At 37.5% G+C, this 72089-nt stretch overlaps 3 protein-coding genes and 1 long non-coding RNA gene across 4 annotated transcripts; 3 read left to right on the top strand and 1 right to left on the bottom strand.

The window, feature by feature from the left end:
- The first annotated feature begins 20339 nt into the window (after positions 1-20339).
- On the top strand, positions 20340-45562 carry rasa1a (RAS p21 protein activator (GTPase activating protein) 1a). Its single transcript, XM_046841406.1, has 25 exons — positions 20340-21482; positions 33894-34046; positions 34841-34976; positions 35313-35383; positions 35873-35990; positions 36160-36191; positions 36807-36859; positions 37278-37428; positions 37764-37842; positions 37923-38049; positions 38252-38408; positions 38534-38621; positions 38701-38781; positions 40051-40208; positions 40315-40391; positions 41040-41212; positions 41330-41489; positions 41582-41724; positions 42846-42961; positions 43043-43129; positions 43234-43301; positions 43942-44030; positions 44112-44189; positions 44658-44792; positions 44869-45562. Exons 1-25 carry the CDS (start codon positions 21022-21024, stop codon positions 44950-44952), a joined length of 3075 nt encoding a protein of 1024 aa, XP_046697362.1. The 5' UTR covers positions 20340-21021; the 3' UTR covers positions 44953-45562.
- Positions 45563-45888: 326 nt separating this feature from the next.
- Positions 45889-52693, bottom strand: ccnh (cyclin H). Its single transcript, XM_046841407.1, has 10 exons — positions 52431-52693; positions 51968-52094; positions 50700-50822; positions 50369-50442; positions 49769-49979; positions 48746-48909; positions 48055-48125; positions 47855-47963; positions 46224-46287; positions 45889-46123 (listed from the first exon to the last, which is right to left on the bottom strand). Exons 2-10 carry the CDS (start codon positions 52082-52084, stop codon positions 46091-46093), a joined length of 966 nt encoding a protein of 321 aa, XP_046697363.1. The 5' UTR covers positions 52085-52094; positions 52431-52693; the 3' UTR covers positions 45889-46090.
- LOC124380436 lies at positions 46294-47792 on the top strand. Its single transcript, XR_006924676.1, has 2 exons — positions 46294-46482; positions 46659-47792. It is a non-coding gene; the product is annotated as an uncharacterized LOC124380436 (long non-coding RNA).
- Positions 52694-52791: 98 nt separating the features above from the next.
- LOC124380435 lies at positions 52792-54366 on the top strand. The gene has a single exon (XM_046841408.1). It carries the CDS (start codon positions 52915-52917, stop codon positions 53728-53730), a length of 816 nt encoding a protein of 271 aa, XP_046697364.1. The 5' UTR covers positions 52792-52914; the 3' UTR covers positions 53731-54366.
- The last annotated feature ends 17723 nt before the right edge of the window (positions 54367-72089 follow it).

Raw genomic sequence — 72089 nt, 5'->3', positions numbered from 1 at the left:
CTCATCATTCCACAACGACATTGTCGCAGTATGTAGCATTGTCACCCAGCAGTTTCAGGGTCCATAGTTCAGTGGTGAATTTGTATTACTGTCTGTGTGGTGTTTTACTTGTTCTCTCTATGTATGTATTCAGTTTTCTCCCACCTTACCTGAAAACATGTTGGGAGATAAATTGGATATGCTAAATGCTTTTATATGAATATGAATGAATGTGTACATGGTGCCTGGAAAAGGACTGTCATTTTATTCAGGGTGTGTCCCGACATCATGCCCAGTGTTCCTGGGATAGGCTCTAAATCCACTGTGACTCTCTGGCCAGAATAAAGCAGTTCCCGAAGACAAAATAATGAAAAAATCACGCCAGGTATCTTGTTTTGGATCTCAGACACAAATCTGGATAAACTGTAGAAGAAACTGCTTTTGTTTGTCTCATATCTCCATATAATACTTACAGCAGGAGCATCAATGAAATTATTTGGTATGGGAATATGTTCTAATATTTGTACTGATTTATGAGAGGATTACATTTAGAGGATAATTCTTGGTCGGATAATATAATTCTATTAATATACCTTTAGATTTTGGAGTGTGCTTGTGGAGATTTGTGTTCAGCTTCAAGGAAGTTAGGTTGATGTAGGGTGAGCAGGCCTGTGGTGCAGTGACAGTTCATATTCATCACAATGGTGTTCAAGAGGTTTGAGGTCAGAGCTCTATAGCAGGCCACTCAAGATCTTCCATACCAACCCATGTCAAATATATCTTCATGGAGCCCACTTTGTGCATAGGAGCATTGTCATGCGGGAACAGGTTTGGATCTACTAGTTCAAAGGAAGGAAAAATGTAATGCTACAACATTCAAAGACATCCTATACAATTGTGTGCCTCCATCTTTGTGAAAACAGTTAAAAAGATAGCTGTCCCATTGCTTCCAAGACCAGGCATCTTTTTTATTTAATAACTGTTAAAATGGTGGAATACTTTTCAATTGTACATACATATGTTTGTCAAAAGGACTTTTTCATATACAGTCAGACCCTGACATACGACGTATCGGCTTACGAATTTTTTGGAGATACGACAATCACACACAAAAAATATCAAAGTACATCAACATTTATCCAAGAAAACTTTCAAAATCCGCATGCGGTCAGTAGATTTGACAATTTCGCAAACAATGGTGGAGACAGGGTGTCTGGAAAGTATGCGTTGGTGGACCCACAAAGCTCTGTCGCTAGCGTGTCTTCCTCTAGTTGAGACGTGTTCAGTGTTCTCGTGTTTTCTCGTGTTTCTCGTTGTGAATTTTAGTGTTCGCTACTATCTTACTATAGTCGACAAACGCAGAAGTAGCACTTCTCCTGAATGTGGAGAAAAAGGCAGAGGAAATCATACGTATCATACTCAAAAGAGAAGCCAGTGTGTCTGTGACCGTGATCTCCCGAGAAACTGGCTTATCGCACTCTATCATCTTTCACACTATGTTTTTGTCGGTACGCATCATAGAGTTACTTGTATCGAGGTTTTCTGGTCTCTATCTCTGTCGTAAGTAGAGGCCTACCTGTATCTGTAGAGTAATATTACGTATCATATATTAATATTAATATTATAATTTGTTAATATTATGTAATATATGTAATATTGAATAATTCTACACAGTTCATGTTTGTTTGTTTTTTTGTGGGTGATGCGGTGTTGAATTTTGACAAACACTTTGCCTAAGGGGACTGTTCAGTGAGTTACATATCCCAACCCTTACAACTGAGAGCTTTATAAAGGCTTATTCAAATAAGCATCAACTTAAAACTAGTGTCAAGTGACCTAAGTCACTTTCATTGTTCTTATTTACACAACAATGTCATGTCAACTGATGCTGGACTACATCAACCATTGCACATAACATGTTCATGTCAGCAAAGATATTACATGACCACAGATGCCTGGATCACATTAGGCATTTATGTCATGTATTGTATAGCGGGATTTTTCGGTCTTTAATTGCTGTCACCTTGATTCATGTCCTTTCAGATTGTTGTTTAGCCTTGCTATTTCTCGTTCATGTTTCACAGTCCCTACGTTTCATTTGACTTTTCTATAAATAAATGTTTTGCAGTCTTGCTTACAAACCCATTACTTACACTTTGTCATTCAATGTACTACTGGTATGTCAGAGTCATATGATATTGACGGTATGCAGTGTGAGATTTTTTTTTTTAAACCTTGACCTTGATAACTTTTTAAAATCCTGACCGTAACACTGAATTACAGACTACATCGAAATAAAATTTTATGTACTAACTGGAACAAAAGACATCACACACACTGTGCACAGGATAGCATATAACTGCAGTGCCCTTGGAAAAAAAATCATTTAAATTGTACACAATTGTACAACATCAAACAGTGATGTGAATGTACACTTAGGTGATTGGCGTCATTGTAATTAAATGAAAACGAAATGGCAAAAAATTCCTCTTTTAATAAGAGCAGCACAAGTCCCAGCTTAATAGATCCTGATAGCAAATGTTAAGGGGTGCATAGTTGTAGGGTTCACATTTAATGATTAAAAAATAAATAAAATAAAAACCAAACAAACAAAAAATAAAACATTCTGGTTCAAGCTAAACCCACTTCCACAAAATTTCTTATGTTTCTGAGCTTATTTTTATACACCATCATTTTCAAGGGTGGAAAAAGTTGATTTATCTCGATTTCATCTTTTCTTTTCATTATAATTATTATATTATTGTTTCAGAATAATTATCTAAAACCGTTTATGATGATCATTCAGTAGGTCCACTGAGTTAACTGAGTGTTATGATGCACTTAGGCAGCATATAATATAAAAAACATATAAGACCACAAGCATATGCTCTGTTGGAATAATCCATCATTAAAAGTTATGTAGCTTTTTATTGTAGCTTGTTATTTAGTAAAAACAAGTAGTATTTAGGTGTAGGTACAATGTAGTAAAATACATACAATAATAAGGTAATAATAATTATTTTGCCATGGTGAAAAACCATCACCTTCACTCCTGGGCAGAAAAATGGTCCAATAATTAAAACATTTTGACTTTTAAAACAAATCATTGCTCAAGAAAAAAGCAAGTATGATGAAGGTTTCTCTCTGCTCTTTTAATCCTGCTTCCCTTTATGAGCTTGCTATGAGGCATTTCAAATGTTGCATCAGGTAAGGCAGATAACCAAATATAATTAATATTTTAGAAGATATTTTTGTATTTGCAGACATATTTTGTGCTCATTTTATACCAACATTTTGATCATAATCTTGAGTGTACCTGTACACAAGAAGTCTATAGGAGAACACCTTTCCCCCAAAAACACATCACTGCAGCAAAAGTAAAGAGCAAATGGTGACACAGAAGGTCTCAGGAGTGCATTTGTTTGATTCTTGTTCATGTTCCAACTAATGATTTGCTGTTAAGACTATTAAAAGCTTAATATTTGCTATTTGCCCAGGAATCGCCAATTCTTTGGCCCAGTAGTGTAATTATATGAATGAGATTAATACTTAAAAAGCATACTTCAGTGGGTGTTCTGCATTATTAACATATTTAGTTCTGCTGATATTGTATAATGTTATTGTTAGAACTATCGATGATGTCCTTGTTATGGTAGACTGTACTATAATTTCCCTACTGTCCAGCAAGACTACTAGATCGAGTGTTAGATAGAGAATGAAGAATGAGGATGAAATGAAAGCTGTGTAATACCCTTTCTCTTTTCACCAGCAGCTAAAAAGGCTTCTGGCCTCTGGTGACTGTAAACAGGATTTATGTATTTTAATTAAGAATTTGTAGAATTAAGAATATTTATGAATGCGGTTTTTAGACCGAGCTGAACGGAAAGCAGCATGTTGCCTGTTTCTGAGGGCTCATAATTCTGCTCCTATTGCGCTCATTGTTGGAGAACAGGATCCTTACAAGAAACACGGCACGCATGGGTGCGGCCATGTATTTTCTTTTGCAACCCATTGATCTGCTCAAGTGATTACTCTTTTAATCAATTGTGTGGATCGAGTCATTTAAAATACCCTCCAGAAGTGGAGAGAAAGTAAAAAACGTATTTAAAAAAGAAGCGTGTGTATACGTGTTTGTATATTTGCTTCAGCATTCGGCATAAAGCAGTGTCACTTGAAGAAATGTACATCAAAAATTCATTCAAGGCAAATCATATGGGTTATAGTGCGGGCTTGTGAAACTTCTGCGGAATAAAATTCTCAGTATAAAATACAAAAAATCACATGGGGGGGGCTTCCAAATTTGTTTCTCTCAGGAGATGATTCAAGCACAAAAGAAGTGATTACACTCAAGTGCTTTGAAAATGCCTGTCATGCTTATATTAAAAGCCATTTTATATCCTGGAATGATCTAGCCGCCAGATAGGGATTCCAGAGATACAGAACAGTGTGGTGAATGTTTTTTTTTTTTTTTTTTTACCATCAAAACCTTTTCATCTGTACGACAGTACAAATGTTGTGAATAAGCTTCTCATCAGGATTATATTAAAACAGGCAACCTCTTTGTCCTTCGTAATAAAGTGTTAATAAAATAATTGTGGCATCACATTAAGGAGGCTCATAATCATAGTGAGTGTCTATGGTTTCAGTGGGAATATATTTGTCCGCACATAAATGAATAGCAGCTCCCTTTACAGTGACTCATGCCGGTTAGAAATGTACAGCAGTGTTCTGGATGATGTAGTTAGAGCAGCCCCTGCTGGAGTAGTTTGTTGATTCCATATGACTGGTCCTCAAGAGGAAAACTGAGCTAAAGGGTTTCCTTTTAGTTACTGTGGTTCATATTTAGGTGTAGCATTGCATGAATTATCAGCATTGATTATTATGTTAATAAATGTTCCACACAAGGATAGTAAGACGTTGTGTGTGTGTGTGTGTGTGTGTGTGTGTGTGTGTGTGTGTGTGTGTGTGTGTGTGTGTGTGTGTGTGTGTTTATTCCTTACAGTATGTCCATTATGAAATATTAATTCCCTGCATTATGTTTACTACTTGCTTTCTTGTCAATTACATTCCTCTTTATTCATTCATCCGTCTACTAATTGGATTATCCTTATCGCAGCCGCGGAGGATCTACAGCCAGAAACCTTGGTGCAGAGCATTTGAATTCACCCTGGATTTTGTACCACACACATACCTATTCACACACTTATTCACACCTAAAGGCAAATTCAGCTTCCATATTAGCAATCCACATACATACACGGTTTTGGAAAATGGAAGAAAACTGGAGGACACAGAGAAATGGAGAAGAACATGCAAAAACAATAATCCAAGCTCTAGATCAATGCTCATCCATTCGATTAAAAAATGTTTTATGTTTTTTCAGCAAGTAAACCATGTTGAAATTCTGATGTTGAGAATGACACCAGGAAACGTGAACGAAGCACTTTGTTCTGTGAAATTACAGTATATATATTTATTTTGTATTTTTTTAATTAAACTTAACAATACTTCCTTTTTCTCACTGAAGGTACAATATTTATAAAAATAAATTTCTGTTAAATTAGTTTGCCTTAATACCATATTTATGGCAGATAATCAATTATTTAAAAAATTACTTCTTCTGTAATAGAAAAGTGAGCATCATAGTTACATACTTTCATGCTGTCATTAGTCAAATCAGTTTAAATTTATTTACATCGCATGCACTATATTAGTTCTAAAAGTTTTGGGACACCCCATTTTTGTCCAGCCACAATGTGGTTATTCTCCAAAATGTTACCACATATTCAGAGGCAAACAATTGTATAGGATGTTTGTGGATGCAGGACTCTACTCCAACTAGTGAACCATTTTCCCAGAAGAGTGGAGGTTATTATTTCAGCAAATGTGGAATGGGATGTTCAAAAAGAAAATGCAAATCTTAAAGTCGGGTGTTCATATGGAGTATGCTGAAACTTAATGCACTTAGCATGTGACACCTAAGCTGTTGTGGCTATCATAGATAGATACATTATAGAAGCAGTAAAAGGAGTGCTATTGGTAGGCTGTCATATGAAGACATAAATGTATATCTGGCCTATAAATTGCAGGGGTTCAACAAATTTTAGTGATTACATTGCAGATTACAACAAAATAGTGGTTATCTCTACCTGTGTGTATATATAAGTGCCGGGCGGTCAGGGCCACAAAGCCTTCTCTGCTGGTCTAAACACTATCAGAAGCACTGACCTACATTTACAACCTAAATTTTAATATTTGTTCCATGAAATTGTATTATTTATTCCCAACAGTTTATTCTCTTCATTTCGTACCGTTTTTCTTGGCTGCACTGCTTCCAGTACGTGTATGTGGATGTTAGAGTTTTTGTCCAATCAGATTTTAGCATACATGTGCTGCCATGTGAATGTAATTTGTCCAGGGTCTGCAAAGTCTGTTCTGCTGGCCTTTTTACCATTAAGAATATCAGCAACGGGTCCGTTTTTTCAACCAATCAGATTTCATATTCGCCTCACAGCTCACTAGCTGGTCCAGAATAGCATTTTTCCGTCCCCTGATTAGTTGACCAGAGGAAAACAGTTACAGCCAAGTTCGACTGGCAAAACACGTGTGTAGCTCTGCACACATTAATACATCTGAGTTAGACTATTTTATGCCAAATTGATTTAGTCTCAGACATACTTAAAAATACATTTTCAGAAAAGCTAGACATCATAAGGACGTCGGCCAACCTCGAAGCTAGCTAGCGTGTCTCATCCCGAGAAAGGGTTTGTTCTCCACTTCCAGACCAGTGAATACGAGCGGTACCACTGGATTACAGCCTCTGAGGAGCGGTACAAGTTCAGAGTTCACAGAGTCTGCATCTCTGGTGAGTAGGTTGTATTTTACATGTTTATGTTTTTGTAATTTTAATAGACAAATATTGATTTTGGTAGTGTAGAGGTTTGGAGTTGTCTTAACTGGGATTTTACTTAGTAAAATAATATTCACCCTCCATATATATATATATATATATATATATATATATATATATATATATATATATATATATGATGTATTGTGAACCACCATGCAGTTGTCATTCATTTCAGAATAAATTACATTCAGTCTTGATGTTCCGTCTTCAAAAACTGTTGAAAAAACTGTTGCAAAGAATTGGTGTTTTTTTAAGGCATTGCAGTGAATCTAAGATTTACTTGGTCCCTGGGTTTTTACAAGATTAGACAGCATTTGGACACATTTGTCTTTCTCTCTCTCTCTCTCTCTCTCTCTCTCTCTCTCTCTCTCTCTCTCTCTCTCTTTCTTTCTCTCTCTCTCTCTCTCTCTCACACACACACACACACACACACACACACACACACACACACACACACACACACAATCACACATTCACACACATAGTATTCACCACTATATAACCCAGAGCTTGATACATAAAGAATAGTCTCTTGTCTGTGTACTCTTTTTTTCAACACACTGAATAAGTCAGGGCTCAAAAACCCACAGAAAAAAATAACTCCCTGGGGCTTCTGGATGAATGTGGAATTTTTTGATCTTCATTATGGTCCCTTCTAAAGGAGCTTTTGGACATGGCTGGCCTGGGACTACCTAGAGTGAAAGCTAATGAAAGATGGGGGCCACAAAGCTAAATGGCAGTGATTCAGTCCAGAGTGCACATATTAAAAGCTCAGAGCAGAGCACTGGGCTAGCTGCTGTCCTTAAAACAGCTGAGTAGCAACGTAAAACTTTGTTATATTCATAACAGGACTCAATTTAAGATATGTTCAAAACAATAGTATCTCGTTTTGTCACCTGATTGAGCATGAATACAGGCAACCATCTGTTCATTTGTGTGTGGGGGTGTGAATGTCCATCAGCCCGACTAAGTGTGTGTGCAGCAGAAGGCTCAGACAGCAGTATTCACCGAGAGCTCCAGGGTGGGGATAAGTCACAGATGAGCAATGTCAGCCACAACTGAGTTCAGCCATCACATGCCTTGTGCTATATTCTTACTCATTGTTACCTGAGTTCAACAGGGTTGGAGTGGAAGATCACCTGCTATTGATCTCTGACCTACTGAATACCTTTGGGATGAATTTTGAACACTGGCTGAACCCCAGGCCTCCTCAGCTACATCAATATTTGACTTAACTAACACCCTTGTTTCTGAATGAGCACAAATCTCCACAGGCACACACCAAAATCTAGTGGAGCATCTGCCCAGAAGAATGGAGGGAATTATAACAGCAAATTGGGGCTGAATCTGGAATGCAAATGCTGTATGCATGAGCCAACAGCAGATCATCCGTTTCCAGACTACTCTGTCCTCTACATCTGCCTCTTTCAAACCAACTACCTGCATTTCTTCCCTCACCACATCCATAAACCCCCTCCTTGGCCTTCCTCTTTTCCTCCCTCCTGGTGGCTCCATCCACTTCTACCGATATACCCCATGTCCCTCCTCTGCACATGCTCAAACCATCTCAAGCAGGCCTCTCTTACCTTGTCCCCAAAATGTCCTACATGCGCTATCCCTCTAACATAATCGTTTCTAATCCTGTCCATCCTCGTCACTCCCAATGAAAATCTCAACATCCTTCAGCTCCACCTCCTGTCTTTTACTCAATGCCACTGTCTCTAAACACGCTTTTCTTACATTTTCTAAACTATTTAATTTAATTTCTTTACTTTCTAAGTAATTTATGACCTTGTGTTTTCAATACCTGTTGTCATATAGCCACTTTTCATTTCCTTCTTCATGTCAAACAATAAGTACATATTCTGACATTGGCAACAGACTTATATTATCTCCTATCTTATCTTCTGATATGATGAGTGGTGTTTTTTCCTTTTTTTTATTCTTGCACCCTCTCCAGAAAACACTTACTAACTTGTTTTCCTTTGTTAGCCTTGTTAGCATCAAATCACCACACTGTTCCTAAATCCCTACTAAAATCTGTGGTTATATGTTGATGCTGCCAAGAAGGCAACTTGGAGGCAGATGAGCTTAGCATAACTTGTTTTGAAATTGAAATTGCAGAGATATATAATATAGTGTTCACCAATAACTATGCTTTTATTGGCCAGTCTATGATTACTATTAATACCAATCATGTGTGGTCTGACTACACAAAACTCTGTTTTATGTTACATACACAGATGGCATCTGTGGCTATCACGAGTTTTTGAGACTTTTCTGAAACTCATTGTGCATGGCAGACATTGTCAAAGCATTTTCAGTTGTACTGCTAGCATTGGAACAAACTAATGTGCAAAGCTTGATCCATCTGCAAGATAACAGATCGACATCAAGGCCAGAACATGAGGTGGCTCTTTGTCAAGTTCGGTTACACATCACACCTAGAGTGGTTGGCATATTTCATCTGGCCGGATGTGTTAAAATCAACCCTGTTTAATTTGCTCTGTGTACTTGAAATCCTCTAAGGACATGCTGCAGCAGAATCAGTAAAGGTTTCAGAATCCCAATATCAACATGGCAGACAACCCATGGGGCGCCTTCAGGTCAAAGCCACCGAGTTCCACATTCAGATGTCTTCAAAGGCCCTGTCAACCTCATACTATCCCTAGACAAGAGAAGTCATATCTTAACACTCCTATGTAGACACCACAGAGCAAAAGTCTACTTGGACTGCTAGTCAGTAATAGGTCTCCATATGCCCTAAAGGTATATCTGATGGCCACTGTATGTGGCATAGAACCTTGAACAGCATCTCTCTGCAGGTTCATGAATTTAATATGACCTTTCTGGAAGTGACTAGACACCTCCTTCAGCTACAATTACCCAAGCACCTGACACAGACTAATCCTGAGATAAGTAAAGAAATATGTGTGTCTTATCTGAACAGATTGGCCCATTAAAATCATTATTCCTGCATGCACACATAGATCACAGGTTGTCCAATTAACTTTCCTTGGTTTACAATAGAAAACTTGCTAAGCCAATCTAAATTATCTCGTAAATCTCTTATGCTCAGTTTTCCCATACAATCATACATACAGTGTTTATTGTACAATTGCACGCAGCACCTTACATTGTCACTGTTACTGTTTTATTATTGTCATAACTTATTACATTTTTTTACATCCTTTTTGCAAATCTAAATATGTTTGCACTATTTTTTAATACCACTTTATCATTATCTAATATACTGTATTTTCTCATATCTTCTATTATTTAGTTATATTTTCTCATATTTTCTCTTATTTTATATTTATAGTCCCTTTTAAAAATTTTAATAATTCCATGTCTCACGATTGCTTATTTGGAATCAATAATGATCATCTGCATAATGGCCAGTTGCGCAAGCTTTCCCTGGAGCTGCCAGCATTTAATTCAAGGACTAACAGCACATCATTTTGCCTTTACAGTATGAGCTATTTGCATTAATGCCTATAAACTAAGGTCAGCAAAAGCCAAATTATTACTGTTCTGCCGCATCAATACTATACACAGTAGTGTTAATGTACATAGCTCTGTCAGAGGCCATATACAGTAGAAAAAGAGTAACAGGTCTTTAAACAGTCAGGCCATTCTTGCTTTCTGCTAATGAGCTTGTGTAAACCCTGAGGGCTAAGAGAAAGCATTATACACACAAGACCATTAAATCAGTGTTGGCAGTCGTTTACATAGCTTTTTTATTTTTTTATTAAAAACAAAATATCAAAGAAGTATGCACAGTTAGGTCATTTTAAATGCATGTACTTTGAAGGCATCTTTTTTGTCTCTTGTAGGACAAAAAATATATACATTTTAATAGATATAAATTGCTTTGGGCAATGTTTTCTAATCATAATTCTAAAGAATCTGTGGACATTTCGAAATATGTTACGAACCAGCAGAGCACGTTTGGATAAATGTAAGCTCTGTCTTGCCAGTAATGACAAAACCATGCCTACTGATCCACAGGCATACCAGCATCTTCTCTCAAAAGTACAATTCAAGACCAGTAACAAGCCTTTTTTTGTTCATTAAGTACAAATAATGGAATTGACTGAACAGAGCAGTTTTTCATGATACGCTGATGCACTATTCAGAGTAACATAAAAACTAAATATAAAAATTAATGTAATAAAATAAAATATAACTCTATATGTGCTTATGCATGTCTCTTTCCACAATACCATTTGCAGTGGTTTATTATTATTATAGTGTTTAATGATAAAAACTTTGTCATGACATAACATTATGTTTGCCTTTTATTCTTCCTATGCAAAGACATATAGGAAGTGAGGTAACGTCTTAAGTTATCCATTACATTTTCCACCAAAATTTTCCTTTACATTTTGCTTTCACCTATTAGAATATTAAAAACATCAAACATCATTATTTTCTTTAGAAAGGCCAATACAATGTTAATGAGCCTGAATTATATGTTTGCTATAAATTACAAACAAACCCCATTATTTAAAAAATGAATACAGTTATTAACTTGAAAGTCAATAAAGCTACTATTATCGATTATTGGTCAATCTTTTTGACTGTATAATCAAACACTTTGTAATCTTTGTATATTTCTTCAAAAGGACATACACTCATTTCAAAAGTAAATCTCTAAATCTGCTCGCTTGTGCAAATATTAAACTAGCTTATAATGTTTAACAAATAAAGATCCAGATAAAGGACAATGTTTAATAATCACATATAATGTCATAAATGGGGAAAAATATGGGCTCTCTATGACTTTAACTGTGGCATAGTTGTTGGTGTGGTTGATGATCTCTTGGGATTTTCACACAACAGTCTCTAGAGTTTCAATGTACAGGTATACAGGTGTAAATAGTGGGTGTATGTAGTCTATGTTCATTTTTTAAGTACTATAATGGGAGCAGCCGAAAGAAGAAGAAGAAGTCATATTCTAAATTGGGACACTATTGCACTCCAAGATTAGAATTGCCCCAACCCCCCACACGCCACACCCCAAACATTATTTGCATATTTATATATATATATCATCCTTTGACAGAAATGGGCCAAAAAACAAAGCACAGGGAAGGGTTATCAGTAAGGATGCAGGAACACTACATTCCTTGCATATGCCATTTTTAGGTCTGTGGTTTTAAAAGACAGTGTTGTAAGCAGATATGACTTTTCAGAAGGGGAGTTGTTGTCCCAGATCCTGATGGCGGGACACACTGTAAATATATGTGTTGACTCTGCTAGTTTAACATAATTCTGTATGCCAATAACCCTTTGGGATCAATCACTTTTCAGACCCAGTGCAAAAGATAGATAGAAGGTTCCAGAATCATAAAGTCAGCATGATTTGTGGACTATTTGTATGTCACATTCAGGTCTCCCCAGTTAGATTGCATGTTCTAGAGGCCATAAACAGTCCACCTGCCTTGCACTAAATGCCCTTTGTCTATCCCTTGAGGCAGGACCCAGACATATAAAACATAATTTTTCATTTGACTTACCACATAAATGGTAATTCACAAGTAGGAATGGTATCATTTTTGACCTTGGCACATTCAAACTATAAAAAGAAAAAAGAAATATGGACACATCAAAGTTTATTGTCTTTTTTTAACAAGCTAGCCAGCTGACTATTTTGAATTTTCTTATTAAATCAGAAATCTGTGTAGTCAGTGTTAGATTCAACAAATACAGGCAGTCTCCTGCCTAGACGACCCAGAAGTCTTAAAAAATGGTCATCATTATTAAGTATATACTGTACATAATTTAGCCAAACATAGCAATTTACACTAACATAATGTATAAACTCTACGGTACATATGTTTGTGGCAACAGGCATGTGCGCCAGTTTGCGAGTGGAAGGCAGAGCTGGATGTCTGGTTTCAATGTCTGGTGATGCTGATAAAAAGAGACAAGAGATAAAATTGGGCTTTGAAACACCCAAAACACAGAAAAATAAAAAAACGTGCTTAAACACAGAGACAACTGAAATCTGTTGACCGCTAATCTCGCAAGGCGGGAAAGCCAACATATAGTACAAAAATTTAAATCACGAGGGAAAATGTACATATTTAAAAAAAGAAAAAATATGTATTGCTATCTTCATCGTTAGATCAAAACATTGTAAGTCGAACCATCGTAACTCTGGAACTACCTGTATCTATGTTCGAATTTTGACTTATTTAAAGTAAAAGCTATCTTATTCTTAAGAGGAGCAACTTATCAGTTCATGAGCTGAGAAAAAAACATACTGTATTTGTCAAGTAAGAGTTACCAGTTGAAAATGGCATTTTCTTTAACCTTTCCTGATTGGAGGTTGAAAATTACAAGTAGTGACCTTATGTTGAATGCCGCATTAGTATTTTACTTCTTCCTAGTGTCATGGGTGTCTTCAGGCCCCCTGTTTTGTCCCTAATGATGATTAGGATACTGCTTTACTATTGGACTATTGGCTCTGATGTGCCTCCACCAAGGAATAGACAATCCACAATACATTATCTTATGTTAGTAGGTAGAATACTGTTGAATGGATGAGTGGCAGCAGCTGATGATTATTGTACAGTAGTGTTACTGGCTATAAATACAGAAAGTCTAAATGGGGCACATAAATCCGACTATCTCATCAGAAGCCTTATTGAGTCATCTTTGACGTATTTGATAGAGTTTTTTCCACAAGTCACTGTTGCTATTGGTAATCACAAAATATTTTGTAAAGATACTCCCCATGTGTTCAGAATCTGTCTGCTTGCCTGCCTACACTACACCAAGCACGCACCTCTTGAGCCAACATAAACTTGTGTACCGTATTTGACGTCATGCTTCAAATCAGATTTAGCTTGTTAGCATCGACTTAGACCGTGGTTGTTTTTCAGAGGGAATATTTATATGTCAAGAACTCTTAGATTTTATTTATACACTCTGATTCTGTGTTCACCCAATGTGAGTTGACAGAAAGCATATGAAGCTTATGAATAAACCAGTAGACCCTCAAAGGTATACAGAAGAGGCATACATTTTTAGAGCAGTCAGAGACGTACTGCTGGCCTTACTATCCTGACCAGCCAGACAGGATGATGAGCTCAACTAATATATCAGATAAGAAGAGATGACATCATTCTCCGTCTCCCTCTCTGTGCCCTAATTGGCTGTTGAAATTGCACGGTCCATGTTGTCAGCTGCCTCTGATTAATGGAACACTATACCGAGGCTTGTGTCACATTGTTCAAATGAGGGATTTTTCTCCACCTTAGATATTTTCTTCATGCATACTACAAACACAAGGCACTGATTTCAATGCTAACCTCTATGGATAACTTATACTGTCGCATTATTTAGTGAAGCTAATTTATGCCATTATGAAAAAGACAAAATGTTAGCTGTATATAAAATATACGATCAGGCATAACATTATGACCACCTGCCTAATATTCTGTTGGTCCCCTTTTGCTGCCAGAACAGTCCTAACCCATCGATCATTAACAGCATTAACTTCAGCAATTTGAGCTACAGGAGTTCTTCTGTTCGGACCACATGGGCCAGCCTTCAGCGTGCATCAATGAGACTTGGCTGCCCATGACCCTGTCGCTGGTTCACCACAGTTCCTTCCACTTTTGATAGATACTGACTAATGCAGACTGGGAACAGCCCACAAGAGCCGCAGATGCTCGGACCCAGTCGTCTAGCCATCACAAATTAGTTTTTGTAAAATTTGCTTAAATTCTTACGCTTGCTCATTTTTCTTGCTTCTAACACATCAACTTTGAGGACAAAATGTTCACTTGCTGCCTTATAATTTCAAAATGTTATGCCTGGTTGGTGTATATCACTCTAGTATCTGGGTTGAGGAATCCTATGGCTTGGGAGAAGAAATTGTTACACAGTCTGGCCTGGATCCTCTAGTGCCTTTTGCCAGGCAGCAAGAGGGTAAAGAGTTTGTGTGAGGAGTGAGTGGGGTCATCCACAATGCTGGTGTCATCGTTAATTATTTTAAATTTAGGCAAACATTTTGCAGTCCAATAACTAGTGTATATCTTGCTCTACAAATATTATATACAGAGTCATTGTTCAATAGTTTGTTTTCCAAAATGCAAAAAAGGTAAACACATTAATACCAGTGAACCTGTAACAACTTTGCATCTCTGTAAAGACTGAGAGAAGTATGGGGTATTATTAACATTCATGCTGTCATTTTTTGGTTCTTCCCTATAGGGAAAAGACTTTTAATGATAATAGGCACCCAAAATGCTCCAGCGAGTCTGGCCATCATACTGGAACAAAGATACTCTTGGGATGCAGAGAATGCCATTAAAACCTGCTCTATTGTAGGCACCATGCCACAAAATGTATTTCTCTGTGACAAGGCTTTCCATTTATGTTTCCCCCTCATCTCTCTCTCTCTCTCTCTCTCTCTCTCTCTCTCTCTCTTTTTCTCTCTGTCCATCTTTCTTCCATGTTTCTGTTTTGCAGCTCTTCATATTGATCATGTCCGATAAATTAAATTAGGTTGCAACAAGATACAAATCATGCTCGAACTAGCAATTTGCCACTGAACTTAGCACAGTATAGACAAGGTCAAGTAACAAAGCTGCATTCTTTATTCAGTGGGCTCTTCTGTTTTAAATGAAGCAGGAAACCAAGTTAACACACTCACGCCCTTTCCCGAATTGCCATTCTGGCGTGAAAATTCTCTCCTAATTTAGCCCAATGAGGCACATTCAATTTACAGTAATTTACTGTGACAATTCTCCATTTAGCGTAATGACTCTCATAAAACCATGCAAATGAGGTGGCATTATGCGCAGAAGTGGCTCTCGGCTGAAATTAGATTACCACACGTATCTTGTTTCCTTTATTCCCTCTCTGCTACAGCTCCCAAAAGAAATCCAGACAACAGAACTGCTCCAGTGAAATTTGTTGCTTTTAGCACTTAGGGGGTGGAAGTACTTTTTAATGTTGCCTTTTCTGATTTTCGTAAATGTAAAAATGACATTTAAAAAAGTGTATATTTTCAACTTTAATATTTTTATCAGAGAATTACAGGCTTCCATTTGGCGTTTCTTATTGTGGTTCGTAATCTTTTGCTTGCCACCTGTTCATTTAATTATACTTAGAATTTCTTTAGCAGCCTTTCTTTGTTCAGTTGGTTAGTTTTGGATTCATCTAAGAACTCCCAAATGAATTAATAAAGAGCTCATTAAAGATGGTTCATCATTCAAATGAAAACTTAGGGAGGTCGTTTTCAAAGAATGAAGCAAAGCCAATAAAGTGTCATGTATATACAATATATTAAGCTGTGTATAATTTCTGCATGACATGACCTTGCCTTGCCCTTAACATTGCAAAGAGCTACATGTTCCAAACCCACAATGCTTATATAAACACTGTGAAAGTGATTTTATTTTATTATGACAGTATAATACCATACACTTACAGTTTGCAACAAGTGATAATATTCTGTTTAACACATACCACTTAGTTTACAATTTAAATGTAGGACAGTTTCTACCAGTACTATAAATCTACTAACTGTAGCTTTAGGAAACCCAGTTAACCCCAAGGGGACTCCGGGAAGGTGAAGCAAACATCCCATGGCATCCCATTCTATTTTCAGCACATCCTGAATGAAGATGAGTGTAGCTTACTATGTAGGACAGCACAAACACAATTCTACATGTTGTTGAACAAACACATACTTACCCCTTCATGCATGTATAATGCATATATATATATATATATATATATATATATATATATATATATATATATATATATATATATATATATATATATATATATATATATATATATATATATATATATATATATATATATATACTGTATATACTTGTGACATTCTTCATAATCCTTTGCAACACAAAATGCAGCAAATTAAGTTTTTAATGGTTTAAACAACAAGTCATTGGTTAGAAAATAAATGAAATTGAAAATAAATCAATAAATCAATAAACAAACAAACAAACAAACAAATAAATAAATACTCTCTCTGTGCTCAATCAATCCTGGTCCCATTTATGAGCTCATTATAATGTCTGTGATGGAGATGTAACCAAATATTTTTTTGGAAAAATAATTATAATATAATAAAAATACCCAGATGTGTTAATTTTGTGTGTGTTGAATTTTATATCATCTATTTGAATCATTATCATGAATTTACCTTTGTATAAGTAAACTATAGAATTGAATTTTCTTGAATCTGCGTTTCCCCTAAACAATTTACTGCAACAAATAGAAATAAGCAAATGGTAACACTGTGTCTCAGGAATCCATTTTGTGAAATCACAGTGACACACCATTTCCATGTCTCAGCTCCAAGGTTCTTGGTTTGATCCAGAACTTGGGTTAATGTCTGTGAAGAGTTTCACATGTTCTCCATGTGTCTGCTGGGTTTCCTCCAGATTCCACCTACCTCTCAAATTCATGCTGGCAAAAAGGTGTGTGTGTGTGTGTGTGTGTGTGTGTGTGTGTGTGTGTGTGTGTGTGTGTACTCAAAGTGGCCTTGAATAAATTTGATCCCAGAGTTCATTGTGGCTAATCAAAAGCATTCGTTGAAGAGAAATCAATCACCATGTTTTGACATGTCACACGTTTTTCCTTACAAGACTATTAATATAAAATTCCCTACACAAAAATGACTATTAGAGGGATGTAATGGTAAAGTTATCTGCATAAGATTTAATAGCATGGATGTGTTACCTAGTGGTCTTCTGTGAAGAGTTTTTTTTTTTTTTTACCTTAAACATATAGTTGTAGATTGTGTAATTGTACTGTAATAAGTGTAAACTATAAAAAGCACCTATTATTAGCCTGTATTTAATAAACTTATATGAAAGTGAGTGTTTATAAAGGTGTGCATAAAATGTTTTACATGCTTTTATCACACTACAGTATCTTATCAGGAACTTATCTAGGTAACACTGGGTAAGACAACAAAGGACACAAATGAGTTGCAAGGCATCACACAAACCAACATGCACACGTGGACACACACACACACACACACAGACACACACACTCACTCACACACACCTCTGCACAAACCTGGGACAGGCTGCAAAAGATGGGACACCAGTGCACACATAACATTACCACATCTAACCACATCACACCTAACCTTAAAAACACCACATCACATTAATATCTAAAGGCAAAGTTCAGCACCAAGCCACATCTATAATATATATGCTTTCTAAAAAAGGATTTGTCATGCTCATTAGAAACTAAACCAAGAGCAAAATGTGGCATTTTGACAAAGTGAACATATGCACACATCTTGGAATATAACAGAAGCAACACTTCAACAGATCAACATCTGCTCATGCATTTTGTCCTCTTTATTTGTCTCTTTATCTCTCAGACACAGATGTCACTGCTTCCGCTCATATTTTATGACTGACATTTAACACAATGCTGCTTTGATTCTGAAACCCAGCATGGCAATCATAAGGAAATAAACAGGTCTGAACAAAACTCCCAAAATGCAGTGGCAGGCAGTGCATTTCACACCTAGACCTTCAGTCGTGTCCTATTTGAATCAATCCACTTCTTAATACTGTTATTATGATGCCATGGCTATGAAAACTACTAATATCATACAGAAATGCAGTATAATGAAGCGCTGCATCACAGACAGGGATCTCTTTTGCAGAAAGTGTGAATGTGATTACTAAAACAGGAAACCCTATAAACACAATTCACAAGGTTTCTTTCACTGCAGCCACAGCTGCCCCACCCACACCCACATACATCATCTCTAGCAGAAGCATCAACATTAACATCAACATTTTGCAGTGCAATACAGTTTTCCTGGGGATTTTAAATGAAGCCAAATTGTGTGGTTTTTGTCAATTCTATGGAAAAGAAAACACAAAAGTATAAAAGGTTCATGAAAAAGCATAAGAACTTTTTTGAACTGTTTGAGTTTTTCCTACAATGTCCAGCTTTTTATAGTCTGAAATATGTCATGGAAAATATATCTGTGACCAAAACTTTTCTTCTCCTCTGTCAACTGAGTTTGTGCAGTTTGCTATAGATGTGGTTTGCGAGCTCTGATTAGTGCGCCTCTATGGCCATCCAATCAAAGAATATGGAAAATGCTGACAAATGGCTAGACGCCTGCTGGATGGCCCTAGTGATACCACTGTAATTTGGTTAAAGCAATAGCTTTAAACAGATTTAAAGCTTTAAGCTTAAAAGAGCCTGTCGTGCTGACTGTGAAGGGCTTATGGCAGATAAATTAAAACATCAAGTCAGTGATTCTGATAAATTTTAGGCCAGCAGAAAAAGCCTTGCTGGCCATGATGTCCCTCTACTGCTAAAATGACCCCCATTGAAAATACTGGCATCTCACTGTAATATAATAAGAATGTAATAACACTGGCATTTCTGTTGTTATAAACAGCAGACGTGACTGTCATAACGATCTGAAGTTTTTATGTTGCAAAATATTACATACCTTATTAGTGGGAAGAACTGCAATGCGGCAAAGCATTCAGTGTTTTGAGGTTTTCTTATCTGATAAAAGAATTTGTCATTGGGCAGAGGTTTGTCCCTAAAGCAAACATAATCTGCACCAGATCTTTCTGTTATTGGGAAACAATGTGTCTGTGTGATTTATTCAGTAGGAAGATAAATATCTCGGGCTGGCTGTGCACTGAACTCACTTTCTTTTACCTCACCCTTGTGAGATAGCTGTGTGTGTTGGCTGACAGTATGGAAGGGACAGAGCATTAAAATCAAAGCTGAAACATGCTGCAGCATTAAATACGGTGAAGGCTGACAAAGAAGAGGCATACCATAAAGGCTTACCATTAATAAAGTATACCATAATGGCTTACCAGTAATAAGTCAAAAATAGTCAACTAAAAACCACACGTGGTTTTGAGACACAGCACGCTATACACAGTGTTCACAAATAGTGAACTTTTAGCAGTTTTTTATGACACATTTAATAATTTTGGATTCTTATAGTGTACAGGATGTTGTGAAAAATGTATGATGACATGTTTCTTACATTTCACAAGTGATTGTAATTATAATTATGTGACAAATATGTGATCACATGCGAATGTATAGAGGTGCATTTCAACATGCTATGCCATGAAAGTGCACGAGAAACATGACTAAAGATTTATTTTTTCTAATTTTGACTAATTGGACTGGTATGTGTGAAGTGACTGATGATTGTACTCCTAGAGAAAATGCTGTTTAGCTTAAACGTTGTGCCTTTTTACCATTTTTAAAGGTTCCCTAAAGTTATTTTATAGTTGAGATGTCTTCAGTATTCATTTACAATAATGACAATAATAATTACATTTATTTATAAATTTAATTTAGATGCACACACACACACAAAATGAGTATATTGATTGATTGACTGATTGATTGATGACAGTGGATCGCGAGCACAGAGAGCGGAGTTTATCGATGCACGCGGCGCTCGGTTGAGCAGGTCTGCTCGCGGGGCGCACGGGCACGCGCAGGGAGCAGAGTGGGACTGGGAGCAGCTGTGGCAAATGTTCCAGCGCTGCACTAATCTCGATAGAAAGGAGAAAGTTTGGCAGAAGGAGCGGACATAACGCGCTCGCCGAGCGGAAATGAAGAAAGAGAGGAGTGCTGGATACTAGAAGGCAACTGCGAACCGTGTCAGATAACAACTCGGGGCCTTTTTCCTGGAACTCTTTGGAAAAGAAACAACAGCCCACAGAAAAGCCTGGCGCACTCCCTCACAATAAAACCCCACATTCCCGTCCAGTGGATTGCTCGCAAATCCTGGCTCTGCGGCAACACGAGGGCTGATCACTTCTCCGATTCTGGCGTTTTTTATTCTACCTTCTTCCACATTCGTCTCATTTCCCCATTAACCCGAACCTCAGGAAACAATGAAGACATAACTCATCCACTGTACCGTCGGCTAGCTTTGGCTAGCTAGCTAGCTATCGTGTGTGGACTAGCCAGTGCTAGCTAGCTAACGGGAGGCGTGCTGTGTTTACCGAGAAAGTTTTCGGCCGACGCTTCAGAGAGCAGAAGAGCGCGTTGAAGAACAAGAAAGGAAGAAGGAGCAGGCTCTCCTGTTGTGTCGCACTTTAATGGACGCCGAGGTCCGGAACGAAGGCAGGAACGCAGTGGCATCGGACGGTCGAGGCCCCGATTCGACCCAGTTTCCGTTTTATGCCAAACCGACTCGAGTGCGGGTGAGTGAGCTTTGTCCAAGCGCTGCGCCGAGCTACCGGCCGCCGTCCGCCCCGTCTCCTGACGGCCTCAGCGGTGCGATGATCTACCCTGTGCATGGAGAGGAGCTCACTCGAGCCGGCTCGGGACCAGGCGGAGGCTGTGCTTCCCCGGGCTCAGAGGGACCCGAGAGCCGCACGTCTCCCAGCTCGGTGGCACCGGACGGGCCTTCGGGCTTCCCGCCGCTTCCGCCTCCACCTCCAACGCTGTTTCCCGGTTCTGGAGTGCACGGCAGCGTGGACGAGAGCGACCAACAGGACGGAGCCGAGTACGAGGAAGAGGAGGCTGTGTTTTCCCTCTCCGCACCACCCACTAACCAGTAAGTTTTCTCATTCCCATCATTTTCCCCGTCTTCTTTAGATCTACCTATAGGAAGATCATCTCTAACTGGCACAATATCACACCTGCCATCCACAGAAGACTCACACCTGATATTTCAGATTCAGTATTGTTACAGAAGGGACAGATGCTTCACAATACTTGGATAGTTCTGGAGGTATAGGTGGAGAATATGGTTTTTGGAGATGTTCTGGTTCTAATGTAATTGTCATGTACCAGAAACCATTCTGACTGTGGTGTTGACCCATCCAAGAAAAGTCTTGTGTTTGTCCAATTAAATGCTCTCTCTGATACATACACGTTCCACCCTTGGGTGCAGGTCTTTCTCTACAGTATTGACTTTGTTGCAGTGGTGTTATTTGTTTTTGCATATTTCTGCATATCTTTTTTACCAATCACTTGGCTAAAGAAAAAACATTTATTAAAGTAAGTGTAGAGTTTTATGGTATTTTGAGGTTATAAGACATAACACTGCTGGTGTTGGAGTAATCACCATTGTAATTTTGTGTTTATACATTTTACTATCATGTATATAATTTAATGAAATACAGTAATTAACTCTGATCGTTGGCCTATAAACCACCTATGCATGATCTGGTGACCTTGGCTCAGACCTGACATTCAGAATCTCTGGGAACACTTATGTCTTGTTCAGGAGATGTTACTCTGTAATATCAACAAGAAGTCTCAAGGTGCCTTGGACAGCTTGCTGTGCATCATATTTAGCGAGTTTGTTGATGTATAGGTGCAGCATGGGTGTGGCACGTCTTGAACCCTATAAGTCAGCATACAGAATTAATTTGGGACGTTTCCGGCAGACATGAAAAGAGTTTCATATGCCAAACACTTTTGCAAACTGTGACCCATTGCTTTGAAGCAACCCAGAGCGTTGCAGATTCCAATAACTCGCTGACATGTTCCTCAATTGTGAAATTCGGCTTTATATTTAGTCACAAAACCTAAAATTCATATTTATGCTTATGACTCAAGCTTCATTTCCTTTTCAGAAAAAAAAAATCACAAGCTCACCTTCCTCAAATGCTAATTGAGGCCCTCTCATTTAGACTGCTCAGTGATTTATGCACCATGACTGATGAGGCGAGTGATTTATCAAGAATTCAAGAGATCTCGTGGTTAGAAATGGAGGTATCATGTCAGAAAATTCCCTTTGATTCACATAACTTCTTTCACTCTTAGCAAACATGCCAGAATTAAATGTTTTATTTTAAAGGGAAATCATTTGCCCACATGTTTCTGAATGTCTTTTTTTCCTTTGATTTAAATCCACTGAAAAAGACACTTCGTGGGGATTCATACCATCATGAAGTATTAGCAGAGTAAATACATGGTTTTTACTACCTAAGCTTGTGGCCTTCTTGTGATACTTGCCATCTTGTTTATCCTATTATATTAGAAAACACAGACCAGTAATATCCAGCTATAGGAGTCGATTTTGCATAGATACTTGTATTGTTTATTTAAGTTCCCTCTTATAAAATGTTCCTTCTTTCAAAATAGGTGAGATTTTAAGTTTTTGCCTGTTTTGCCAGTTTTTTCCTTCTAAATCAGAAAAAACACTCATAAAACTAGATATGGTACTGTATATTTTGCTTTAGCTAATATATTTAAAGTATAAATATATATAAATATATATGTTTGAATGTTTTTTTTTTTAGTACACTTCCAGTGCCGCTTCATGCAACTAGGTTTCAGAGTTGTCGAGCCCACTCCTGTCACCTCTCTCACATTATTATTATTATTATTATTATTATTATTTTTTATTTATTTATTTTTTTTTATTTGAATTTTTTTTTTTTTCCCCTGACATTTTTTAATGAACATAGTTGATTGACTCCCAAGATAAAACAGACAAGTTACCAGAGCCTGATTAGAATAGGATTACCAAAAGATAAAATAAATAAAAATGGATTAATAATATTAAAAACAACCTAACATTAACCAGAGTGGCATTCCTTTATCTTGCCAGCTTTATATCAGTGTCCTGCTCCCACCAGCATGACTGGCAAGGTTTATGTGTATGGAACAAAACAGGTATATGTACAGTGAGGTTAGCTTGCAAGTATTCAGCTTTTAATAGCATCTTTAAACTTAAATTTGAACCAGGTGTGAATGTAAGAATACTTTTTTTTTTTTTTTTTTTTTTTTGAGAATGATTTGTTTTTATTAGATTAATGAGCCCACAAATGCGTTCTGCTGTTGACTAATGCAGGAAGTATAATGACATTTACGTTCATTTTGGTGCTGGAACCAAACTGTTTTTGTCAGCTTTGTTTTTGTACTCGGCTCTGCCTACAGTGCACCGATATTACATAAAATATATACACGTATTGCGGTATAATCATAGAGTTTTGCACACATGCATGGCGTAAAGCTCTTCAGGAGCTGCACTCTTACATTTGTAGTGCTTTTTTTTGTAGAATTGATTAGAAGCTGATAGCTGTGAATAGTTTCTCCTATCTCTTCCCCAAAACCAATGTGAATGATTGAAGCCTCATAAAAGAAAAAGAAAAACCTAACGCTTTAGGCAGGATTCTTGTAAGATACATTAAACATCATTTGGTCCTTTTCTACAGAGTCTAAGGCATTGCAGCTGTCTGTATAATAAATGGTTAAAAAATAGTAATGAATGATTACACTGCAGAAATTTCTTTTTAGAGATCAGCTCATACCCATATAAACGAATCTGGTCTTTCCATAATCCAATCATAACAGCACATGTAGTCATCACATTACCAGATTGCCTTGGACTTTGTGCTGCAGTGAGTGAGCAGTGGAAAAGAGAAGCCTCTTTTGGATGTGCAGACCTATTCTCTCTAACAGGGTTAGATGGGGTGTCTTGTTTGCAGCATGTGTGACTAAACATTGTGCTTTAGCACACCACAGACAGCCGCAAGTATTCATGCTTCTGTACAACGCGGCTTATTCATAAACAGCAGTGCCAGCAGTTGGGATAAATGTCTCACAGCTGCTGACCAGTCTGCTACGTAATCATGACAAACTGGGAAAGCAACGAAAGAGGTCGAACGACCGAGGTGCTCGTTGATTGAAGCTTCCTTTAACGATTAGAGTGGATTTTAAATTATTAACGGTTTTAACTGGGACCCGGCAAATGGTTGGCCTGTAATGTCTGTAACACTGTTAAAGTTTTTGCCAGACGTGTTTGGAGGAGTTACATTGAGCAGCACTGCTAATTAATTGGCTTTATAAAAAAACACAAGGCCAGTTGAAAGCCAAGTGGTGCAGCATCTGTATTGCATATAATAGTTTGGATACCTGTAATGGTCTTGATTTGATGCCTGCTTATTAGCTCAGTGTTTAGTAGGTTTTTGTTTAAGCAATCCTGTGCATGTATCGAGCATCTCCAGCAGTACAAAATTTTTGATGCTGAAAGTTCTTTAAGTGTTTGTCTTGGTTTGAGATGGTTTTATTTTTTAGCCCCATCAGCAGAACATTTGAATGGGTTTACTAATAAGTAAAGCGTTTTTATTTTTATTTTTTTCTCGCTTCTGTCTTATTTAGCCCAGGTGTGAGTTCGGTATGAGTTTAAAGGAGAAAGTTCACAGACGTCATTGCACCTTGTCAAAAACATCCGTGTAATCTGTTTGAAGGCACAGACTGCTACGCAATGTTCTTCCGAATGATTCATTCTCATTTTTAGAACATTGTTTCCACACCATTCAGTGACTGCATGCGTGTAGACAGTCCACAGACGGCCTTTAAACTTCAATCATCCTGCGGTGTTCAGTTTAAATGAAGTAGTGTATATACTGCTCTGCTGTACACAAAAGCCTGGTGGTGCATAATAAATAATCTTTGCACTGAATAGAAAAAAGTTTAGACATACTGTATTTTCTAACGTTTGTGTCTTACAACTCATTAAACATGCGTGCAAATGCCACTGTATGTATATTTTAACTGAACTATTATGTATATTATTCATGTATAATGAGCCATATTCATATATTTAGGGAGTTTTTCATTTTGTAATCATTGTGTATGGAAATAAAAAACAGACAGAATGAAAGGCGTGTACACTCATAGCAAGTTCGTGTAGTAAACAGATAAATGGTTAGGGACTTAGAATTAAGTAATAATCTAAAGATTTTTTTTAACTTTTTTTCTAGATTGTGGTATTTACAAAACTGAAACGGAATCCATAGGCACAAACCAGATACTGCACTATATGGCCAAAAGTTTTTCAACTCCTGAATATCACCTGGCCTTCCCTAAACTGAAGCACACAAATGTATAGAATGTTTTTCTGTGCTGTTGCATTATAGTTCCCCTTTACTGAATTTAAGAGGCCCAAACAAGTTCTAGCATGATGTTGACCCTGTGCACAAAACAAGGTTTGTGAAGTCATTGTTTCCAAAGTTGGTGTGAAAGAAGTTGAGAGGTTTGTACAAAGCCCTGAACTTAACCCCACTAAACACCTTTAGGGTGAACCGGAACACTGGCTGCTCTCCAGGTCTTCTCACCTCACTATTACTGTTCCACTGCATGTGTGATGGATTGGTATGTAATCCATGGTGTATTCCCACCTCACAGGCAATGATCCCAGGATATGCCCAGATTGAAGATGAAGTATTAGTATAGTAGAAGTGTCATCATTGTTTTGACAATGAATAAAAAGCAAATATTATTTGTGAATGTTGTACACACATACTTTCTGAAAGGTGCATGTTATGTGACAATTTTATTTATTTATTTTTAGATGTGCATGGTTTGCTTTCAGGTATAGCCAGCTACATGCAGCACCTGATGTGGGTTTCAGATCTGACCCCATCCCCTCGTCATAATCGTAGCCCAATGATTTAGTAAAGCAACCACAGACTTTTTGTACATTTAATTAATGCCTCTTAGCTCTTTATCTGTACATCTGTGTGCATGTGCTCTTAATGTTTCCAACTAATATGCTATGGTCACGTGTGAAGAACAAGGCACATCATCTTTGTACTATTTCTTTCCTGAAAAGAAACGTAATGAAAATGGTGCAATTTGCATAATGCTTGTGAGGTATTAAATGGTCATGATGAAACAAATCTTTTGAAAAATGAATAAACATTTGATGTATGGATTATTTTTGCATGATAAGGATTGTGCAAAAGTGCAGGTCATTAAGGGTCACATCTAGCTGGTTTACTAAACACTGATATTGTAGAAAACAAAGTATTTTGCTTCATTTATTGTAATATTCGCTTGCTGTTATATTATTTAATCATTTTGGCCCATCCCTAGTTTTTGCTCCATTCACAAATGGCAGCGGTAGTGAGGAAGTGTGTTGCTGAGGCAGTCTCTTTCTCTCTCTCACACACACACATATATGCAGTACTACTGCATAGTGGCTCTTTTGCTGCACATGGTGGCCAAAGCCTCTTCTATCTCCCTCCTGCCTTCTACAGCAATAACATGGATGTGACAATTCTTTGCATTTGAAAAACAATTTTCTCCGGTGGAAACTTCTGCAGTCTACTGAGAGCCGATGAAGTTTTGCGAAAAGATGCACATGAGATTTTTTTAATACAATGGACATAGATGTAGCAGCTGCACTGGAACAGAGAACAGAGGGATGAGCTTAGCGCTGCCGCAGTTCCATGGGATCATGCCAGAGATCGTGTTGGAGTTGTGTCAGTCATGTCCAGTGAGACCGGGGAGATACATGCTAGAGATTCGGCAGCCAGGCAGCTTTGCTTCATGAATTAGAGAAATTGGGACAGGCAGGCATGCAGCAAAAAACGAACCCAGTGTAAGTGTTTCACGGATTGGATTAAGACCGTGCTTTAGTTTTATTGTGGTGTTTTGTTCATACTACTCGACTAGTGTAGTATGTCTGGATGTTCTGGTTGAGTTTTCCCATTTACAATAATAAACAATGGTGGAGAATTTTGATGCCCTGATGCGTATTTTGTAGTGATGGGTTTTCTTGGGGTACTTTATTTTGTATAAATCAACTGCGGTATCATTGGAATGTTACTTAACTCCGATTTGTTCCCTGGTTTAGAAGCGCACACATGCAAAATGGTCATGCATGTATACATGTACCAGCATCATTGTTTACAATTATAGGAGGGAGGTTGGATTGGTTAAAAAATATATATATTTAAAGACACTGCTGTCAGTGATCGATAGCTGATTGTCAAGAATAATGTACCAGTTAAGATCTTTTATCATTCGCCTCGTTTTGTTTGTTATTTATCTCCACTAGTTAGTTTGCTTCTCCATGTTGTTGACAGTGAAGCCCTCATGCTGCATTTCATTTTTAAGAAATTTAACAGATTGCTTGTGCTTGTTTCCGAATCCAGTTATCTGTCATTTTGTATCACCAGGACATTACTGTACACTAGGATAACATCACATAGTTTTGGATTTTGGTTCTGTGGCATTTTCTTTTTAACCTGTAACTGAGCATGGTATTGGGCTCATAAAGATACCGATGTTGGTATTGGTGAATCACTAGGTCATTTGGTGCTAAATTTTCAGCTTTGCTCATTTTTACAGCTTTGCTAATTGTAAAATTTGGGTGTCCAAGGTTATGTGAATGGGACCAATTTGTATTATTTGCATGTGACATGGTGTATTATTTGCATGTGACACGGTATATTATTTGAAACAACTGTTCTTGCTGTTGATGTACTACTTTTCTACGATGCGGTACAGATTTTCATATCAAGATCATGTTGCTACAATTCTGCTTTCCAAGCTGCTCTTGAGTTTATCTGCATGAACTACAGAACATGCCACAGCTAGCATGAAACTCTCCTGATAGCAGTTACGACACTGACAAGTTCTAAAAGTACTTAAACCAGCACTTTAAGATCACTGATGTATGTTGGAGTTTGCCCCTGAACTAAAAGTCCTGCATATTACTGTGCATGTGAGATACGCACAGCTCCCCTGATGGCAGTCGGCATGATGTAGAGGTGCATTTCTAATGTCAAGCGATAGTCTGCTTCATGGTGATGCTAATAAGCAGTGACGGGAGATTTTACAGATGCATATTTTAGGTGGACTGACTGCACCATTGGTAAGAGCCATATAAATGCAGTGATGAAAAATGCAAAAAAAGAGTGATTGAGGAGGGAGGACATGAAGAACGAGAACCCGCAATCGGGTCTCAACAAGCCCAGGCTACCACTACTTTCACTGAGATGAAACCTTGTCAGCTTAATGGTTATGGGCAAACCAAAAGGGGGTCACATTTTGGGTTCAGTTTGCCCGTCTAGAAATGAAGGGCGGTCATGATGGCACTGATTCATGCATAACCTAGTGCATTAACTGTGTTTTTTTTATATATTAAATATAGGTTTTGTTAATATATTTTTTGTTAAGGATAAACAGCTGAAAATAGATTCCAATAACATACAATGATTTATCAAAAGCATTTCAAACATTACAAAATATGACCTTCATAATTACAATGTATAACTTGGGACTTGTTTTGCCTCATTCGTAGGCGAATAACAACGTCTCATTCTGAACGGAAATGAGATCATCTGACAATTAAAATTAGTTAATTTCCACTTATAACATTTAGGCACATATCTTGTGTTAATTTGAAAATTGACACCATGCAAAGATGTTTGTGGCTTTTACAGTTTTTCTAAACGTATGGCACAATGGCCAAAATGCACCATTGAGCATTGTTGGTTGAACGTTCATGTGTGTGTGTGTGTGTGTGTGTGTGTGTGTGTGTCATAGTCTTCAAAATAAGTTTGTGCAAACTTTTAACTCCAATGCTTTGATATAAGCTTGATGGGTCAAGCTTTTAAAACCTGAGTCCAGGAACTCTTTTAAATGTAGTCTGTAAATGCCCAAAAGCTGCATTGCACTGTAAAAGTTCTTTACTGCTCATCAACGCACTCACATTAATGACCCACAAAACACTTTAACTTAAATCAGTTGTTTATAAATGTATAAAATTAAAGTCCAGAAAGACCCATACTGCCATGCGTGTTGTCTCTCATGCATGACTTCACCTGCACTGAGGAAAAGGGTAACACACATAAAGCATTTATACAGTACGGTGCAAAGTTTTTCCATATTAATCAGTTCCTAAGTCAAATACAACCAAAAAATCCAGGAAATTTATATATAGTATTAAAAGAGAAAAGAATCAGAGGAAAGCTTTTATAGATTAAAATGGCAAGTAACATGACCTCCCAATCCCCCCTCCCCCCATAATTAATGCCAATGCTAAAACTTGTATTTGTCTATTTTTTTAAGTCAAATTGACTGCTGTGAAAAGGGTCTGTTACACCACCTTTGTACGGGACATGCTTGAGCATTACTTATATACGTTGCTATATACTTGCTGATAAAGCCAACTTTCAATCGCGTCATTCTAAAATGCCAAAGATCACAATTTGATACACACAAAATCATACTTTTGCATTAGCAAGGCCACTCGACAACATAGCTAGTTGTGGCTTAAGACTTTTGCACGTTACTGCATATGTACGCACACCCACCCACCCACACACATGCTATGAACGTGCAGTTGGACCAACCCTACGTTTCCTGTTGCTCATTGAAACCCAAGCCGAATAATGCAGTAAGCTATACTGTAGAGATATCCTGTCAGTCGTAGGCTTAATTCTATATGTGCAACAACAACAACAAACACTAACCAGCACCCAAACCCTTTATAAAAGCCTTTGCTTTCTCATAATGATAACTTCCTGTGGATGTTAATCTTGTGAAGAGGTATGCACATTGTGCTTGATGTTCAACATGACTTTCTTTTCTACAGCCCATATTATTTTTAAGTTGTTGTCAGATGATCAGCTTTTGAAAGATTAAAGACAGACATTGTGTGCTAAAGGCCATGGCTTGTCACGGGCGTAGACCTGAATCTATTCAGTGTACATGTGTGGAGACGTCACTGCGGCTCGATTCTGTCAATCAGCCAAAAGAGACTAAATTTGACCACAGCTTATGGGTACTTCCTGCTTCTAACATTTTTAATTCCTTAACATTAGGAAAAGTAAAAAAACAAAAAAACACAATAATGTAATGAAAATGATGAGTAAATGCTCTTTTTGTTATTGTCTAGGATTTCTGAAACGAAGCCCAGAGTAAATAATTCTCTATCACAACAATGGCAGCAGTAAAATGCCTACAGCTTTAAGTGTATATGTGTGTGTGTGTGTGTGTGTGTGTGTGTGTGTGTGTGTGTGTGTGTGTGTGTGTCTTTGTGCGTGTCACGCTTTGATGAAATTGTTCCACAAGACGAGCCGAATAGGTTTAATTTGAAAGCGTTTAAGTACCAGCTGTCATGATTTAAGAGCGAACAGTTGTACGCCAAGTCAAGAGCGAAAACAAGATGAGCCCAAAGTGACTGATGTGAATGTTTGTTGATTAAAGTCATTACTCATTTTCTGTCATGGACATTTAAACCTTGTCATTAGTAATGTTGTTCTATAAATAGATTAGTTTACATATGTAGTGGTAGTCATGGTGTCTGTTGTTCTCGCTTGTGATCTCGGGATAATATTCAATCACAATTTCATAATTTTAGCAGAGAAATTCTAATGACAACATGGTTTAAAGGACTGCAAGTTGAACTTTTTACTTCTTTTTACTTGCAACCTATATTAGCACTATAAAAAGAAACATGCAGCACTTCAAGCCAGCACTTGTGACAGACTTGCTACACGTATTCGTGTTCGGTCTTTTTCGGTTCAGTACCGAATGCAATCCGTATTACGTGCAGAACATAGACCCTCATAGTCCCTCAGGAATGTGTTCAGTGGCGGACCACAAGTTTAAGTCTCCACCTCACACTTCGAGTTCATTTTTTATTATTATTATACTTGAAAACATACACAACATTTGGAGATATGTTATATATACACACAGTGGAACTTCGATACTTACGACCTTGACACTCGCAACGTCGATAGTTTGCGACCTTTCATTTGGAACAGGACTAAGAGTAACTCACGAAAAATCTGGTAGTTCACGAATAACTCGAAGGTTTGGAGTAACATTTCAAAACAAAGATTTTACTAATAAATTGCATAAAAATGTTTGAAAAATATTATTGTATTATTCATTTAAAGTAGAAAATAAAACGTGACGAGTAATTCACAATTTTTGTTGAGTTTACAGTACGTGTCAAAAGAAGAGTCAAAACCTCGCGATTTTTTTAATCCTAATTGGATGTTTTGGTGACACGGTGAGGGAGGTGAGATTGAGATGGTTTGGACATGTGCAGAGGAGGGACATGTGTTATATTGGTAGAAGAATACTGAGGATGGAGCCACCAGGAAGGAGGAAAAGAGGAAGACCAAGGAGGAGGTTCATGGATGTGGTGAGGGAAGACATGCAGGTAGATGGTGTGAAAGAGGCAGATGTAGAGGACCGGGAGGTATGGAGACGGATGATCCGCTGTGGCGACCCCTAATGGAAGCAGCCGGTTTGATGACGGAAGAAGAAGGTTTTCTTAAACCACCACACATTTAAGAGTTTCATACTTATCTTTTACTTGCACGCACACACACACACACTCATTTAGGCAGCCATCGCTGCATATGATGTATATCAGATTGTGTTTCTGTTATTTGGCATTTCCATGTTTCATGCTCTGACATGCTAAGGGATACCTCAAGGTGATGAAAGTTAGTGATTGAGCTTTTAATTTGGTCACTCCTTATGCACTACCTGTTCTCTCAGCAATAAGGATGAAATTACTCCTAGAGTTGTGAAGGGACTGATCAGTAGAAGAGCTGTGAGTGAACCGAGCAGCTCGAGATCTGAGAGGAAGTTTGGTTAAAAAGCTAAATATAGCTGATGCTTGAATTATTTGAACTATAATAACCCTGTAGCTGTTAAAATCTTTCATTAAAATATCAGTTTTTAAGGAGGTTTTTAATAAAGTTTAGTAACAGTACAGCTACAGTCAGTCTTTGATGGTCTTGGATTCCTGGTTTTAATAGAACACAGTATTTGCAGATCTGCTAATAGCTAATGTCATTTTTATTATGAACATAGTTAACGGAGAAGGCTGTGAGTAAATTCTTGGGGACCTTTCTCCTGCTGGCTGAGCATTTATACTCTATAAAAGCTGCACAGAGGCTGGTGTTCATCATATAAATCTTTTGGAACAGTGACAGTCTGAAAGCTACAACCCCCACACTTCATTTGCTTCCCTTTACTATCTGGTGTAGATGCTGGTTAGAGATAAGATGATAAAACTATCACACTTTTTAATCTATAGAACAACACTTCAAAATAGCTCACTACTTTTAATCACCTGGTAGTGGGAGTTACATTTAATTCCTTTAACCATTTTTTTTTACTTGTTCAACAATGTCTTTATGTAGAAGATTCTTGCAATGTTTATATATGTTTTACTTATACATTGTACACACACACACACATGCATTTATAAAAATATTTGGGTGCAAATCTACAATGCAAAAGATGCCAGATTGGAGCAAACTGGTGAATGTACAGTTTTATAGTGTAGTATGTGCAGACCTTATATGGAAAGCACATAGCTTTCCTCTCTCAACACTCAGGACTGTGTTGAACATTTATTCATGCACCTCCGCCACATAAGCTCCACTTCCTCTACACAGACACACGACTTCTCCCACACATTCTTAGAACTCACATTATTTTTTAAGTGATTCTTATTATGCAATAATGTGAAAATGCACCTAAATGTCGTATGCCAGCTTTTTAGATGAATTGTTATTGATGAGCAAATTAAAATAAAGTGGGGAGACAAGTGTGTTTACTGCTTTATTAATCAAATATCATCTATTAGATTTAACACTATACTGGTTTTGCAGCATCTGCTTTCTGCCCAACTTGTCAGTCTTTTAAGGTTCTTTTAAGGTATATTCATGCCTTAATTTTGTTTGGTTTCTTTCGGTCGTATTTTTCCCATATGATTTCATTTTCTCACTTTCCGTTTTCTTCTTTTTCTGTACACAAGCTTTACCGAACTTGCACAGTGCTAAACCAGAAAAGGGTGATAATTTTTATTCGCTTTCACCGGAAACTAATTCCCCTGAATTTTTAACCACTGAACGAAAAGCAATTATTTTTAATTTCTAGCAAAGGGCTTTGGTGTAAAAGCCTTTTATATTTTCATGCAATGCTGAGCCATGTTCTTGCTGCAAAGATTTAACTTGAACTATATTTCAAAAGCTCCATCGCAAGACAAGGCGGGTCTAATGTAGGTCAGAAGTTTACAGTTTATTTCCAACTTCATGGAGCTTTTGTTAGGCGTAAGTGATCCACAGTTTTAAAAAAAAAAAAGATAGAAAAAAGTTGATTATTCTACTTTGTCACTGTATTATCTGTTTATTTATTATCCATAAATAAGTGTTTAAAACTAGCCTCTGTCCTTTTCCTTTAGATGGTACCATGGGAAGCTGGACCGGACCATTGCAGAGGAGCGGCTGCGCAAGGCCAAGAACTCGGGAAGCTACTTGATCAGGGAGAGCGACCGGAGGCCTGGCTCCTTTGTGCTTTCCTTCCTCAGCAAGACCAACGTGGTCAACCACTTCAGGTGTGCCTGGCAAAATTTCTGTCACCAAGGAACTGAGTAAAATGACAGGGAATTACTTATAATGATGACATCATAACAATGGTTGCAAGACTTGAGCTTAACTCCAAGGTTGCCACCGAATTTGCATTTACATTTTGATTGATGTAATTTTGGACTGCTTTAAAAGGAGTAGTGCTCTGTGATTCCAACCTGCCCAGACCTCAGAATGTGAAAATCAGATCAATCATAAATATAATTCTTTGAAGAAAAAAAAAATAATAATAATCCACAGCACTGAATTTGAATTTCTGTTCAACTTACAGTATATATTCACTGTACAAGATGTAATGTACTGGGGTTGCATTATACATCAATTTAAAATGATGAAATTAAAGAAAAAAAAAAAGTGGTGGTCTGTGCCAAGCTGCAATTTGATTTCAGTCTTAGTTGAAGATGTTTTTCCCCTCAGAGTGTATAAATCTATGTATTAGTTTAGGTGGTAGCGGAGGAGCAATGGCGTGGGTGGATCTTAAATATGAAATAAGTGTGTCAGCCCTCACCCTCCACTGCAGCCTGAATAAAATAAATAAATAAAAACCCTAGTTGACATTTTAAATAGACAAATAAATGAAGGAAGGGTTTTGGTGCTAATGAGTAAAAAGTGATATTGCACACACAAAAAAAACTTTACCATTTTACAGATTTTGAGACGCAACTTTAGTTATGATCTGATTATCCGTCCACATTATTTTAATGCTCATGTAGTTGATAAAAAATGTACCAGTGTTTGAGTCTTGGGTATTTTTGTGTTCCAGGATCATTGCCATGTGTGGGGACTATTACATTGGTGGGAGACGGTTCTCATCCCTTTCAGACCTCATTGGATATTACAGCTACGTGTCTTGCCTACTGAAAGGTGAAAATCTGCTATCGCCGGTGGCGCCACCAGAGGTAATGCTGTCGTTTCAGGCAACAGTGACTGTGATACAGGAAGTCTTGTTCATACATCACAGATGAAAGACTCAAGGAAACAAAACATTGTTTATGCTGTCATTTCTGCTTACCTAACTGCACCAGTGTATGATGAAGCAGCAAGCTACTTTACAACTTGTTACATGAAAAAAATAGAATGTTCATCCCAAAGGATAAATACCTTTTAGCCATTTTTATTTACTCCTTTTGTCGTTCTTCAGAGGCTCAAGACTCAGTTGCCAGTAATGCATGAAGTGGTTGTGTTTCAGTAGATTTATGCTGACATTAGGTTTGTGTGTGTTTTGTTTCACCCAGCCTGTGGAGGATAGGAGAAGAGTGAGAGCCATTCTTCCATACACCAAAGTGCCAGATACAGATGAGATCAGGTATATCTCATGAATACCCATAGTCATAAGCCATATTGCAATATAAACCAGATGAGGCTCATTGTTCCTAAGTTACTTACTTTGCTTTGTCGCATTACACACACACCACCATTTGAGCATATGCTTTTAAAAATAATGAATCCTGAGTATTTAAATGCACTTGAGTATATAATCTGTTGCAAAGTCAGATTTGGATTTAAAAATATAAATCACATTCTTAAATAATAAAAATTTATGACTGGTTTACTGGGTTTTTTTTTTTTTTTTTTTTTCTCATGAAACTTGTATACATTTTATTTATTTTTGTATCATTTGACAGGACCCTAATTTAGAGACCTTAACCAATATTGTTTAACTTAAAAATTTAATATATTTAAATGCAGCTTTTTTTTTTTTTTTGTCAAAATTTGATGAATGCCAACACCCATGACTAGCTTGGATTGTCCGTTGTGGTCCTTTTATAAATTACTATCTGTCTGTCTATGCAAGTTTTCTCAAAGGAGACATGTTCATTGTTCACAATGAACATGAAGATGGCTGGATGTGGGTAACCAATGTAAGAACAGAGGAACAGGGTCTTATAGTGGATGATCTGGTGGAGGAAGTGGTGAGTATCTGTCCTCTTCTGCCCTCTATCAATACTCTGAAGAGTTGTCTCTTATTATCTTCTTTTCCCTGATTGTGAGAGCTTTTCCAAAGACTAGGTCACTCTCTCTTTAGTACGATTGTTTTCTGGAGTGGTACTTACTCTGATTAATAGCTGCCTTTGTTTTCAGGGACGAGAGGAGGATCCCCATGAGGGCAAAATGTAAGCTACCTCAGGGTTTTATCTTGTTTGGTATTGGGGGCAAGGTACAGAATGAATGTGATGAAACCACAGTCTAACAGTTTATTTAAGGAAGCATTCTAATAGATTGTGTCAGGGGAAATGATTAACACCAGTGGCCTGCTTTTACAATGTAGTGTGCATTTGTGAAGAGGCCACTTTGTTTTAATTAATTGCCTTTCTACCTAACTCTCGGCCTCTGGCTTTTACAGGAAGCCTATGTGACGTTTACTGAGAAGAGAATATTTAAGACAAAACCTTACGATTTAAGAGGTTTTGTACTCTGAATGAAATTGTAGATAATGTTTTATGCATTCTTGACCCTGTGATTGGGTTGGAGACAATCAGATAAAGTATATTGAATGCTTTGTTAAATATTCATATTCACATGAGACATGTAGCCACAGGCCATAAACATGACCACACAATGTAAACTGATTAGATCAGACTGACAGGAGCCTTTAATTGTTTCCGTGAGTTTGAATGTCATGAACTGAGTAATGTACCTTGACTCAATATTGACTCACATGCACAAATCCTGCTTTTGCCAAGGTTGAATGGTTTATACTTTCCTGTTCATGCTCTTTGTCTTTGTAGCTGGTACCATGGGAAAATCAGCAAACAAGAGGCATACAATCTGTTGATGACGGGTATATATTTAATATTTATTAATGCACACATGCAGCCGGTTTCCTGTACAGATGTATAGAAAGCTACACTGTAAAATTGTTGTTTTCACAAGGTCAAGTTTGACTGCTCAATCTAAACATTCATAAATATTTCATCTATGCTGTGCAATACTCTGGTCAAATTATGTGAAATTCAATAAGGGCAATGTAAATTTAAAGCAGGGTATTTCAAACGATGTACTGTGTATGTATGTTTAGACATTGCATCACTTTAATAAAAATTAGGATCTGATGAAAAATGATGTGCAAAATTATTTAACATTTTTCAGTTTTATTTATTACAGTAGTGTTTGTTTCATTGTGTATATAGTTTTATAAATATTTATTTTTAATGAAGACTGTATATAAGGGAAATTGTGCTTTTCTTCTCCCACACTAGTCGGCCAGATATGCAGCTTTCTTGTGCGACCGTCAGATAGCACACCTGGAGACTACTCGCTTTTCTTTCGCACTAATGAGAACATCCAAAGGTTCAAGATCTGCCCCACCCCCAACAACCAGTACATGATGGGTGGCAGGTATTACAACAGGTATGTCTGGAGGCTATGATTTTAGGGTGGAATGGCAAAGCCTGAGGGCAAACAGTTACCCCTGTATTCTCAGACTTTACTGGGAACCCTTGCTCATTCATATTTAATGTCTTGCCTAACAGGCAGCACACCAGTGATTTGCAAGAGATAGGGATAAATGCACAGTCTGCTGCCTGTCTTGTAATGGGCTGCTGGTCTAGAAATAAAAAATAGTTCCTTTCTTTCTTTTTTTTAGTACTGCAGAATTGACTAGTTATGTAGTAGACATGTTTATTGTAATTGGTAATATACCACATAGTGTTTAATAATATTTTTGAATGGCTTTTTTTTTGCAGTGTTGACGATATCATCGAACATTACAGAAAAGAGCAAATTGTAGAAGGCTATAACCTGAATAATCCAGTTTCAAATCAGGTGGGTGAAATTTTAACAGTAGTCATAGAACTAAATATTAAATACAGAATCAAAATAATAATGCTCTGTTTCATTTAAAGCAACAAGAACAAGTGCTTTGTAATGCTGTTGATGAAAATCGCGAAATTTACAAAACCATTCGGAGAAAAACAAAAGATGCGTTCTACAAGAACATTGTCAAGAAGGGATACCTCCTGATTAACAAAGGTAATGAATGACAAAAAAAACTGCAAGTAAACTTATACCTTTTATGTTACATATTATTTATACACATAATATCTAGTGTATTAAAGCTCAGTGCTTTTGCAGGGGTATGGAACAGAGATATGCAAGGCTATTTTCAGACCTTTACTAGTAGCTATATAGATGGACATTTAATATTTTTTATCACACATTATGGTTTTATTAGGCAAAGGAAAGCGCTGGAAGAATCTGTACTTCATCCTGGAGGGCAATGATGCTCAACTTATCTACTTTGAGAGCGAAAAACGAGCCACTAAACCCAAAGGGCTGATTGACCTCAGTGTGTCTTCAGTGTACTGTGTGCATGACAGTCTGTTTGGCAGGTAAGCAGCATGTGCCGTTTCCTAGCACAGCTTGCAAAGTGCTTAAGCTGAATGAGTTATGGAGAGTAGTCATTAAAATCACTGGGCCAGGTGAAACATGGTATTATCATTTGCTCTTTTTGTAGGCCAAACTGTTTCCAGATTGTGATTCAGCACTTTAGTGAAGAGCAGTGCATTTTCTACTTCGCAGGAGAGACACCTGAGCAGGCCCAGGTACGTGTGAACACCACATCTGTTCCCTTTATCTCTGACATTAACGCTGACTCTAAAGCACTCTTTTAAAAACTTACAGGACTGGATGAAATGCCTACAAACTTTCTGCATCAACTTAAGGAAGCCTGTACAGGCCACTTCCAACAAGCGTCTACGTCAGGTAACGCACTGCTAAATGGGCCCTGGGTCAGTGATGTGGGGTTTTTTGTGGGCGTGTTTCACATCTTTGGCACTACTGGAATCACTGACCAACTTACAATTATAAAGGAATAAACGTATACATTAGTTTATGAATGCTTTATCTGTGTAAAGCTGCTTTCAGATGATGTCCATTGTTAAAAGTCCTATTGCAATAAAAATTATTGAATTGAAAAATCTCTTCAAATAATGATTAATGATATCATTCCTAATAATTCATATAATTGAGGCAATTATTAGAAATGATAGGGCTACTATTTTTAGAATTTACCCTAAATTACTGCAAATGTAAAAATGACTTCAATGATTTCAAAATAACTATATTAAAGAGAGGAGTTAATGCAATCCAAACATGAACTTGGGCACAATATAGAATGAACATTATATAAAAACAACTAAATATATATGAACAAAACATGCTCATATAATTTCCTCCTGCACAATATTAGCTTCCAGTGTAGAAGGTCACATGAAAAGCATATTACACACGGCTCATGTCTCGTGCAAAACAAGCTTAAGAGAAGCATAAAATTGAATAAATAATAATGATATTTCAAGATTTAAGATGTTTATTTGTCACAAACATGGTATATACAGAATACAACTTGCAGTGAAATGAAAACCCAATAAGCCGCTCAGAAATTGTGCATTAAGTAAAATGGTCTATAAGTATAAAATACAAGAGAATATAAGGGGGAGGGAGGAGTATAAGAAATGTGAGAATTTATTATATAATGATATGGTGGCATTACTATTACTATTAAAAAATAGTGCAAATATATTTAGATGTGCCAAAAAGGTAAAATAAAAAAAGGAATGAGATATAGCTAAAAAGAATAATAATAATATCAGGTGATTATTATTTTGAAATATTTCATAACTAATGTTTATGTAACATTGGATCGACCCCATCAACATCTCAGGTGACACCACAGCTAAACTTGTGTCCAGCTAATCAGTAATGGAGAATAAAAAGCATATCTACCAAAGCAAGGAAACAATAAACATAGAAGCATGACCACTGGTAGCTTTAGAAACCAATATACAAATTCTTTTGCACAGAATTTAAAGACAGAGTGAGTTTACGGTCAGCCAGCATTGGTGTCAATTTGATGGTAGTTTATGTTGTGGCCCAAATACCTAAGCTCTTTACTAATTACTTTAAATAATAATAATAATAAACTACAATAACATGCTGATAAAGTTATATTGGTCATTTCTGCTTTTTCAGGTGAGCAGCTTAGTGCTATATGTGGAAGAGGCCCACAAACTCCCCATCAAACATTTCACGAGCCCATATTGCAACATCTACTTGAACAGTGTGCATGTAGCCAGGACTCACCCGAGAGATGGCCAGAACCCAGTCTTCACAGAGGAGTTCATCTTTGAGTGAGTATTTTCTATATAATATTGAATGTTTTAACCTGCAGCCTAAACCTCTATTGCAATTAATGATGCATTCATTGAGAAGTCATTTCTTTTTGCTTTCTTTTAGTGACTTATCCAGTGAAATTAATCGATTTGAAATCAGCCTAAGCAACAAAACTAAGAAGAGCAAAGAAAGTGATATTTGTAAGTATCCATTTTGAAAACCATCTGTACATGATTAGAAAAATTAAATTACAAATTACATGTTGAGTAAAAAAAGTTCAGTTGCCTGAATAATTATGGACATTATGACCGTCATCATGGGTGGGATATATTAGGCAGCAAGTGAAAATTTTGTCTTTGAAGTTGATGTGTTAAAGGCAGGAAAAATGTGCAAGCGTAAGGATTTGAGTGAGATTGACAAGGGCCAAATTGTGAGGGTTAGAAGACTGGGTCAGAGCATCTCCAAAACTGCAGCTCTTTTGGGCTGTTCCTGGTCTGCAGTGGTCAGTATCTAACAAAAGTGGTTCAAGGAGGGAACAGAGGTGAACCGGCGACAGGGTCATGGGTGGCCAAGATTTGTTGATGCACGTGGAGAGCGAAGGCTGGCCCGTGTGGTCCGATCCAACAGACGAGTTCATGTAGCTCAAACTGCTGAAGAAGTCAATACTGTTAAAGGTCAGGACTGTTTTGGCAGGGGGGACTAACACAATATTAGGAAGGTGGCCATAATGTTATACCCGATCAGTGTACAGGTCTTTTTTTGCACTCTGGCCCCCTCTGCTGTTTGCACAATTGGAACTGAAAGAGTGAATTTTATTTAAAACACCAGGCGTTTGTTTGTCTGTGCAGTGTTCATGCGTTGCCTTCTGAGCCGGTTGCAAAGGGGACAGATGATTGACGAGTGGTTCCCCTTGAGCTCTCATGTGCCTCTGAAGGGAATTGAGCCGGGCTCCTTGCGTGTGCGAGCACGCTATTCCATGGAGAAAATCATGCCAGAGGAAGAGTATAATGAATTTAAAGAAGTAAGAATCTTGAGCACTAAAGAATTTGATTGCCCTATACTTAACTTTATGGTCATCTTTTTGTTGATTGTCTCATTCTTTATTGCGATTTTTACTGAACCACCTTTCTGTCCTCAGGTGATTTTACAAAAAGATTTTCACGTGATCTATGCGCTGGCTCATGTATGTGGGCAGGACCGCACTCTACTAGCCAGCATCTTGCTCAGGATCTTCAGACACGAGAAAGCCGAGGCTCCACTACTGAGGACTCTAAATGACAGAGAGATTAACATGGAAGGTAACGCTCCAACAAACACCGCCCTCATCTGAGCAAACAGCCAAATGAAATAAGAATGTTAAATGCTATAAGTATGGCCTCCCTCCCTCCAGATGAAGCTACCACTCTGTTTCGTGCCACCACACTGGCCAGCACACTGATGGAGCAGTACATGAAGGCTACAGCCACACCCTTTGTCCATCATGCCCTCAAGGACACCATTCTTAAGATTATGGAAAGCAAACAGTCATGCGAGGTTTGTCACGTTTTAGTACAACAATTTAAGTGCTTTGTTTTTTGTGCAAGTGTTATAGTAAATTCATATCTGTGAATGTGTGTGTGCGCACACGTGCAATGGCTGTACAAATTAAATTCGCAAAAGATCTGCAAACCTCCATAATATACAGTGGTGTGAAAAAGTGGGGGTAATTTTGATCGGCCGGCAAATCTGGGAAGGTTTTCTACTGTTCCATGTTTTTGCCATTTGTGAATAATGGCTCTCACTGTGGTTCGCTGGAGTCGTACAGCTTTAGAAATGGCTTTATAACCTTTTCCAGGCTGATAGATCTCAATTACTTTCTTTCTCATTTGTTTCTGAATTTCTTTGGTCTCAGCATGATGTCTAGCTTTTGAGGATCTTTTGGTCTACTTCATTTTGTCAGGCAGGTCGTATTTAAGAGATTTCTTGATGGTGAACAGGTGTGGTAGTAATCAGGCCTGTGTGTGGCTCAGAGAAATTTAACTCAGGTGTGATAAACCACAGTTTTCACAGGGGGGGTAAACACTTTTTCACACAGGGCAATGTAGTTTAGGATTTTGTTTTCCCTTTATAATAACAACCTTCATTTAAAAACTGCATGTTGTGTTCACTTGTGTTATCTTTTACTAATATATAAACTAATTTGTTGATCTAAACCTTAAAGTGTGACAAACGTGCACAAAAATAATAAAAAAATCAGGACTTTTTCACACCACTGGATGAAGTTAAAACAAAGGAAATCAATGTAAAGCATCTTAGTAAAACAAATGCAGAAACATAAAAGGGATATTACTTGTAAGAACTTGAGACTTAGTAGTATGCATTTTTTAAGTTACTGTTTTTGTAGTTGAGGTGGATTTGAGTATAAAATTCACTATTTAGGTTTAACAATGCCCTTGTATTCTATATATTGAGCATACTTCGTGAAAAAACATCTCTCTCTCTCTCTTTTGGCATTGTATTGGGCTTTGAAACTGACAGTGTGATACACAGAATCATTTTAACAAGTGTGACTTTTTTTGTAGATTTGCAATCACTAAATTAGTTTATTGTTCTTCTGTTTTATTACTAGTTAGATTGATGCTTTTTAAAACTGTTTCCTGCTTTCTGTCTTGAAGCTGAACCCATCTAAACTTGAGAAAAACGAGGATGTAAATCTAAACCTGACCAATCTGCTTACTATCCTATCTGAGCTGGTTGAGAAGATCTTCATGGCTGCTGAGATCTTGCCTCCGTAAGAAGAATGACACTCAAAGCTTATGTGCTGATCTCATTTGTGCTATTTTTTTTAGACTCTTTTCTTTTGTATTGTCAGAACTTTGAGGTTTATATACGGGTGCCTGCAAAAATCTGTACAGCAGAAATGGCCCACTAACACTACTATGCGGACCAGAGTTGTGAGGTATGAAGCACAACAGCTGTTTTTCTGTTTTTGTAGCCTTTCTCAAGTGTATAGGTGTGTGATTCCTCCTGAGCAACATGCTTCTGTTTCTGTCTCTTGTGCAGTGGTTTTGTCTTCCTGCGATTAATCTGCCCTGCCATTCTTAACCCCAGGATGTTCAACATCATCTCTGGTAAGTGTGCAGCTTAAATAAAAAGAGCTACTGTTTGAAGACACAGGATGTGGGGTTTTGAATTTTGCCCACAAAAGCTACCTGTAACTTTTCTCTAAGCTTTTTGTCTATGCTGCAATTATCCACCACTGAGCAGACTAATCTCACACCTTTGAGTGCCAAGTCAGTACGCATTCAGAAAGAATTTAGGGCTGCCTCCCAAACCTTATACTAAGTAGTGTATCAGTTAACGGGCTATTCTCACATTTTATATCCCATGTTGAGTCACTAGCTGACATCACTGAATAATGTACAAATTGTACCATGAGGATAGATTCTATAATCATTCAATGGATTGGAACAAACTTGGAGAACAAAGTGCATTATTTGTTTAACGGGGGGGGGATAATTTAAATACAGTATCTTATATTATCATCTTATCACACTGACGTCCATTTGGTTTGTTTTTGCTTTTTCCACTGAGTGGCTGCTGGTTATATTTACGGGTTCAAAATAACCAATCTCACTTTGTTCAATTGTCAACTTGATGCAACCTCAGGAGCATCATATAACTTTAAGGATGTGGAACCTAAAGGCTTCTCTAACAATTAGATGAGTTTAATAAGGACAGTAAATGTAATGAATGACTGCTTCTTTGCAGATCCTCCTTCTCAAACTGCTGGCAGAACACTCACTCTTGTGGCCAAGTCGGTGCAGAACCTGGCCAATCTGGTGGAGTTTGGGGCCAAGGTTTGTTCTGCTACACATATGTGCATGTTACCGACATTGGAAAGAAAGACTTATGGGTTTTATTTTCTGTTTATGGTCTAGGAGCCCTACATGGAAGGAGTGAATCCATTCATCAAGAATAACAAACAACGCATGATCATGTTTCTGGATGAGTTGGGGGTGAGCTGCATAAAATGTTTGTTTATGCTGCACATAGCCAGCTACATTCTGCCTACTGAACACAAGAATTGTTACTAGCAAGTCTCTACTGCTAGTAGAACTTATTGGATAATTGGAACTATAAGCATTTTCTTTACATTTATAGCTTTATATACGTATTTGACGTTTCCTTCAGTTTTTTAAACCTAGAAAATGTGCCGCTTGTAGTTTAATACACCTGCTATTCACTAAGTAGTGGTATGAAGCACCACAGCCATGCCACCTTCACTATAAGTTCCAAAAGAATTGTCTCTACACAACAAATACTTGAAATAAAACATAACATTTTAAACAAACATATTTTTGCCTAAATATTAACTACGGTTTAGACAAAAATTTTTTGCAAACAGTAATTTAACTAAACCTACTACTAACCAACCTGTAATAACCCGGGTTTTAAAAGCTGTATTTCCTTTCTGGTTTCTTCAGAACGTCCCTGACTTGCCTGATGCTTCAGAGCACTTTAGGACTGATCTGTCCCGAGACCTTGCTGCCCTGCATGAGATCTGTGCTGTTCACTCAGATGAACTTCGCACCTTGAGCAATGAGAGAGGAGCACAGCAGGTGTGTGACCAAAACACATACGGTATATATACTGTGTCGGGTGTATATAACATTTTCCATCCCTGTGTGTGTGCAGCATGTGTTGAAAAAGCTGCTGGCTATCACGGAGCTCCTCCAGCAGAAACAGGTGCACTACGCCTTGTCCAACAGCAACAGGTAGTTCAGTTTCCCTGCTCTCTGTCTGTCACTCCATCTGTCTTCGTCTCTATGGAGTAAACAGTGGGATCCCAGCATGCTCCACCTTCATCACCATGGCAACCTCCATCCTTGACTATTTAGCCACTCCCCCTTCCCTTCCTTGTCCGCCATGCCAAGATAACTATGCAACTGCAGCAGTGAAACAAAACGCCTGGGGCTCGAGTCCCACACTGACAACTTTTAAGCTATTCCCACAGCAACTTCTCGTTTGACTGTGCCCCATAATATGGGTACTTTGTGTTTTTTTGCTTTTTCTCCGACCTGAATGGGACCCAGTAGTGACCCATTAAGCTCAGTGTACCATTGAACAGCCATTGCCAAAGCATTTGTTTGTCTGCTTGAAGAAAACTCAACTGACACGAGGCTGCATCGATATCTATAACTGGAGTATGAGCTATAATGCTTTTTATACTGTAATTTGTTACTGATTTTACTTGGTCATGAATATGCAAAATTTGTGCTCAAACTAGTGTTTCTTTTTTTCCCCATTTACATATTGATTGTGGTGTAGACAGGATTTTTAAAGAGAGTATGATTATTTTATATCAGAACAATAAATTCTCTTGCTGGAATCATGAGGTTATAATTTTCAGTTATCTCCCCTGCTTCTATCTGTTATATTGTTTTGATTTGGTCCACTCTTCCCTGAGCTTAATCCTAAGCCAGACTTGTCCTCAGTGGAAGATGAAATGAGATGTTTACAGCAGTAAAATTTACAAATAGTACAGACTGTATAAGGAATGCATGCACTTATAAAACCTGACTGACTGATTCAGACTGGAGTGTGAAGTGATTAACATTTCTCAGGCATAAAGGTTCCTTTGCACTCTGCTTAGTCTTTCTCTCTCTTTTTTTGTGTTGTACTTAAGTAACATGCAGGATAACATTACAAACAAAGTACAAAATTTGTATTTTATTTTTGGTAAACAAGACAACACAACTCAAGCAGGCAAATATTGCCTAGGTATTTACAAACTAGCATGAAGTAGCAGTCTGTGGCCAATACACTACACACTGGCTTCACCTTCCTTTTATCTGTACGAAATCACTAAGCCAATCTGTACATTCTAAAAAAAAAAAACAAGATGGTCCCCGTCCTGTTACAAGACATCGAAGTCTTCATCGGTCCATTCCTACAAAAAAGATAAAGCTTTAGTTTCCTCGTAATAAAATTGATGAAAAATGAACTGTTGCTCCCAAGAAACTGACAAAAGCAAAGGAGTCGACTTTTACCTCTTCAGTAACAAGGGGCTTTTTAACGACGTGGTCATCATCTTCATAGCCATGCTTTCTTTTTCTGGAAAATATAGCCAGAATACATCCTTCAATCAAAATGATCTAATTATGTAGAGTCTAGTTTTAGCTTTACATCATTCCTATACATTTCGGAGCATGCCAGTACATTCCTTCCTCAGTATCCTCCATGTGTAGGTTTAGTCTCATTTCCATGCATCGTGTAGATTTTAGTTGACAACCATCTCTTCAGTACAAGGTAGGTAGTAAAAGATTTTCAACTTGATCATTGTGTATTTACAGTATAAATTGGTGCTAGAATAAATTTTAATAGAGAACTGTTTCAAAAATGTATTTAATCCCCAAAACCTTTACTGGTTATTAGCATACCAATAATTCAGTCTTATGTTGCCATGACATTTCTGTATTTTACAGACCTGAATGTACCATCATGGCTGCAACCATTCAGGTGCTCTGAAGATCATCCACTGCACACGACTTCATAATGGAGACATTTTCAATATTCAGAAAGCAGGGTATATCTTTTTTTTTTTTTTTTTTTACCAAAAAAAAGTTTCTGAACTTCAATCAGGGCAAAATGCTTTAGGGACTTCAGGAGCAGTGAGGATCTACAATATTTTTCAGCTTCCATTGGAACATTTTTCCCGGCAAGCTTTTAGAAAATATGCTGAGGTCTGAAAATTCAGCCAGGGAACAAGCGCCTGAACTACAAGCCTTAGGAAACCTGCACTTAAAAACCACTGTGTAAACCTCTTCCCATGAGCTGTCCCTGATACAGAGCACTGATCCTATCGTACCTTCCTCTCCTGAGCGGCTTTTCTTGATTAAATGCTGCACCTCTGCTTTCATCTCGAAACCAGGCGTCTGACTGATGGGCGAGCGAGTTGCAGAGATGGATAGAACTTTCAAGAGGACAGATATGGACATTGCCATTCCTCTGTGCATGTGTTTACACTTGATAAACTGCCCCAATGTCTTTAAAACCTAATCTGGATCACATCATGTTCTGTTGCTCTCGTCCCAAAGGAATGCAATAGTCACTGGGTGTGATGCTTCAACTCCAATCCCCAGTGCTAACCGCTTCATGGACACTATTTAAATCAATAGTAGTGTTTATGCATTTATGCAAGAAAATGGCATTAAAGTATGTTTTGTAACACCGTCTGTATGCTTCATGGCATCTTGTTTGTAAATAGTGTGCTGAGGAACTGCTTAGAAACAGATTTGCCAATGCGTCAAATTATTTGTGATTTTCTCCGGTTTGATTTGTACTCAAATTTTTACTTTTGCTCGATTAGCCACGTACTTACCTCCACAAACGTGAGATTTCACTCTTATACCAAAATGTTTTAATAACCGTACTGTAGCTTAGCGGTGTTCTGTGAGCGGACCTTACAAACTGAGCGACGCTGATGTTATGTCTCCCTTGAATTTCTGAAAGCTGTTTTTTTTTTTTTATTATTATTTTTCTACCTGATGAGCAAAGCAAACTTTTGCATCTAGGTTATGAGAGACTGACCAGGCTGAATAAAACTGTTTGTATCATCACACTGGACTCCAGTTTTTAAGATTTCTGTGTTTCAATAACGCCACCGGTACGTGATACTCACAAGTTTGGGTTGCTGATGAACTCTGTATGAATCCGTTCCAGTTTCTGTTTGCAAACGTTTACTTCTTCAGGTTTGGGAAGCTCATATTCCTTGATGAGAGAAGCAATTCCTAAAATAGCCAAAAAAAAAAAGTCTCAGACTTTCATATTAAAGTTGATCTGAAAGCAATGTTTAAAAAAAGTGATGGACAAAATCCTTACGTCTCATTACTTCGTACATCTTGGAAAGTGTCTCCTTGTCATCTTTTAGAGCCATGCATTCTGTAAGATACCTAAAGTAAGCAGCAGAGCATTTCTTTAAGATGAGGGACAAATATGAAAAGATCATTTTGGTGCGAGTACAATTATTTATCTCTGTGCGCACCTACATATACTGTACAATAAAACCAGTCTGGACAACAAGACGGGTTACAACTGAAAATGTAGTCCTGAACTCCAGAAGATGAAAATTATTAAAAATGTTTTTCACAATGATTAAAAAACGGTTTACTAGTACAAAGGCAAATCAAGTATATCATTATAATGCAGTCTGCTTCTTTATCGCGTCTATAGTAACAATTATCACAGGCATCCGTGTAGAGGATGCTTCTCGTGAACATACACCTGACTTTTCTAGCCACGTGGTTCTTCTCTAAACTGTTACCATAAAGTTGGAGGCACACCATTGTATAGAATGTCCTTGGATGCAGAAGCTTTACATTTGACTAATGACGCAGCGATAACAGGGACTTGCAAAATTCGCGGAACTACTTATAACAATTAACAGGTTTTCATTTTACCTCCAAATGATTTTTCCTTAAATATTAGATCATCACTGCATGTGTAATTTACAAGACAAAGACAGAATTTGGCCGGAGTGTACAGCACATCACTGATTTTTATTAAAACTCACGTTTCCATTTTGAGGCCTGCTCGTGTTGCGCTGTTGAGGACAGCCGTGAGGGCGATCTGAGATGGAGAGAACAAAAGACCTGCGTCCGTCATTGCTGCTTTGTTGATGAAGTCTTCTGCACTTTTTCTCAACATTTCTGGATTCTCCAACAGTGGATACCTTGTCTGGAAAAAGATGACATTTAACAAAACATGAATGGCATTATGAAAAATACTTCTAAATTTACAATACTTAAAACACAGAAAATGGTTTCTTTGTATAATGGGGTTCATCATTTAAAAACATTTTAACATACACTTTGTGACCAAACGTTTGTGGAGACCAGACCATAAGATTCATATGTGCTTTTTGAACATCCTATTCCATATTCAGTCCCCATTTGCTGTTATAATAACTTCCATTCTTCTGGAGAGTTCCCACTAGATCCTGGAGTGTGCTTGTGGAAATGTGTGCTCATTCAGTCACACAGGCTTTAGTAAAGTCAAGTACTGATGTAGGTGAGGAGGCCTGGGGTGCAGTCAGTGTTCCAATTTAATCAGAATGTGTTTAATAGGATTAAGGTCAGAGCTCTATAGAAGGCCACACAAGATCTTCCACTCCCAAACATTTCAACCATATCTGGAGTTTGCTTCAAACACAGGGACATTGTCATGTTGGAACAGGTTTGAGTCGCCTAGTTCAAGTGAAGGGAAAAGTTCATGCTCCCGCATCCAAAGACATCCTATACAATTGTTTGCCTCCATTTTTGCCCATATAATGTAAATATAGCATGTTATTGTTTCTGTAGTAACAATTAAGGCAAGAGATTTGTAGAGTACACTTCAGATGAATAAAACTTTTTTTGTCCTTAATGGAAGAAGTTTCTGGTGTTGATGCGTTGTAATAGGGGTTTGTAGTTCCTCAGCAACATGTCAATCTGCATTGTTTTTTCCTCATTAACTTCACAATTTAAAAAGATGGACAACAGATTACGGCTGGTATAAATTAAGCAATAACAGGTACTCGTTTGGCAAATTGTCTTACTTTCAGGTCTATGAGAAATCCTTCGAACGGCCGATATGGGTTGTGTATGACCAGATGGAAATTCAGCTGCTGGATGAGAAGTAGCTCGTACTCCAGGATCTGCTCCAGAGCTTTCTCCTGAGCTGCTGGATTTTCCTGAAGATTCCCCACAAACTGAGTGCTGGAAACATTAAACTCATCCACCTTACAGGACAGGTATGCACAAGTCAGCCTACAGGAGATGGGAGACAAGCATCGTTTTTTTAATAAATCATTTAGTTCTGTTATTTTTTCCCCATCAGGGCAGTTTTCACCAGATCTTTTTTTTAATGCAAGGTATTTTGACAGTATATGTTAAGCCTAATGATGGTGTACTTTAATCAACTAGTGTTTTCTATTTATTTTTTTAATCCAGAATAATATTTAGTGTGTCTTGATCATGACAGATAAAGAGGTCACTATTACAGATATATTTGTTTCATTTGATGAATTGTATTGAAATATTCATTAATGGCAAAATGCCTTTATGTACATTTGTTTTGCCAATTTCATGTGCATATCTAAATCTATTTCTGTATAATGTGTATGGATTGGTGTCCATTCAAATGTTTTAATACTTACATTATAGTCCTCGGGTGGTACTCCATTAAAGAGTTGTTTAAATAAAATCTTCGGAAATACATGCAAGCCGTGCCCTGAAACAAAAAAAATAATATATAAAACTTTTGGCGAGTTCTAAACGAAAGCGCAAACCTGAATACTGATCACATGCAATCAGGTATAAAATACTAGACTAAAATAAATTAGATCTGTATCTGTGTGAGTAAATCAGTGTGCTGGTTCAGCTATGTGCCTGAGAGAAGATAATGGAGGAGAAATTGTCTGAAGCAGCAGGATGCTTACAGAACCTGTATGACTCAGTGCTGGTGAGTGAGAAAGCTTTAATTATTACCACTACTGATTTTGGCATCACAGGCTTAAACACTGTACAGAAGTCGAGTAACCTCTTCTCATAGTGCTTAAAGAGCACTTTCTCTTCATGGGGATCGAGAAACATGGACTCGCTTATTCCAGGCTGTTAAATGCAAAGAAAAGGGACAAACTGTAAAATCAAACCATTAGTACAACAATGTGGCAACCAAGCCACTCAAACACATATCCGCATTTACAGCTCCAGACAATTTACATTTAGTTTAGATACTTAACTGTACCCAACAACTTTAACACTGTGGAGCGATGTGAGAGATATAAGCCCAAGTTCCTTTCATGATGCTGCAGAATCACCAATCAGCATTTAATAACAGGATTATCAGGGTTGCTGTTTGTGAACCTGACTGTTCTAGGTGAAAATATGCCACAGGCAGTATGATATTATTTTAATAGCAAATTACAAAAATAAAACCTAGTATATTTCTGCAAAAATACACAGTACAGAACCATTTCCACTGTAGAATCATTTTCAAATAATTAGATCATTAAAAGGGTGCTGTCTTTTCCGTTATTACTTTTCTCACGGCTTGGAAATGTTAATATTGGTGGAATCTGTATATTGTATGCAGTCGAAGAGAGTTACATCTAAATGTGTGAAAAACAAGTTGTACATTGGATTTACATTTATGGAATTTAGCAGATGCCTTTATCCAGAACAGCTTACTATTAGGCAGTTGAGGGTTTGAGCTTTGCTCAAGGGCCCGGCAGTGGCAGCTTGGTGGTGCTGGGATTTGAACTTGCGACCTTCCCTGCCAGTGTCCATTACCTTACCTACTGAGCCACCACCTTCCACAGATGACAATGTGGATAACTCTAAATGCTTAAGGGTGCTCAAAAAGGAAATCGCCTAATATCATACTATATTTGATCAAAAGTCAAGTGTTCCTGCGCCACTCAAATCCATCTTCACAAGCTGTTCATAACACTCAGCAATAGTTAGATGTATTTTAAACACTTCTTTTTTGCGCTAATGCTTTTTTAGTCAAAAGTATTATGAGATTTAAAAAAAAAACAGTAGATATAATTCATGCTCATAAAACTTAGATCTTACCAAAAAAAGAATCAAAGGTTTTCGGTGGTATTTATCCAACTTAGTAAGTCAATGCAACTGGCTAGAATCTTAGTCTAAATAATGTCCTGTTGTGTTGAAATAACTGCAGCTAACAAACACATTCATCCCACATACAATCCAAAATATATTTGGGAATTAAATATATTTTCCCCTCTTACCTTTCGCAGACTGAGAGCTTTGGCACGAAACTTTTGATTAGACTCGAGCCTCAAATGATCCAAGTTGGCCTCTTTATTGAAAGTCCAATATTTCTTTTGGGAGCTGTTGTGGTACATGGTGGAGGTGCTGAAAACAGGAAACAGAATTAGGCCTTTCAGTGAGTAACGCATTCAATTTCTAGTGTTATTAATTTTTTTTGGACCGATTACATAAATTAGGCTCATTTATACACAAACTGTGTGTAATCGTACAATCCATATGTACACAGGTATACACAATGTGAGTGTTAAATCTGTCTATATAACTGCACTACATGGAGATCGAACTAATGCCAGGCTCATCTCATATATTTACTTGGGAACCATGTGTACATGGACTATTGTGTGCATATCGCCTGATATTCCAAACAAGAGATAATACTGTCTCTATATTAAAGAGTAACAAGCTCAAACAATATCTTACCTCTGGCACAAACTTCTGGTTTCTGCTCTTGGACTTTTTCAGTGCTGTTACGAAAGGAAAGATATTAACACAACACAACACACGGGTCACTTCTTCGCTAATGGAGTACGAAGTTAATTGTACACGCACTGCCACCTAGCGTGTCGTTTGCGTTGTAATATAAAATATAGCACGGCAAAATATTAAGAAAATGTGATTTACAAAAAATATATATGTATTATTACAAACCAGCTACAAGTTTGTTCGCGAAATCACGTATGAATAAAGTACGTTTTGAATTGTTTAAAATAGTCGCATGAAATCGACGTCACAATAGAGTACCGTTGTCCCGCCTCCTGGAGTATGATTTGTTAGGATGTTGTTGACCCCAGTATTATGATTGGTTAGTAGTAAAACACCTGTCCAATCGTAATTCATTGAAGGGAATTCTTCCGGAAGTATTGGTGCTGGAGGAAAAACAAACCGCGCCATCGCTCTAGACAACATGTCTTCGGGTAACACGTCTTCGGGGAAGAGAAGGTTCACGATAGAGGACAAGCGGCGGATTCTTGAGCTGTATGACCAGCTCCCTCGGATGAGCCAAAGGAAGGCGGCGAAAAAACTGAACGTCGCTCCGACTATGCTTTGGACGCTGATCCATAACAGGAGCTGCGTGTTAAAGGGCGAGAAGATCAATCGTGAAAAGAATAGGTGGGTGGGCTACGGCAGGTCGCCGAGACTCGAGGCGAATATTTGGAAATGGATCGATCAGATGAGTTTAGAGGGAACCCCGATAACAGATCTGATGGTTCACCGTAAATCAATGGAAATTGCGGCTCGTATGGGTATCACGAGCTTCAGGCCGAGCCCCAGGTGGTACAGCGGCTTTAAGAAACGTGAGGCGATCGTGCGTGAGAGGTATCGCGTCTACCCCGAAGTAGATTTGGACCATCAGCCTGATGAAGCCGGATCCCACGACGTCATCGCCCCCTGCTCTGTTTCTCCACCTCCTCTGGTTGAACCTCCCGAGGAACCGAGTGTGGACGGAACCCTGGAGGAACGTGTTCTAGATACCACCGAGACAAAACACCTATCTGTGGAAAACAGCCCCACGATCTTTGTCAGCCACGTGAACGGCAACATGCAGACTGTCACTGTGCCCTCACTTAACCAAATGCAGGAAGCCATGAAGACTTTGGCCACAGGCTTGTTATATCGAGGCTTTTGTGACTTCAATCTCCTCCATCGGTTTCAGAAAGAGGTCGCAAACGTTGTGAAGAGATCAATGGCGCAGGGCTGCCAGGACGGTTTTGTAGCCTGAGTGCAGTTTCTCGAATACATGCTGTCTCTTGCATTTCCCTTCGATTCTAGAGTGCACTTTTAACCCCCTGTGCCTTCTATAGTGTGTTATCTGAGCTCCATCATGTTGAAGTGCATTATGGGATTACACTGACAGATATCCTGGATATACTTTGCAGTGTTTTTGGACAAGATGGAAAGACTCAACAATGAGTCCACTGTATAGTTAATAGGGCATAAGTTTGGAAATTCAATGAAGCAACATGTTGGACTTGACAGTTCTTGTACATATATGGATTGTATGGAGTCCATGTATGGCCTAGTTTACTGCTTCAAGTGTTCACAAAGCTGTCCCTGAATAAGTTGTCCAAAGCAATGCTATTGTTTACTTTAGGATGTTTTTCAACAGCTAATTTTTAAAACATCATGTGCGTACATACTCAAAGCCTATATTAGGTGAATTTTTCTTTGATTTTTGATTTTTATTTTATTTAACTGCATTCCATAGACAAAATCTGACACTGTTGTTATATAGCTACACATACTGTGATTGCATTGTACTGTGCTACTTATAAGTCCTTGATTTGATAAATGGAAAGATTGGCCTGCTCCCCCCAGTCTCAATCTAAACATTGTTTTATTATTATATTGTTATTATTTTTTTAATTATTATTACACCTAAGTTAATTTACAGACGTTCCTGGTTTGAAAAAAAAGTCTACAATGTGCAGGACACACGGATGATGTTTCTCTTTTTGTAGGTTGTTTGCATATTGTTCTCACTGTTCGACGATATTGTATTGTAACGAATATGTATTTTTTTTCCTGTGCAGAAATATAGAAACATTTTGCTAAACAACTGTGAGAAATTGTTTTTATAAAGAAAAGAATGAAAAGCCCTTCTTGCTTGTGGCCACGTGGGGGAACTGTTTTCAAGTTTTTTTTTGTGTGTGTTTTTGTTTTAACTTATTGATATGGAAATATACATAAACATGTTTACAAACTATGGCATATTAAGTATGATTCATTTTAATTCACATATACTTATTTAGATGCTAAAATACTTATTGTATACATTTTGCAATATGAACTAGCAAAAATAGTGTTGAAAGCTTTAGGTTCATATTAAGCTTTAGAAGGGGGTCACGTTATCGATGTTATAATCCTGCACATCTGTCTTATTTTATTTCATGTCCTCCCACTTTATTACAGCTTGAACATTTGCAAAACATGAATACAGATTGTTCAGATTTTCTGAATGTCTGTGATTTGCTGGGGCATGTGGTGCTAATCGGAGATTGCTCAGCATGTTGAGCGTACAGTGGAAATTCATTTTGACTTGATGTATTGCAGTAGTTATAATAGGAGATGCTTCAAGCACAGTGCTTTCTCTAAAATTTAACTCGTATTGTGGCCTTTTTTAAGTCTTTCTTTGCAGATTTTTTTAAGGGTTTATATTTAAATCTGTCAAATGCTGTAAATGTTAAGTCCTAGTATCAAATCATAGGTTTTTCCCCACACATATGAAAGTATAAAGAACAAATATCTATATTATTACATGTCACATGATTATAGTTAATTAAAATAAAATTAGACATAAAAGAATATTCATAATAATATGTGAGCATATGCATTTGTTAAAAAAAAAAGACCAAGCCTAACTGCTAGGAGCTTCATGTTGATTCTATCTGCAACAAGATAGAGAAATTACCAACCCCCCATTTGAGTAGCTCTGTGTAGCCTAATTTGCATAAACATGAGTAATTTATGAATAATAAATGCACCCCTATTCGGCGTGATCCATTAATTTGCATATCACCATGCCACTACAGTTATTTTTTCTGTGTGCTGTGCTATCATGAAGCACCAAGAACCTGCGTTTAACAGAACCAAACCGCAGGACTGAAAAGGGTGAGTATTTAAAGCTTTTTTACTTTTTTTCCATATCTATTCTTTTTCCTCTGCCTCTTCAATTGTGAGCGTTTGTGACCATTTCAATTTGCAGACTTGAATTAATCCGGGTAGATTGTGTGTGTGTGTGTGTGTGTGTGTGTGTGTGTGTGTGTGTGTGTGTGTGTGTGTGTGTTTGCAGTCTTGTCAGTCTGTACAGTTCCTAGGATGCATATGTGCTCTATTGCATAAACATGAACTCGTGCTGCATTATTGATGAGACCCTGGTTCAGCTGTATGGATAGCCAAGAAGGTGTCCCGGACAGACAGAATGATGTCTTTGGTTTATTATTTGCCCGTGTCTCGCTCTGGGATTCTTCAGCGAGGGTGTCAGATGCATTGTTTTCTGGATCCCAGGCACTTCAGCTGTAGCTCTGAGTTTTAAAGCGACCTTTGAAGAGTGGCTTCCCCACCGGGAAAGCGTGATCGGACAGAGCAGTCACTGATGGATAGCGTTTACCTCCTGCCACCTTATATGGTCGCTCCTTTCCAAAACCGTGCGAGGTCATTTGCATGATCTATTTGTCATACAGATAGAGTTTTCCCCGGTGTCAGCAAAGCCCATGTAGATTTGATGTAATAGCAGCCATTGTGGAGGTGGATGCTGATTGGGGCCAGAAAGGTCTTGCTGATTGTGGTGTCGAGGACACTTCTGACTGTTTTTTGATTGGGCGACTTTAGATGCTATGTTTTAATAGAGTGTTGTGCTCGGTATCAAATTGTGTCTGTCATCTTGATCCCTGCTTGCTCTCATTGATGTTTAAGCCTTCTTTCATTTCTTTAATGACACGCCATCTTTTCTTGTTATTTAAAGTATTTACGTGAGGCACAGCGGACCAGGGGTGGAGGCTGAATGAAGAAAATGCAGGAAGCGAGTGCTGCATTACTGTCAGCGTGATGAACAGCCGTGTGTATGTGCGCAGACACGCCAGGAAAATCAAAGACAAGCATATTGTGACAGTGCTGGATCTGGCGGTGGGCTCAAATCAAATCAACAGCACTGTGATAAACTTGTGTAGTCGAGGCGGTGTGTAGGTTTTTTTTTCCTCTCTTTTTTTTTCTCTCTCTTTTTCATTTCCCTGTCCTTAGCATAAAAATGTGTTGTGAGTAGGCGGACCGAACGTGCCTCCTTTTATCAGGAGAAATTGACATATCTGGTTTGATGCCGGATCTACAGATGAACTGATGAGCTGGTGCAGTGTGTGAGCAGTGATTGCTGTGCTGTGCTGTCTCTCTGCGTACTCGACCGCGTTTGCAGCATCGTGAGACTTCACGGCAGCGTCAGCCCTAGTCCTCAATGGTTGACTGAGGGAGGTAGTTATTTTTATTCTGCCCGGTCCCTCACTGTCATTCACAGCAAACTTATCTGCACAGATTCTGATGAGTTCATTTGTGATGTTTCATAAGAGATTACACTCACCTGATTGAAAAACGTTATAGAAATCACGATGCTTCCGAATATAAAACAGGTGCCACCTTTACTTGTTTATTCTCAAGCCATGAATTTTTTATTTTTTTTACTTTATTTCTTTCTTTTTTCCACAGCACATTTACATTCTAGATTCTGATTGGTCAGAAGGTTTTGATTAATCCTCTATAACTGCACCTCTGAAGCTCTGAATGGAATTCAAATAACGTTTATATATTAATATACTAGACTCATTTCCAATATGTTGTCATTATTATTTTTTTTCTATTATTAATATTTCTATAGTAACAGCCTGTTCACATGGACTTGGATATAAAGACTAAAAAAAAGTATCTGCTTATAGAATTGTTACAATTATTTGTCTTCACTGTAGGTTGTAAGAAAGGACGGAAAAAATATACATTTTATAGCTGCTGTAATGTAAGTGATAACAGGTATTCATTTGTTTTACCGACATCATACTACACGAAATGTAACATAATTGCAGGAAAAGTCGGAGGCTTCAATTAATTAAAGGGGAAAAATCTGCTGTGGTATGAAAGCAAGTAAACACTTTATGATGTGCTGTTGTTGGAAACTAATCACATCACCCAGATGTTCATTTTTCCATAACAGCAAATTGCAAAGACTTTTTTAAATAATACGTATATAATTTGTGAATGACGAGCTCTTTGGTACAATATTTGTGAAAATGTCCCAATATAAATATAAACCCAATAGAAAGGGCATCATTATAACCATATAATAATAAAATCATGCTGTGTGCTGATGGCCGTTATTCATCGAGGCATTATTTGGTCCAATTTTCTCAAACTGAATTTGGCACGATTCGCTGCGTGCACGTTTCTCAGGAACAAAGGCAGCTCCATGCGCGTGCACTTCGCCCACTCTTTATGCAAAATTAATGCCGAGGCCCCCACGACGACGTGATTTAATTTCTCCATCTCGTTCTCTGTTGCCCGTTGCCATGGTGAAGGAGGAGCAGGGCTAGTGTGACATTAGCGGGGACGAGTGCAGCTCTCCCCATGAATCCCAGCACCACTGAATTACACCAGCTCATCAAGCCTCCATTCTGCATGCGGACGACACTGGTGCCAAAGCTGAAAAAGCACCAGGCTTCCATAAGGCATTGTACATTGATGGCGCGTATTAAACTGTTAGCCACTCACAGGGAATGGATGATGATGATGATGATGATGATTTATTTGCAGACATCCAAACATTAGGCACACTCCTACTTGCTTGAAAGTGATGTCAAAGTACAAGTTTTTAAAGATAGCAGTCAGGTTTATTTATGTGCCACAGAAATGCCAGCAAAAAAAAAAAGTAAGGACTGTTTTTGCCAGAAAATGCCGTTGGCTTTTCATTGCAATAAAACAAAATATTATTGCATGTCCTCCAGCAATGACTCTGTTACTGATCATATACTGACGATAATGAAAGTGTGTATGAGTGTTTGTTTTGCTCCACTTTGTCTGCCAGTGCATGAATTAAGGTGTAAGAGTGGGTATATCTCCGGTTGGCATTAGTCATTCTATGGACACACACACACACACACACACACACACACACACACACACACACACACACACACATCTCATTCTCCTCAGCACGTGCTCTCCTGCCCCCATCCTTCATAATTGAGCTTTGTGTCTGCCTCCCTTCATTCTCAGACATTCTCATTTGCATCCCACGTTGGCACAGTCTCCAGCTGCACCGAGCAGGGCTTAAATGAGAAACACAGACCCACTTTACGTGACTAGCATTTTAAATATGCTGCTTACCAGCAGCTCCTCTGTCAGCTCTCCACACACACATATACATATACATATATACACACATGCACACATCATTCAACAAAAAAATATACCAAGTGGCCATGCTGCATCAATTTACTCGGCCCCTGCTTCATTCCAAATTATTAGTGAAATAGCTTTGAAGTGGAAAGCAACAATAGTGTGGTATATAACAAAATGCTGTAATGAAACACGAAATAATATCAATGTAATTAATAAAGCTGTCTAAAACTGTATTTTAAAGCAAGCTTATTGAAAAATCATTTAACAGAATGCATAGACTTAGATATAGATAAATGATTAAGTACGTAGTGCACTAATCCTATTGTAATTGTAGGTATTATTATTAGAATTTATTTTAGTTGTATTATTATTATTATTTTTTTTTTATTCTGCAGTAAAACTAATCGTGCAGACCAAATTTGAAGGCCTAGAGACATAAAACTTGGCCAGATGGTAAAACTGAATTTGGGGAGAAGTTGAGAAAGTATTAAAACAGTCCAAAAAACATAAATCCAGAAATTTTTAGCCAAAGCTCATACACCATTTATTGTAGACTCTGAAGTGTATATCCTTGGAATCCTTGGGTCAAAACAAAGAAAATGCTTATTGACATATTCGCTCTACGAAGTCTGTTATTTCCACAGAATTGAATCATGTCCCAAACCAAACCAGTGCAGAAATGTTCCCCAGACAGTGAGTATTAAAAATTCTAAAAAAACTTTTAAATCAACATCTACAAAACATTCAAATTAGGCCTTTTTGCCTTAGTTGCTTAAACCCCAGTAATTGCTGCTTACAGCTATATTTATAATTATCATTATCATTATTATTATTAAAACATTTATTTGAATTATTTCCCAGAACAATATCATATTATTTTCATCAATTTCCATGTAGCTACTGGATATTGCAAAATCACAAATAAAACTAATATGGACCTCATTTAAATGAATTATTTGGTTCATTGTATTGCCAATGCACAATGGTTATCAGAAGAAACCCAAACGCAGTTCACACTCAAAAGTATGTACAGAATTCAGGTAGGTTAAGAGATCAGATAAAGTGGAACTTAAGCACCATTCACATTCTGACCTGAAAAGTGAAACCAATGTAAATAAACTCCTGATTATATGAAACTGCTTCATATAATATGGCCTAATTTAAGACATGTGGGTTTGGGCTGCATTAAACAGAAATCTGACCCCAGAAATTTTGAGGTATGAATAATTGCAAGGATGTGAAAAATAAATGATCGTTGTGCGTGTTCTGGTTCCTCAAATCTAATGTAAGTGTTTTTATCTGATTTATTTATAAAACCGTGGTAAATCAGATTAAAAAAAAAAAAGATTTGATTTGAGGACTCAGAACACTCAGAACAATCAGTGTGTGTGTGTGTGTGTGTGTGTGTGTGTGTGTAATAAGGTATAAGATAATAAGGTTTGGAAATTTGAAGCTATTTCTGTGTGCAGAGATATTTATGCAGTATGTACTCTAGTGTGTTTCTTAAGGTTCTACATAAAAAATTAAAAAACTTTTTGATGAGCTCATATTTGAAGCAACCACCAGTGTTTACATATACAGTACAGTCTTTATTATTATATTGACAATATTTTCCACGCACACACATTTACTGTGCTAGTCGGTTCTGCTCTGTCACTGTGTTTATTGTATCATTGTGTTTGCACATGTGCACTTTATATATTGTCCTATTTAGTTTGTGTTTTGCTTCATCCTGTCTTAATTTATGTTGTTTCATGTTACACCTTTGTCCTGGGGAAACGTATATATGGCCATACTGTTAATGGCTAAAATAACCATAAAATACACCTGACAGTTTACTTAACTTGATAGAACTGTTTTAGATTCTATATAAAATCCATTCCTAACAGTGTATATGATAAAATTATTATAGATTGGTGATATTATTATTAAAATGTGCTGTTGTGGCAAGAAATTCATTAAAAAACAAATATTATATCTAACTTTTATATAGTTTTTATACTATATACTTTTATTATAAGTAAAATTGAGAGTTAGGCATACAGCAGTTAGATATCACATTTAAGTATTAAACATTTTTATTAGTTTATTTGCATGGTATGATATATTATAGCATCACACCCTTAAATAGCTGAAGCCAAGCTAAGGGTCATTACTGCATCTCATTTACATTACCATATTTCATAACATTAGACATCTGATTATCTGTGCTATTAATCAGAAAAGCATGTTGGGAAAGATCCGTATCCTGCTGACAGTTTTGGATGCTCCTTTTTCCAGAACCTCCCTTTTTTTCCAATTGAACAGCAATCAGAGATTGAGTTCTGCCGTTCAGAAACTATCTCGATGTGGAAGTGTGGCAGGATAGAAAGAACCGGAAAGTGCAGGCATTCATGTGTGAATCCAATCCACCACAGTACACAGCTCCTGCCAAGTCTCCACAATGACCCTTTATATCAATGTAGCATGTCCACCGCTCTGTGCCTCACCAGCCTGAACTTGAGAAATAGATACGTGTCCGGCCATGCTGGAGTAATGTATGACCTGTCGGCTAGCGGTTCTGAGTTTTTTATTCTGTGTGTGTGTGTGTGTGTGTGTGTGTGTGTGTGTGTGTGTGTACATGGTACTAGGTATGAAAGATGTAAAAGGCCTTCTGGGGACATTTGCTGGTCCTTATAGGGAAAAACCCAATTCAATCAAATTTTATTTCTTTACCACTTTCAACAATAGACATTGCCACAAAGCAGCTTTACAGACATAAATATATTAAGAATATAAAGGTTTAATAAACGTAGCAATATACTATACGTTTCTTATATAAGCAGCTTTTATAAAAAACAAAAAAACAAAAAAAAAGTCTAAATATTTCCCTAGGGTTTCTTAGGATATGATTTAGGTATAGCAAAGCATTACAAAGATAGCAAGAAGTGTGTGTGTGTGTGTGTGTGTGTGTGTGTGTGTGTGTCTGTGTGAGTGTGTGTGTGTGTGTGTGTGTGTGTGGTATTAAATAATCATTACTATATGAATGAAAAATGCTGAAATTAGACATTAATGCATGCAGGGAATTGGTCCATGTGTGATCACTGTTTAATGTCTTTATATATGGGATCAGCAGCGGCTCATGACCATAGACTTTAGCTATGCAGGACAACATTAATAATGGCATAGCCTCAAACTAAATTTAGGTAGAGAGGCAATGCCACTTGCCTTATGCTGTAGGTTACTATCGAGTTAATAGTAATTGTGAATTAATAGGTAGTTGAGAGTCGACAGCATCAAATCATCAAATATACAATCTGGCTGCACACATGGACTGGTTTATGATGAATTTTTGTTCAGCTTAATTCAAGGTAATATCATAAATCAGGGTTTACAGGGCTGATAAAAATTTTCCACTATCTCATAAACCACACAAAAGACCTGAATCAAGCCTAAAAGATTCATGCACTGGCAAAAGATGACTTCTCCTTTCTTTAGCTTTCGCACGGAAAACAAAGTCATTGTGGTGGGCACGCATTTCTGACATATGAATATTATACACTCCATAATACTCCTTCGCATTTCCAATACTATATATGGCATTTAGAAGATAGCCTTATCCAGAGAAGCTTACAGAAGTGCTTAGCAGTCTCTATACAACACATCACAATAGTACAATAGGTCAGGGACTTAGAGTATCATCAGTCTGAAAACGTTATAGAGGCAAGAACAGAAGGAAGAAAAGAACAAGGACAAAGGTGATCATTTAAATGCTACTGACTTTAAATCCTAGTAAATGCTTTTAAAATCTTCTGCAGGTACCATTTTAATTAGGCTAGTTGGAGGTTTGATTCCAAATATTTGCTATAAAACAAGACCTTGTGGGTACTGAGTTGTTCGCCCAAATCTGGGGTGAATTTGGAAAGCTGTCTTGTCTGCTGCGCTTTCTCCACTGATCATTTTCAGAGCCTGAGCATGGGGCAGCATCTTCCCTGCCCCAGTGAACCTCTAATTAGTGATTGTTGTAGTTACCAGTTTTGACCACTATGTACAATGGAACACAATCTAGAAAACCAAGAAAACTAAAGGATATGTTGCTATTTGACAGACATGAGCCCATGTAATAATTATTCACACAAAGTAAAAAAATTGCTATTTCAATGGAATGTAAATGTATGGCATGGAGAAAAAAAGAGGTTTAAAAAGTAATAATTGTTGGATAGTTGATTTTTAGATGCAGATGTAGAGGACAGGGTCGTATGGCAGCAGATCATCAAATATTAGTGCAGTGACCTAGATGCAATAGTTTAGTACTTTCCAAGCTTGTGAAGCTTTTACCCAACTGTCTTTATTTCTGTACGTCTTTTATATTATCAAGCAGATCGCCCTCTTGTGGTGATCAAGAGAATTTTATTTTGTGTGTCTATTACCGTCCTACTTTTAGGTTCGCTAAATAAAATACAACAAAACATTTTTAGTAAATAATTCTGAATTATTATCCAACAAAAAAAAATAGTTGTGTTCACCTGTCTTTTAACATGTTTGAAATAAATATTTGACTGAGCTTTCAAATAAATATTCTTCTAGAATGCCCCACAAAGGTAAACATATTGAAAACACATTCATGTTTTTATTCTCAATGTCCACTAGATGGCGGCACGATTCAACTGATATCCTTAACAGAGTCAGATTTTTTTTTTTGTTTAGATTATCATTTCCTTTGTGGCTCCTATCAGTTCATAATTAGTAGCCCTTAGGCTTGCACTCTGGAAAAACAAAAATTGAAGTTAAAATTAATATGTTAGCATTGATTATGTTTAAATCTAAACTTGTATGCTAACATAGGCTTGTTGAACTAAATATTAGCCAAACAAAAATATTAGACGTAACAATATTTTTTTATACAACTGTATAATCAGTCATATTATAGATATATAAGTTTATACACTATTCATAATTCCTTACAGTATACATTTTGTCAAGACGTTTGCCTAATGTACCATGCTCAATGAAAATAAAGTTGAATCTAATCTAATTTTGCATGCTATGACAAACATCTCAGCAGCTTCAAGCATCACCCATGGCTTCCAAATGATAGAATTCAGGCTAGTTAGTGAACTTTATTTTAAAAGGTCATTCACTGTAACAAATGTCCTAGAAGCCAGAAATAATAAAAATCTCTTCTTGCAAGAGTCTTTGCTGGTTATTTCTGACTCTTTCTATAGTGTAGGGCAGAGCTTTCTGACCTTTTACAGCTCACAACCCACACAACACAGACCAGTACCCCATTTTCCTAAACACAATGTAAAGTTAAAATCCACTCCACTGTAATTCTCTGTATCATTAAAAAATATTTCTTGTGCTGTGATGCTACAATGAAAAAGTATAAATAAAACACACGTAACATATAACAGTGAATACAGTGTGACTTTACAAAGACGTGCCACATTATCTACCAGAAAATATTAATTGAGTAATATCATGCCAAGCATGTTAATTAAATAGCTATTTGTCACATTATGAACATATGTTCAGTTATTTATTTTCATGGTAAGGGACAAATTTCACATAAAAACCTGTGTTTATGATATTAACTGTATAATGTGAAATCTCTCTAAAATAAAAAATTCTAACTGAAATTATGATAAAACCAAATAATCCTCTGGTATGTGAAATGTGTCATATATTTATTAAGATTAGCAGTATTGTCATTAAAACGTGACTATATGTTTTTTCTCAATACCAGGAGAAGTAGAAACATTCTTACAATCTTTCATTCTTTTTACAAAAATTAATTTTGTAAGATAAAAAGAATCGAAAACAAAACACTAAGAGACACAATGTGTACTTGCCATTACTGCAAAAATAATTGCTATCTACCGTAAACAGAACCTCTTAATGATAAAAAACATCCATATCAGTAGTAGCTTGTTCCCAGTATGCCAGTATTTAAAAATTTATAATTTTTCTCCCCATAATTTTATGAACAAAATTTTAGAACACAAACTTGCACATCGACTCATCTTCTGCCACTGTGTTCTTGCAATGAATTATATTCAATAAATTTGAATACCTGTTTAAAGCCCTGCAGCATGTTGGTTTATCACCCCTCTGTTCTGTGATTTGTGTACAATGCAAAATCTTACACTAATTAGCAACTGAAATCCCGGCTAACGTGCTAAACTAACATGAGGTGCTCATGACGCTCTCACAGGAATAAACGTCTTATTGTTATGCTAACACTCAAAACAAATTCTGATCCATGTGCTTAGCGTCATTGTGCTCCGAGTCAGGCTTTTGTTGATAGTTCTCCAATGCTATTTGACTACGCTAATTAGCCTTTTTGAGTAGCTGTTAAAATCGCCATACAATAGCTCCATTATAGTTGTGTGTACTGTACATTGGGTGTGATTTCTAATTCTTCTTATTTGTGATTTCTGTATATGAACCAGGATTTCTCTTTAGCGGTTAGTTCGAATTTTAGTACCTTAAATCAAACACTACTGTTTGGGATATACATTTTGAAGCTGGTGGTCTTTCTTCTCTTTCTTTCTTGCTGAAACAGACCAAATTGGTCTCAGCAGGTGAAAGTAAAGAAACGTGAGGCCTTTGATTTCCAAACAAAGGCCCGTCGCACCTCTCTGAACATCTCGACTGATTACCACCCCAACAGTGAAAAAAAAGAAATAAAAGCACCATGACACCTCCTTAACATGGAAAATCTTTCATAGATTCAGACTTCAACTATAGATGAAGCTTTAAGGTTTGCGTGTGTGTGTGTGTGTGTGTGTGTGTGTGTGTGTGTGTGTGTGTGTGTGTGTAGGAGGTATGTGTGAATGGAGGAGACTTATAGGGAAGGGAGAAAAAAAAGCATTTTTTTTTACACCTGTTAATAAAAAAGATTAGTAGCAATTAATTCAGGATTTTTATTCAGACTCCACTTCCTATCTGACTCAGTTTGAAAGATGGATACAACAACTCTGCATAATGCATAAATTATTCAGGGCAAATGTAACATTTAATCTTCCTTGAATAATCGGTGAGTACAATGAAAAGTGGAAAGATTTTTTTTTCCCCTTGATCATTTAAATCTGCAATACTTCCTCAGGTCAGTCATGTGCCCAAAAAAACAGCAGGTTAATGGAAGAAATCAAGGAATATATATATTCTAATGAGAAAAATCTAAATAATATTTTTTTTTATCATGCAAGTATCAAAGTTTCTAGATGGAGTTGGTGGGAATTTGTCATTTGTGTAGCGTAATAATTACTTGTTCCATTATTGCTTGTTGAGCATCAATACATTTTAAGGACATTTTTTATCATTTAAATGAATTTTTTCCATATTTCTTCACCCACTACATTTTCAGGGAACCTGAGATCAGATACAGTACAGAGCCTTACACTGTACAACTATCGTCCTGTCATTTGACGAGACTTCATTATGTCTGCCATATGCGCCTGTGATTTCTGTTCTCTTCTCGTCACCCGGGTTCTGCAGCCGTTTTTCCTGACAATTATGCTGTGATGCTTTGACTAGTGCACTCGTTCTCTCTGTCTTTGAAACTACCATCAGTTCACACATAAACTGTTTTGTAAATCACAATCTATATGATGGGTTTTTTTTCAAAGCACACAAATATATGTAGAAAGAAATCCTGCTGTGTTTAAAATAAAGTGTGTTTTAAAGTGCAAAGCAATTTTTACCATGAATGGATAAAAATCTCTTGCAGTTCTAATGATCAAATTATAGTTTTAAATGGAAAAGCTAAAAATTTTTTTATGTTCCCCATTTGGTTTCAGCAAGTCAGCACAATGCACAATGTGAAACACATTTCTTTTTCAAAGGAACAAATAGCAAAGGCAATTTGCTACAATTACCCCAACAAATATAATTAACATCATATGTGTGAGCATTTACACGTTGTTTATCATTTGTTCATTAATTTGATTTAGCAGAATTTATGAAGTTGTAAATTGAATATTAAAATTATATAACATTTAATCTATATATAGATTATTTCCACAGTTATAGAAACTTATATAGATACAACACACACACACACACACACACACACACACACACACACACACACACACACACACACAAAACCATCATACAACCATCATAAGGTCATCTCAAGGCCACCTTTCACATTTACTCTAACATAGGTGTAGTAAGAAAGCTATTAGTATGCTTGTTTATTCCCAAATTGTTTGAAAGCATGAGTGTGTCACTATATTTCTCAGATTCCATGTCCATATGTATTTAGATATGCTCCATGCTAAATCTGCCTGGCCCTCTGGACACACATAATCACAGATCGAATATTGCATGAAGCTGAATATGGATATCTAAATTTGCTTAAGATTATTTTACTGAATCTGAAGCGACTGATGTCGAGGAGAAAATGGCTGTCAGCCAGGGTAACATTCCCCATGGTCGTTAAGCATAATAAATTTGCAGACCCCGAGCCAAACGTTTTACAATTGATTTGTACAGAACAGTGTGGGCACAAGCATATATATGATATCTGAAGCCTACAGACAATGCATATCTATAAACTGCATTTATATTTATGCTTGACACATTCTATGCAGTTTTTTCATGAACATAGCATGGTTCAAACACACAGGATCCTCTAGCTTTTGTTGTTGCTCTTCTATCAGAATGAGATTTTGGCATCCTACAACAGGAACACAGGGAGGCAGAGTAAGAAATAACCAATTTCTATAAGAGCATCACCACTGATTTAACATGGGAGCTAATATTTATAAAGAATGACAAGGTTGACCATAAGGAGGCCCTCTGCCTCAATTTGAGTTGCCAAGCCTGTCTATTTTTGTGTCGCGAAAGCATTGCCTTGTCTTTACTGTAGCAAGTGTGGGAGGCGTGCTCAACAATTCTCCTTGATGTTTAGCGAGACGTCAGTAAAAACAGAGCCCTCTGAAGTAGGTAACCTCGGCGTCATGTGACAGACACGAGAGCGAACATACCATTTGAAACCTGTTTGAAACCTCTCTCATTAACGACTAACCTCTCTGCTCAGCCTTAATGAATGCTCAGATTGGTCGACTCGCAGTGTAAAGAAAGAAAGGAGAAGGGGGTAGGGATACAGGTGAATGACAAAGAAACGTTGATGTTAACAAAACAGGCCAATATTGGTTTTAAAAAGGAGAGCACAGAAGCCTGGAAAAAATAGAAATATAAGATATAGAAGAAGAAGAAGAAGAAGAAGAAGAAGAAGAAGAAGAAGAAGAAGAAGAAGAAGAGGAATGCAATTTAAATGAGAACTCTGATTGTAAAAAGGTGTAACTAGTGCTGATATACCTAATGTGGACAAGTTGGAGAAGGACACTTCATCTAACCTTTCCTGTCCTCTGTGTGGAAGTAAACTAAGCCAAACACTTGCTTCTTAATCTGGTATTAATCAATAGGAGGAAATCTAGTCCCATCTTTAGGTGCTTGGCTTTGGAAGTATGTAGAAGGGATTATAAAAAAAACCCCTTTCATTTTGAGAGGATGACCTTTCTAACCTTCTCTTAGTGCCAAGAGGAATCAGCCTGAGCTTTATGTGGCTCCAGAGAAGGCGTCCTCAACCCATAACCGCACATCAGGAGGAGGCTGACGACTGCCGCTAGGTGAGAGGGGAGGTTGCAGAGGTCAGGGAGCCTTGCTGTCAGGGATAAAAGTGCGGCACAATCACCTGTCAATCTCTCCATCAGATCAAAGTATGGAGAAGTGTCTCCATCTGTGTGAGATATTCTCATGAATATACCCACTGTGCACTCCAAGGCACCTTTCAGCTGCACAAGAACAATACGACCATGTCGTCTTTGCTAACGAGAAACGTACAATTACGCTTCAGTCTATATGAGGCAAATGTGCGGTGGTTATCAAGAGACGTGAAAAACATGTTTCATGTACAATAGAGTTCTAAAGCAAGTCAGCTCCTAAGCGAACTGATTTAATTCATTGTTAATTAACCTCTAATTCATTTTGGTTTCTCAGTTGAAATAATGCACGGTTATTTTACTCATAACTGTAACTATTGTTCCTTATTTTTAATAGACACTTTATTTTAAAATTGATAAATACATCATATTTTTGATAAAATGATAACACTTTGTTCATTATTCTTATCTTTTGGTCCATTTCTGCATTCAATAATCACACCCACATTTTTAAACCTTATTTTGGGTTAAATGACAAACATATAGTCATTCGTGTAAATATTAACTATTAATCTAAGAATTTTGTGTTTTTAAATTTCTACAATATCTACAATTATTACAGTAATAACGGTAAAAAATTGTATTGTGAGCAGACTGCACTGTGGATGCCATCCAGCCTTTTTATACCATGCCCTTTTTCTCTAAAAGAATCTGTTTTAATGAAAGCATCATGTCATTATAGATGAGTAGAAGCGCACCTCAGTGCACAGGTCTTTAAGGGGCCACTGTGTGGCCCTGTGGCTCCTGGCTTTCGTCTTAATCCTCTGGCTAATAAGTTCATAGCCTGGCCATATGCTCCCGTGCTGTTTCAGAGGGGGGTAGGTGTCGGCCCATGCCACTTACACCGGGCCGGCCCATTTCTCAGGTACCTCCCCCGCCGGCCGGCCCTTTGTTCAGGCGGATCAGTCCACTCCATGCCGTGAATGTGCTGAATTGATTAGCCTGCACCGTATAATTGTCAAGCAAATCCCCCCTCCCTAATCATTTCCCATCCATTTGAAAAGGACAACGTGCATTCTCCTTTTTTCTCCACCTTCTATTTGAACCATGCCCACTCAAACCCCCCTTCTTTTCATGCCTCTTGGTTTTTGGTTTTGCCCCCACCCTCTCCACCCAACTTCCTTCCATTCCCAAACCCAAGCCACCCCCTTCATGTTGAAGTGAAAAAAAAAAGGGTAGGGTGAGACGAATAAAAATAAGAACAGATCCTTCTATCCAGCCGGCACTCTGGCGAAGGATGAAAGGGGTCGGCGGGTGGACGTGTTCTAATCTGCTGTCCCGGAGTGTGAGCGGCGAGTCGACCACAGCTCTTACCTGCCCACTCCGGGGAGAGTGAGAAGGAAAGGAGGGTGCATAGGGGGAGCAAGGGATAAAGAGAGAATAAAGTGAAAGAGAGTTGTGAGGAGATTCTGGGGCCCAGGCGCCAGCTCCAGCTTCTCCTGCAGCTCAGCCCATTCAGACAGGAGGTTTAGAAGCCATGCTCAGGTCAAAAGTCTGGCGTATTTACTAATGCTGCTTACTGTCATCGACTGGGTAGCATGACCAAGTATTACAGACATGAAATTATATTTTTCTCCCACTAGTACATTAACTATTTACAAACTAAATTTCAGAGTTAGTTTCAAACCAGTTGAATTCTAGTATTTCTGTCTATTTGAATTTTTCATATCTTGCAAAACCACATTTTTCCTTTCATCCAAAATTCCTAAGTATTTGTTTTATTCTAAATGACTTCCAACTCTATAACAATGTCTAACGTGCTAATTCACTGGAACCATGTTTGGAAATGAAATTGCTTTTTCAGTCAATTTCCATCAACATTCCTGAGGACTCAATGTTCACAAAGTCCTCTTTATATCTATTCAGTCTAATTGAGTCCTTTGGGAAAATGTTGGAGTTTCAGGGTCACAAGGGTTTTGACTCGGATGCAACTCCCCCATGACCAAATGCATTTCGGGTCCACAAGGGGTTAGATAGGGTCATGCCAAGTAGTTTGAACTAACGTGTTCAATCTGGACACAAGCATGACCACCACTACTCATGCTTTGATATGGATTACAGCCAGCATAAATGTTGTCCATGTGCTTAAAAACACAGGCATTAAGAAATAGGATTCTTATTGATCATATGTCATAAAGTCTTGAGTGACAATGTGGAGGAGTCTTTTTTTTTTTTACTTTAATAAATTATTAGAAGTAAGAAGTTCAGTGAGGCGAATATGCATTTTTTATATGACGTGCCAGTCTTTCGGAATTTGGCAAGGATTTCATTTTAAGGAAATGACAAACAGCAATATTTCATTTGTCAGCTTGCTGTCAAATATATTGCCTCAGTGCAAGTCTTCACAATATAATCTTTTAATCACAGCTTATCAAACTTAGTATGGCTCTGCCTGCATTAAAATACAGCTATTAGTTTACTTATAATAACTTTTTTAAATGCTTTTATTATTATTATCATTATGCTGCAACTTTTTTCTAAAGTGCCTAACAAGGCAGTCCATGGCACTGCAAGAGCCAGTGTCAAAGGTCAGGTCAAAGTGGTCACCATTAAACTGGCTGATAATAGACTGGTCAAGCATGTCATGACTGTTGGGAATTCAGTGTCCTTTCAAAAACACACAGATCCTAACAATAACAGTCCATATGGAGGATGGTAGACCAGAGTGTGTGTTGGACATAGAATAGGTCAAAGGTTAAGTGATCAGGCTTGTTCAAGGAGATTTAATAATCAATAAGATATGTAGGATTCACTGTAGTTTATATACTGATATATATATATATATATATATATATATATATATATATATATATATGGGATGGGGAAAAAATATATATGTGTGTGTGTGTGTGTGTGTGTGTGTGTGTGTGTGTTACAACTTATTTGCCAGCAATTATCAACCAAAACTACAGTGAATCCTACATATCTTTATACCCCCCCTGCCTTATTTATTTATTTATTTATTTATTTATTTATTTATTTATTTAATTATTGTAAGCTCAAACCCAAGGCTGCTTCATTAAAGAAATCAATGGCATTCTTTGTAAAACGTTTGACCATTTTAGTAAGCTCTTTCTAATAAACTACAACCCATTCGACATGAAACTCATCAGGCCAGGTGGAAGTTCCATAACCAATGTGGATTTAAGGACTAACACCTAACAACATTATTCTATAAAGGAATATGAATGTGTTTAACTAAGGGCTCGTTATGTTTGGCCGTCCTGTGCTGACATAAAGTAGTCCCATGGGGAAGCACTGAAAGGTCACTGACCTGCCTTGTTTTAATGACAAGCAGTCGTCTGGTTTGTTTTTTCCCACAGTCCCCTGCTCTATTGTCCCAATGACAGAGTCTTTTGCCAAGGAAGACTAGTTTGACAGCTAACGGACAAATTATGTGTTGACGAACTCACAAACATCTGCAGGCAATGGGCGTCTTTTGCATACTCGCATGTTATGGTGGGAGTGGGGGGATGGGGGTGGCAATGCC

This window comes from Silurus meridionalis, chromosome 27 (genome assembly GCF_014805685.1).
Source record: "Silurus meridionalis isolate SWU-2019-XX chromosome 27, ASM1480568v1, whole genome shotgun sequence".
In the NCBI taxonomy this organism is placed as follows: domain Eukaryota; kingdom Metazoa; phylum Chordata; class Actinopteri; order Siluriformes; family Siluridae; genus Silurus; species Silurus meridionalis.
The sequence above is the reverse complement of the archived record's forward strand: the minus strand, read 5'-3'. Positions and strand labels throughout refer to the sequence as shown.

Excerpts from the sequence above, each read along its gene's own strand:
- rasa1a (XM_046841406.1), top strand. The coding sequence starts at position 21,022 with ATGGACGCCGAGGTCCGGAACGAAGGCAGGAACGCAGTGGCATCGGAC. Across the intron at positions 34,047-34,840 it reads AACGTGGTCAACCACTTCAG|GATCATTGCCATGTGTGGGG; the intron begins GTGTGCCTGGCA and ends TTTGTGTTCCAG. Across the intron at positions 43,130-43,233 it reads ATGCGGACCAGAGTTGTGAG|TGGTTTTGTCTTCCTGCGAT; the intron begins GTATGAAGCACA and ends TCTCTTGTGCAG.
- ccnh (XM_046841407.1), bottom strand. The coding sequence starts at position 52,084 with ATGTACCACAACAGCTCCCAAAAGAAATATTGGACTTTCAATAAAGAG. Across the intron at positions 49,980-50,368 it reads TACCACCCGAGGACTATAAT|GCTGACTTGTGCATACCTGT; the intron begins GTAAGTATTAAA and ends CATCTCCTGTAG. Across the intron at positions 48,126-48,745 it reads GCAGGCCTCAAAATGGAAAC|GTATCTTACAGAATGCATGG; the intron begins GTGAGTTTTAAT and ends TGCTTACTTTAG.
- LOC124380435 (XM_046841408.1), top strand. The coding sequence starts at position 52,915 with ATGTCTTCGGGTAACACGTCTTCGGGGAAGAGAAGGTTCACGATAGAG.